The sequence below is a fragment of the Carettochelys insculpta genome, chromosome 8, assembly GCF_033958435.1.
Source record: "Carettochelys insculpta isolate YL-2023 chromosome 8, ASM3395843v1, whole genome shotgun sequence".
NCBI lineage: Eukaryota > Metazoa > Chordata > Testudines > Carettochelyidae > Carettochelys > Carettochelys insculpta.
In genome coordinates this window covers 19,696,778-19,763,369 of record NC_134144.1, presented here as the reverse complement: position 1 = coordinate 19,763,369, position 66,592 = coordinate 19,696,778, and the positions used below count along the sequence as shown (strand labels likewise).

The 66,592-nt window shown below is 46.2% G+C and overlaps 1 protein-coding gene, 1 long non-coding RNA gene and 1 pseudogene across 2 annotated transcripts; 1 reads left to right on the top strand and 2 right to left on the bottom strand.

Moving 5' to 3' along the window:
- Positions 1-37,780: 37,780 nt before the first annotated feature.
- CAVIN2 (caveolae associated protein 2) lies at positions 37,781-51,748 on the bottom strand. Its single transcript, XM_075002025.1, has 2 exons — positions 50,945-51,748; positions 37,781-40,419 (listed from the first exon to the last, which is right to left on the bottom strand). The coding sequence occupies exons 1-2, from the start codon at positions 51,731-51,733 to the stop codon at positions 39,631-39,633; spliced, it is 1,578 nt and encodes a 525-aa protein (XP_074858126.1). The 5' UTR covers positions 51,734-51,748; the 3' UTR covers positions 37,781-39,630.
- A 4,589-nt stretch (positions 51,749-56,337) lies between these two features.
- Positions 56,338-66,056, top strand: LOC142017129 (uncharacterized). Its single transcript, XR_012646451.1, has 3 exons — positions 56,338-56,469; positions 57,064-57,110; positions 65,523-66,056. It is a non-coding gene; the product is annotated as an uncharacterized LOC142017129 (long non-coding RNA).
- LOC142017158 (metalloproteinase inhibitor 3 pseudogene) lies at positions 59,702-60,323 on the bottom strand (annotated as a pseudogene).
- Positions 66,057-66,592: the final 536 nt, after the last annotated feature.

Below are 66,592 nucleotides of genomic sequence, written 5' to 3'. Positions count from 1 at the left end.
TTACCGCTGACTAAGAAACCACTGAGGAGCAGCTACTGGAGTGGTACAGTTGTGGATGATGCTATTTAGCTGTCATTAGCATGTGAGCCGGGAGGCCCTTGCCCCAAGGTGCTTGCAATCTAATTAGGCAAGGAGCAGGCAAAGGTGTAGAAAAGGACGAGTCTGGAAAGAAGAGGGCCTGATTATATTCAGACACACGACAGGGTAGGCAAGCTGCTTCCAGCGTACTGTTCCCCTCATCCCTATCTCCCTGGGGCTTGGAGCAAGATGGAGTCAGTAGGGTTTGGGTGACAGAGGAGGAGGGATAGGTCATGCTGCAGTTGGGAGGGATCAGCCGGGATTTGGTTGTGGGGGCAGGGGGGATGCATGTCTGGACATGTGAGCTGCGTCTACACGTGCACGCTACTTCGAAGTAGCGGCACCAACTTCGAAATAGCGCCCGTCGCGTCTACACGCGTCGGGCGCTATTTCGAAGTTAACTTCGACGTTAGGCGGCGAGACGTCGAAGTTGCTAACCTCATGAGGAGATAGGAATAGCGCCCTACTTCGACGTTCAACGTCGAAGTAGGGACCGTGTAGACGATCCGCGTCCCGCAACGTCGAAATTGCCGGGTCCTCCATGGCGGCCATCAGCTGGGGGGTTGAGAGATGCTCTCTCTCCAGCCCCTGCGGGGCTCTATGGTCACCGTGGGCAGCAGCCCTTAGCCCAGGGCTTCTGGCTGCTTCTGCGGCAGCTGGGGATCTATGCTGCAGGCACAGGGTCTGCAACCAGTTGTCAGCTCTGTGGATCTTGTGTTGTTTAGTGCAACTGTGTCTGGGAGGGGCCCTTTAAGGGAGCGGCTTGCTGTTGAGTCCGCCCTGTGACCCTGTCTGCAGCTGTGCCTGGCATCCCTATTTCGATGTGTGCTACTTTGACGTGTAGACGTTCCCTCGCTGCGCCTATTTCGATGTTGGGCTGAGCAACGTCGAAGTTGAACATCGACGTTGCCGGCCCTGGAGGACGTGTAGACGTTATTCATCGAAATAGACTATTTCGATGTCGCAACATCGAAATAAACTATTTCGATGTTGGCTGCACGTGTAGACGTAGCCGTGATGCTCACCAGCAGAGATCCACTTTTAGAAACCACCCTTCACCCCCAGGGAACCCACCCTAGGGGGAAAGCAGAGAGAGGGAGAGTGCTGACCTTTGCAAGGCCATGACTTCCTGTGACTTGCCGTGACCCATAGAGCTGTGCACCCTGCCCCGCAGAGGAGAAAATCGGGGAGGGATCCCAGTGGTTTCTGGTTCTGTTTCCCTCAGCACCGTCCCCCGGCCCATGATGACTGTGTGGTCATCATTTATTTACCAGCGACGTCTCGTGTTTTTGCGGGAGGGAAAGAGATGATTTTTTTTTCTCACTTATCTTAATTGAATACAGATTTTATTTAGGTGGCAATCTGCACAAGCTCTCCCACTTCTGTTACCCGTCATCCCATGTTGTCAGCCTATGCAGCCCTGCAGCTCCTTGCTGTTCAGCCTGATGGTATGTTGGTTGGTTTGTGTCATACGTAGGGCTGTAGGAAATGCCAGACTAGATCAGACTCGAGACCTTTACTCAGAGGAGATGGGCTTAGAAAGTGCAGGAAATGCCCATGTGGACCATTCTAGAATATTCTGCCCTTGAGGGAAACTTTTTGTAGCCACTGGCAGTTAGGGGGTGACTATATTTCTGTCCAGGGACCCTGGGGAAGATTTAATGAGCATTTTTGTACGTGTTCTGGTTTTCCTTCTAACTTTTCATGTATATTCATTAGCAATGTCACTGCCACTGGAAGCAGACTGCCTACCCCTTACTGCTTCAGAGGCCACACACTCTTCAGTTACTACCCCTTAGAATAAACCCATCTTGGTTTGCTTTCTCTAAGGAGAGGGAGAAAAGGACAGGCAAACATGTAATTACTGCTCCAGGTTAGGAGAGGGGATCGTTTCCTAGCCTGAGCAATGGGGATGGTATTTGGCTTCACCTGCCACTGTAGCTGCTGTTTGTGGCATGGGAGAAAGCCACAGGAAATAAAAAGTGACAGGAGAAATTAAGGAATGGAAATGAAATGGGATTATGTTCATCCAGCCAACGTAGCTAAATCCCTGGGAATAACAAGGCTTCCTGCAAACACCTGCTCGCTTGCATTACGTTTGTTTGGAGCTAGAAGACTGCCCTGGCTTGAGCAGATTTGCATTATCAAGACAATTTTGACAGCAACAGGTGGTTAAAATGTTTCTGTTTTGGTTCAAATTAGGCTGTGCTGATCTTGACAGCAGCAACCGCCACAGGAGGATTTAATGGAATGTTCCAGGGCTGGGGTTACCAGAGGAATTTGATTGTCCATCTCCAGCAGATGGTGCTAATGGACTATGGAAAAAAGCACCAAGACCTGGCTAGGTTGGGATTTTAAAGTATCTAGACTACATATGTCAAATGTGGTTTTGCACATATACAGTGTGGGTTAGAGTGGGATCTGAGTTTTTTTTTTAGAGCAGTTTTATGGAGTTATCTTTATTTTTTACAGCTATAAATGAACTGTCTGCTTCAATATGCCCTGTGCTCTTGGAGCCTTCAGGGGATCTTCTTGTCAGTTATGCAAGTTTCCAGTTTTATGGCTCTGGCAGAGTACTAATGAGATCAAGAATGATTCTGTAAAGACACAGTATTACAAGTGACAAGAAGGCACAATTTCTTGGATAGTAAAATTGGCTTTTCTATTGGTTCCCAGCAGCAATAGTAAACTTTTCTCTCTGAAGAAAAAGCCACCCACTTAACTAAATGGTAGTTTCACAGCACCATGTAAACTCTTTGTGTAGCACGGCTAAAGTTCAGTTATCCATGAGCAGCAGAGTCAACTGGAGTTGTGCTGTTCAGTGGTGCCAGGGTGTCGCCCAGTTTTTTTGTCATTTGTGACAACCCAAGAAACTGGACAAAGGAGGGTGGGAGTGGGGTGGGACAAGGGCTCATTAGAAGGAGCTAGAGCAAGTCCCAGCCTGAGAGCATAGATAAGTTTCTCCAAATATCTTGCTAGAAAGTCTTGTGCGACACAGCCACAGGTGTCCCTGGCCTTCAGTTAGGAGCTGTAGTCAAATCCCAGGCAAAACTGAAAATGGGGCAGTTCTTTGTTATGCTCTTTAAAGAAGATGGATGTCAAACATCTATGGAGACCAACCTGCCCTCTCATCTCTCAAGTTGTCCCCACCTTGTACTGCACATAGAAGCTTTTAGTTGGTGGGGCTTTCGCTAGCCTGTCCACTAGCTCTAAATTCACCTCATCCAAAAGTCGCCTGACAGTTTTGACATGTCTGTGCACGACTCCAATGGGGGCAAGGACCTTGGCGTTCCAGTTCGGGGAGGAGTTTCTCTTGCTCATTCTCGCTCTATTAAGATAATTGAATACTTGTGTAATACATCCTTTCAGTCCCCTGCTGCAGCACATGTACAATGGGCCTTCGATTCCCAGCTAGAGCCAGAGGGGAAAGGTGTGGGAAGTTGGAGTTTTAGGGCTCCTTCAGGTACAAGCCACCCAAACGGGCAGGGGAGGGAGGCCTTGACTTCACATAAGAAGTGGAGACCTTGCTGCAGCTGTGGTTCCAGGAGCTCTGGGAGGTGATGTCCCTCTCATCTACTCTGCTCCAAAGATGCTCAGCAAGACCCCCTGCTTAAGTCTTAATGATACCATCTGATGTTTGGTACATGGTACCTAGATGGCTGGAGACATCCCATGCACCCTGGGATGCTGACACCTTCCCCTGGAAGGGAGACTCCCTCCAAACTTCACCTTTGCTCAAGGCATTTCTGACCCATGGGTAAAGTTAAATACACACATTTTTGAGCCATGTAAGGCGGTATAGGAAGAATTACAGTTGTCAATTATATTCAGTTCACTTGTGATCAGTATCCAGGCTCTCCTCTTCTTCATCTGCCTACCGGGCAGCCAGCACCTAGACTTGTTATGAGTAACTCAGCACATCCTACTAGTTCAGTAAGAGTTGCCTAGCTAACTAGGAGATAAAGCTGGGAGACGGACGAGCTTCGTTCTGCTTTCGTTTATTGTTCTAATGACCGAGAGTGCAAAGGACTTGGAGTGTAGCACAGGGACAGGTTTCAGGCCATGAAAATTGTTTGCTGCTCGTGGGAACTGTGGAGTATAAATAGCTTTCCTATTAGATGACAGTTTTTCCAACAGAAGCTAACGCCTGACTGCTCTTTGCCTCCCAAACTGGCGTTCTCCCCCTTAGTATGAAATTCACTGTGGGCAGCCTGCTGTCTGCTTATGGTGCCTGCTGCGGAATGTGAGCCTGTCCTATCTCACGTGAGCGTAAAGCTCGGAGTCTTCATGGGGGAATGAAGACACAACTATGCATTAAATGCACCAGCCTATGTCAAGCATACCAACAGGTGGAGAATACTGATGCTTGAGTTTACCTTACAGCAGGCGGGAAAGGAACTTAAAATTCCTGACAGGCCCTGTCCTATTGCAACCTAGGTCCCTGCCAGCACTTTAAATAGCTCCCTGCTGGCTTCTGCGGAAGCTCTGCTGGGTCTTGCTGGATTTGCACACCAGGGCGCCCCTGCTTATTTTCGCCTCTCTTGTAAGGTACTATATCACCCGAAGCTCAGCTGGGGAGTAATGTTGGTTGCTTCATCATCTGAAGCTTTTGACTCAGCCATGTATGAAGGTTGTCAGTGTAATGGTAAATGCAATATTTGAACTAGCAACAATAATGAATCTTATGTTTGTATTGTTTCCATAAGCGGTGCTCAGGGCCTGCTTCCTGGGTTCCCTCTCCGATGCTTTCATGGTGACTTAGACAGTGCCGGAAGCTGTGTCTTGCTAATAATCAGAATCCCAGGGAGAATCTCCATGCTGTAGGGTTTTCTACTGACTCTTAATAACCCAGCTGCTGTTTCTACTGTGGATGCATTGTTCCATCAGCACAATAGACAGAAGCTAGAATGGCACTGAGAGAGAGACAAAAATGGTTAGGTGTTCAAATGTGTAAAATTTTGCTCCCCCATTCCTTTATATTTTGGCAAATTGTTCAAACCCTTTCTATGCAGTTTATAGTTTAAAAGAAGTGTGGCGAGGAAGGCAGGAATCCTTGGAAGCTCAACATTTTAAATGACACAGATTTGTAAAGCTAACCCCTCGAGGTACGCATACCTTGAATTTTGTGTAAGTTGGGGGAGGAGGTTAGGGGGAATGGGCTTGCCCTGGGAGGGGGCAGGAGGGTTAAGCCTGGGGTGGGTTAGGGTGGCAGGGGTGATGGGAGGGTGCAGTTGAGCTGGGGAGTGCAGGGGGTTAGGGCAGGGATCGAGCCCGGCCAGGGGGTTGGAGCCGGGGCTGCGGAGGTGGTGGGTAGGGGGGTTGGAAATGGAGCTGCACATGTGTGTGTGCTGTGGGTTGGGAGCCCCAGGCACAGGTTGAAGCCAGAGCCCCATGTACGGGCGGGTGGTGAGCTGGGGCCATGGGGAATTGTGGGGGTTGAACAGGGTGAAGCAGGGTGGGGGGCTTAGCTAGGGGAGTGGGGGGTAGAGCCTCATATGCCTGCAGCAGCTGACAGCCAGAACCCTGCGCACTGGCAGCTGCGACAGCCCAGCATGAATGGCGGCTGGGAGCTGGAGCTCCACGCGTGGGTTGAAGCCGAAGTCTCATGCATGGGAGGGGTGAGCTGGGGCTGCAGGAAGGGGTTGGAGCCGCGCGCGTGCTGAGCAAGCTGTGTGTCGGGGGGGGAAGCTGGAGCTTCACGGGAGTTGCAGGGGTTGGGTCTGGGTGGAAGGTTGGAGGGGAGCCCCCAGCATGTGGCTGGAGTGCCCTGCTGCGGGAGGTGAGCCAGGGTGCATGTGGGGGGGGGTCAACTGGGGCCACGGGGGTGGGGCAGCTGGGGGGGTTGAGTTAATGGGGGTGAACCAGCGCGGCTGTCAAGCGGCGCCCCTCCAGGAAGACGGGAGAAGGGGATCTCAGGTTCCCTAGCACCTGCAGCGGCAGGAAGCTAGGCAGGCAGAGAGCCCAGCAGGTTTACGTTGTGTGAAACTCGCACTGAGGCAAGTTTCCCACAAGACGAAGCCGCGTAAAGTGGGGTTTGCGGTAGGAATCGGGGTTCAGCCTAACAGCGGGGTTGTGTGCTCTGGATTCGCGTTCTCTGAGACCTGTGATGGGACTCGATGCACCTATTGCTGTTATTCATGGCGGGACTAAGAATAGGTTTGTTTGTTTTGCTGAGTACCCCAAATAAGTAATGATTAAAAATGTGATGCTGTCCCCACTGAAATCACTTGTGCTCTGCTAACTAGTGAATCAGGATCACGTGCATAGCTTTGTTTCCGCTTTGCAGGCCAGTGCTCTTTTCAGTAAGAAGAATTGTTTTTTAAAAAAATGCACGGCTCAGTTATTGTACCTGAATCAGGAATATTGTGGCCTTGAAAGGGGTCTCTTGAAATTGCTTTGCGAAATGCCCCCAGCAACACTAAATCCCTGACTTCCCCAGGTGTCCCAGTGCCATGTCTTGGCTACTACTCGCCATGCATTGCTGATTCACCACTTCAAAGGGCGGTAGCTCAGGAACATAGGCAGAATGACAAGAGAGTATCACAAAAAAGGAAGTGAAAATACTGACCCAGCCTTCCAAACTGTTATGAATCACTGTGACCTAGGGACCCCCTGGTGAAAATTTGCAGAGGGAATAATGGGTGCATAGGAGTTTAAAGGAGTCCCCTGGTTCTGATGTCTACATCATAATGTAAAGCTTCTAACCCAGGGATGGGGAACCTCTTTTGAGTCAAGGGCCACTTAATGACAATGAAGTCTGTTTCACTCTTAGATCTTGGAGGATAGGCCATTGACGACCATTTGCCAGAGTCCCCTGTCCTGGGTGATCTTTTCTAGCTCTGATGAGGTGTATCCCCTCTTTTAGTGTCTGCCTTCAGGTCTCTATGCCAGGTGCTTCTTGGGCACCCTCTTCCTTTTTCCTTGTGGGTTCCAACTTTAGGCTTGCCATGTGATGTTGCTGATCGCTTTTCTAAGGGTATGGCCAATCTGCCATCGTCCCTTCCTGATTTCTTCTTTGGCAGGAAGCTGGTGAGCCAGTTGCCACTGGTCTCGGTGGTTGATGGTGTATGGCCTGTGGATCCAAAGGATTTTACAGAGGCAGTTATTAAGAAAGGACTGGATATTTTTTTGACAGTCCTCTTTGTTCTCCAAGTTTCTGCTCCATACAGTAGGACTGATTTGACATTGGAGTTGAAAAACCTGATCTGAGTCTGTGCTCATGAAAGCTCATACTCAAAACTTTTCTGTTAGTCTATAAGGTGCCACAGGACCCTTCGTTGCTGTTACAGATCCAGACTAACACGGCTACCCCTCCGATACCTGATCTTAGTCTGAGTTCTGATCTGCTTAGGATTCCAGATGTTTGTCAGGAGAAGAAAATCAGTCAGGGCCACATGCAAGTGAGAAACGCCAAAAAAAACCCCAACAACCAAGAAAACAAAAACACACACAAACCCCCTTCATAGAGGTGGTCCCCAACTGGCAAGCAGGAAAAAACGGGGACATGCTCACCTCACACTTGCAGCTTGGGGCACTGCGGTTTCCCTTGTGCTCTTAACTCTTGCAGGGATCAGGGGCTAGGTAGATCTTGTGCCCCCCACCTTCTGGGTTGGAGCCAAAAATGAGGGATTACGTGTGTGGGAGGGGGCTGCTGAGGAGCAGGATGGGGGTGGTGGTGCAGGGTCTGGGTAGGTAGTAGGATGCAGGAGCACGGTGTGGGTGTCAGGTGTGTGAGGGGAATAATAGTTCAGTGGTTAGATTGTTGCCCTGGTAACCCGGGGTTGTGAGTTCAATCTTTGTTGGGACATCAAATTTATTCCAGGATAGCAGCTTTCAAGTGTCTAAGGGTAGGTTAGATAAATGTTGGTAAGTGATGATATAGATGGTGCTAAGTCCTGCCAGTGAGTGCAGGGGCTGGACTTGCTGCCCTCCCCTCAGGGAAGTGATAGCTCAGTGATTTGAGCCTTGGCTTGCAGGGTTGGGTTCCTAGTATCTGAAGATGACACAAGCCTCAATCATTTCATTGACCTTCTCAGGCCTTGGCATGCTTTCATGAGGCACAATTTTCAAATCAGATAGGCTTTGCTTGCTGCTGTTGGTGACAAGTGATTTTGAAAACTCTGGAGGTTCCTGCAGGTCTTACCCAGGAATTTTTCTTGCATTCTTTATATGGCCACTGAATGATGTAAACCCCAGACTTGGATCTGTAAGTTAGATGCGGCTTTACACTGTAGCTTTGCCAATACTAGCTCTAATGAAATGCATACGCTGGATGTGGAATATTATAAGCCACACATCTCTTGGAATCGTGCCTATATTAATAGTTTTTAATTATTTTCATAAAACAAACATACACATCTTCACAAACATAGATCTGTGAATAATAGCCTCGAAACTGTTGAGAAGAATTGGATGTATTTTTACGCTCATTCTCGCCCTTTAACAGCATGATTGGCAGATGCATCCATGAGTGATGTCACAGAGTCCATGGCTAACAAGCAGAAAAGAAAATCAATGTTCCCAATTCAACCATGTAATGTCCTATTTGTATAATACATTTAATGACTTTTAAGTTTGAAACTGTACTTAGCTTTCCTCCATTCCCTTTGAACTGTCTTGCAGTTGTGCCAGATGGTTCTCTCTGCTGCTGGGGCTCTCTCTAATCTGCGCATTGATTTCATAGGCATTGCTTATCTGCTGGCTGTATTTTATTTGATATGTCCAGCTCTTAAAATGAAAACTGATTGTGGAGAAGCGTCGATAAGCTAATACTACTCCTCTGCTCCTTTATAGAGGAGTTTATATTCTTTTTGGTAACTCACCACGTGTGCAAAAAAAAAGTCTTAAAAATATGCACAGATCTTATAACTCCCAACTTATTAAATATCAACGGTCTCAGTGTGGATGTACCAGGTTGTAGTTTCACGAATAACTAGCAGTCCTGTGGCACCTTAGAAATGAACACATTTATTAGGTCATAAGCTTTTGTGGGTAAAACCCTCTTGCAGCGAGGATTGTTTTTTTCATTTGATGAAATGGATTTTACCCCTGCAAGCTCATGACCTAATAAATGTGTTAGTCTGTAAGGTGCCAGCAGACTAGTTATTAAACAGCAGCCGGCGTAAGCGGGTCGAATGCCCTTGGTTTCAGCAGTTAGTTATCCACCTAGACCATAAGAGGCTCTGGCCTTCAATGTTTAAATAAAGGATTTACATTTTATTACTAGCACATTTACACTGTGTTGCTCAGGTCCTTAATGCAAGTCATTTGTACAGCTGGTCTGCCCCCTGCGCTCCTCAGCTAGCGTGGGGAATGTAGCAAACTGTGCCCTTCCCTCTCCCTCCCTGACAAAGGGGGACAGCCAGCAATGTCCCCGGCAGAATCGGGGTGTGTGCAGAGGGAGCTTCAGCTACCCCTGCCTTCCCTGAAAGGAGGCCGGAGGGTGGGCGACTTGGGGTTGGAGCAATACTGGAGGGACCAGGGAGGCGGGTGGTCACACTCCCAGCCAGCCCCTTTCACCTGCAGGTGATTTTCTCTTTTCTGTATGGTTTTATGAGTAGGATTCTCATTCTAGGCGCAGCCCCTTTTCCTGGCACTACCAAACCCTTCCTTCAGGTGGCGATAAGAGGAAGCTGCCTGCCTAGCCCTGTGACCCTCAGAAGCTGCGATCCTAGCCCTTCCTGTTAGGAGCAGTTCTTGAACAACTAGACAGACAGAAAAACTCTCTCAAATAATGCAGATTTTACAGCACCAAAAGGCATTCTGGGCCCTTCATAGAAAACAAATGCACAGTCTTTGCCCCACGGATCTTACTCACCTGAGGCTCAAGTTTGCCTCCCTTATTCATGGTAGGTAGGAGCCCACTCCTGAGTAGTACCACTGGTTTCATGGTACCCCTTGTCTTCAGTGATGACAACAGATTGGGGTCCAAAATGAAAGCCATGGCACTGAGGGGCAGGGACTAGCAGGAACTCTGGGTAATGAAGGATGTAATCACATGGGTCTCAGAAAAGTACGCATCCTCCTAGGACTTCAGTTCTTTTTGTTTGCTTAATATGGATGAAAATTGAGGAAGCTGTAAGGAAATAAAGACCTGTGACTAATTCCCTATGGGCCCTGAAGAAGTGAGGTTTCAAGAGGGGCTTCACTGAGGAAATAGATGGGGTTTGGCAAACCAGCACAGGGCGCATGCTGCATGTGTACAAGCCGATGTGAAGAGAGGTAAGAACTGTGTGGTTGGGTCTAGAGCCAGCATCACTGGTAGAGTGAAGGAGGTGAGAGAAAAGCAGTGAAAGCAAAGGTAGAAAAGTAGGGAGAGGTGGAATTGGGTCAGGTCTTAAAGGTGACTCTTTGGGGCTTTCCCTTTGTTTCTCCCAAGTTTTAAATCGGGGCCTTTTCACACAGTCTGGTGCTGGTCTGAAGACCACCAGCCAAGATCAGAAGCAGAGTCACATTACAACAGAGGGAGACGAACTCCAGCTTCAGTCTTGTAGTGTGGAATTCTGCCCATGCGTTGAAGTGTGGCTCTGCATGGGCAACCCACATCAGCGAAGAGAGCCAAACTAGGCGTTTTTGTCCATACGTAGGCCTACCAGGCTGCTGGACTCCATTCAGTCCCAAACGCCTGGTTTTCTTTGAAAAGACCAGGCAAAACCTGTAGAATCTTTGAGCACGTTCTGTAGCACTAGAGCAGATGAGATCAGAGTTTCCAAATGCCTGTTTTAAGGGTGAATGCCAATTTGGATAGGATCGGTCTGAGACGTGAATGCCTAGAGATGGGGACCATGTGCAGAGCAGCGAAGCAGGCTGGCAGTCTGAAAATGTCTGGGGGTTCAGTAACTTGGGTCCATGCTCCTCGCTCCTTCTGATAGGCAGGGCGGCACGGTCACTGCCCAGGGTTTTCACCAGGCCTGCTGATAGGGTGAGAGAAAAAGAGAACACTTGCCCAGGGGCCTGGACAATTTAGAAGGGCCCAGACAGGCTCCCCTCCCACCACCACTGTGTGCTATTTCTGGGAGCAGCCAGCATATCCCTTGGGGGTGGGCAGACAAGGATTAAGAAAGGGGCTTTTGGGGCTACAACCTTGAACCCAGAAAAAGATCTCTGGGCTGCCAAAATGGCATATTTTTTTGTGGGGCCCTTAGCCCATGACCCTGGGATGCAGCCAGTAAAGCCCCAAAAGGCTCATCTCTACGTGCTGTTGTATCTCCCCGTTGGGCTGGAGCTGTGTTGCCAGGAGAACCAGGGAACACAGGCTCTTTCTGAAGCATCACAGATGCTTCCTGGATGGCTCCAGGAGGATGGAACGTGGAATTGTGAGTGGTGCTGCTTAGGCTGATGGGAGCTTGTTGACATGTTACTGCTTTCCCTAAAGCAGCATGAATATAAGATTCAGGGAACTGTATTTACTGGGCTGTAAAGCCTGGAACAGGCCTATACCATTGGGCCTTCTAGTTGAGGCCTAACTGCTCACATAACTTGGGGTCTAATTGAAGCCTTCTGTTAGCACCATCCATGGGTTTTTAACCCTTCTGACACATGTCCTGTTTTTGAAACCATAATTCAACTGGGAAGAGTACTCAGTGGGGAAGGGATATCTCAGTGGTTTGTGCATTGACCTGCTAAACCCAGGGGTGTGTGTTCAGTCCTTGAGGGGGCCTCTTTGGGATCTGTGGCAAATAGACTAAATACAAAAAAACGTGTCGGGATGATGATGAGAGAGATCTTGCTGTGGGTGTGGGAGACTGGACGTGATGACTTCTTAAGGTCCTTTCTAGCTCTATGAGATAGGTATATATCCTTGCAGCAGGCAATTTCATTTCATTGGGGTATTCAGCTGTGTAAGAGCCCCCAGACCCCCAATGAACTTCCCTTTGTGGACAGGGGCAGCATGTAAATGAATTCCCCACCCACTAAGCAGCACTAATTCTAAGTTCACTCCTCCTTGCTTACCCAAGGAGATAGAAAGACCTTGGAGTTTAGTGCACTCAGCAGTCCTTCTGGCATCAGTAAGAGTGAGGTATGCAGAACAGGACAGAGCTTGTGCATGTCTTTCTGTTGTGTGTTTGTGAATATTCAAAATATTTTAGACTAATTCAGTATGTGTTTCCAAAAATGTGCATGCTTGCTCATCCGTATGACTCAGGTACACAGAAGTGGCTGAGGGAAGGCTCATTCTTATTTGTGTTGTGGTAGTGCCTAGAAGCCCTGGTCACAGGCCAGAACTTCATGCTGCCAGAGTTTTACTGTGGGTGTACTCTGGTAGAAGAAGACAGCCCCTCACCAAGAACCCAAACAGTTTTGTATTTTCTCAGGTTTCTTGGGAAAAATATAATAGTGTCTACATGAGCGACTGGCTGTAGGTCAGAGCTGGCAAACGTGGTATGATGTCTTTCAGATTTTCTTCATTTGGTATTTTTGCAGTTAAAGCCTGAATTAGAGGAAAAAGGAAGACTAAAGCAAACTCGAAGGGTCATTGCATGACAAGTCCACTTGCATGGGATTCTGAATGTTTTGCTTCGTGCTTTAACATTTAGAAACTACTATGTGAAAGACAATAATCCTCTGGGGAAACTTCTGCCGTAAGTCAGAATATCGGGTAAGAGGTTCTGTGTAAACATGGAGCTAAAGAAGGAAGTCAGCAAGCGTATGTGAAAACATTCAACTGTCTTCATATCCGTTCTCCATCGTGACCTTCGCTTCCCGTGTTAGTTCTCATTGCCAACCGTGTCACTGTTGCGTCTGAACTAATCAGAAAATTCTCCTTTGGAAATTTTCAGGTCTCCTCTTGAAATATGCCAAACACTGGCTTCCCCCTCCCACTCCATCTTTATTTCTGCTAAATAGTACCTTACTCCCTGTGCAGATCCACTCATTTCAAGGAGCTACTAAGTATGAGTAAGGGTAGCAGAAGACAGTCTGCAGTAAAACCTTATGCTTATTTTGGAAAATATCTTGACATCAGATACTACTGCATTTTACTCTTTTCATTACTGATCCTCAAATGCCCTTCTGGTTTAAAATGGTAACTGAAGAGGGAAATATGTACACATAGTGGTTCTATTTAGTTGTCTTCCATCAAATTGTAGTTATCCCTATTTTAAAAAGGCAATAATATTTAGTTTTCAGGTAACTAAATATTTCATTGTACAAATTAATTAAAAAGGGCATTTTTACCACGGAGTAAATCTGGAGTAACAAAATGGTGAATCATACCTGGAGGTTGTACAGAGTTTTCATGAGGGAAAGAAATGCCAAAACTAATAAAAGCAGGTTTAAAACCAATAAAAGCAATTTTTTTCACACAGCGCACAGTCAACCTGTGGAACTCCTTGCCAGAGGAGACTGTGAAGTTTAGGACTATAAGAGAGTTCAGAGAAGAGCTAGATAAATTCAGGGAGGTTAGGTCCATAGAAGGCTATTAGCCAAGGGTAGGAATGGTGTCGCTGGGTCACTGTCTTCAGTCCACCCCCTCTGGGGCACCTGGCACTAGCCACTGTCAGCAGATGGGATGCTGGGCTAGATGGACCTTTGGTCTGACCCAGTAATGGCTGTTTTTATGCTCTAAATAAATATGAAATATTGTAATAAATCCTATGAGATAGTTTAGCCATGTAATAATTATTCTTAGCTCTTATATGGCACTTTTCATTGGTAAGTCTCAAAGAGCTTTAGAAAGGAGATAAGTATCATTATCCCCATTTTATAGATGGTGAAACTGAGGCCTAGAGTTCTTTCTCCAGGGTTACCCTGCATGTCAGTTTTACAGTGAGGAAGAGAAGACAGGTTTCCTGATTCTAAATCCAGTGCTTCATTCACTAGAGCCGTGGTTCCCAAAGTTTTCGGCATCCTCTTTCGATTTCTGAGAAACCCTCATGCCCCCTACCTCTTCTTTACCATCATCTAACCCCCCTTTATTTTAAATTACAAATTGAATTTTTTTGTTAAACACAAAAACTTGATATAAAATGTTGTTTAAAATGAAAAATAAGCACAAAGAGTCTTTCTTGGCCCCTTGTGGGTGCCTGGTGCAGCCCCAGCTGGCCAACTGCCTGAGCCCCATCTCAGCTGCCAGAGCTGCCCACGCCAGCCGCCCACCTGCCCGACCCCTGTGATGCCAGAAACACCTGCCCTAGCTGACTGAGACCCCTGCTGCTGGGGCAGATGCCCACCAGCTGCAGGGGCCGGCCTCCTACCTGTCGACCAGCCGCCAGAGCCCTGTGGTGCCGGGGCCAGCCAGCCACCCACCTGCCCACCAGCCACCCAAGCCCCATGATTGCAGGGCCAGCCACCCGAACCCCGTAAGTTACCTGCCTGAGCACCTCCCCTCTCCCAAAGCCAGGCACCACCAGCCCCCCTGCTCTTACCCCTCCTCCCCCCCTGAGCCAGGCACCCCCAGGCCTCCATCTAATTCCATCCCACTCCTACTTCACCTCCCCCACAACCCACACTCACTCCCCTTTGCAGAAGGCAGCTAGCTCCATGTGGGTCTTCACCAGCTGTCTGCTTTTTATAGCGGCTGCGCCAGGTCACCCACCTACAGAGGCAGGGGCTGAGAGCCGGAAGCAACGTCCAGCTCTTTCTTGGCGTGGGGGAATGATGGGGGGGCTGTGTCACCTTGTGCCCCCCCCTGGAATTTCTTCATGCCTCCCCAGGGGGGCACACCCCCCTAGTTTGGGAAATCATGTACTAAGGTTATGTCTACACAATAGTGTTATTTCAGAATAAGCTATTCTGAAAGAGCTTTTCCAGAATAGCTTACTTCGAAATAGCACATTCCCCACACAAAATGTGTATTTGGCTAGTGCTCAGCTATGTCAAAACAGAGTGCCCATGTACAACAGAGCCTATTTTTGGATTACAATCTGAGGAATGACTATAGCTTATTATTTTGAAATAGCTGCTATTCGCGGCCCGTACAGCCCTTACTCCGAAATATCTATTTCACAACAGCTGCTGTCCCTCATAGAAAGAGGTTTACAGAATATGAAATAAACTGTCCACGCTTTCAAAACTATTTTGAAATAATGGTTTGTGTTGTGTAGACACTTGCAGGGTTATTTTGAATTAGCGGCCATTATTCTGAAAGAACTTTGCTGTGTAGACAACCCCTGCATTGACTGTTGAAATCTCTATTAAACCACTGTATTAGGTAGTCCTATGGATTGCTGAAAAAGGTTTCAGCCTATACAAAAACTATAAGAGCTACCAAAAACTGAATAATAGTGGCCAACTTGTGGAATACTGCCCCCAAATCAATGCCTAGCTAACCTTTTGGAGTACACTATTAGGTCTTCTGTGATAAAGGATGCATGTGATGACACGAATCTTTGCCCACCAAAGCTTATGCTCCAAAATATGTTAGTTTATAAGGTGCCACAGGACTTCTTGTTGTTTATGATAAAGGAGTTAGGGTTCTCTCTAATGGTGTCCATTGTGAAAAGTTAATCAAAATAAAGTAGTGAAGCAAGGAGAGAAGGATGTTTAAATTGAATGGTCTCCACAGATATTTGGGCTGTCAGCTTCCTGGACCCAAAACAAAAAGGTCTTGGTCAGATATGTTGTGAGTAGGCATGTTTTGAGTAGGCTCAATCTGTGGTGGAAAGGGCCCTGAAGACTTTTTACTCAACCTAGCTGACATGTACTCCCAATTTAAATAATGAAACAGATGGTGATGTTCCTCCATGAAAGACTAATTGTAAACATTTGAAGAAGAATGAAAGTGCTATTTATAGCACATTCCTTGCCCTAGTACGCGTGCCTGACTGTAGCGCCAAACAGGCTGGCTCTTTGTTGATACAGACTTCTGTATTCTCTCCCCTCCTTTGTGTGCACAAGAAGAGCTCTTTTAAATCTGGTTTACGTGGTGAATGCATTCTGGTATGGTTGTTTGGCACAGAAAAGAGGATATGTGCTCTCATTTTGAGCCTGACCCAAAGCTCACTAAAATCAATGAGTCTTTCCATTGACTTCAAAGGATTTTAGATCATGGTTTTAGTCTCAAAGGCAGATGCCCTTGTGGTCATTCTTAACTTCTGCAGGAAGGAGCTGTGTTGCTGGCCAGTTTTGCTTTCATTTATTTATTCCAAATTTACTCCTGCATCTGTGAGAGCAGAATCTTGTTTTTGTGCTCGCGAATTTGAGCTTTGGGGATGAGAATTTCATTACTTTGGAAAAAGGCAGCTTGAAAGTCTTGCGGTTAAAGCTGGGGGTATTAGTAAATAACTCTTCAATGAAGGCTCTGGGGTTCCATGCCAGTCCCAAGCCTGGGCAGAGGAGGGTTGGTCAGATGAGTGACCATGCACTGACCATAAAAACAATACAGCCGTGTCTACACGTGCACGCTACTTCGAAGTAGCGGCACTAACTTCGAAATAGCGCCCGTCACGGCTACACGTGTTGGGCGCTATTTCGATGTTAACATTGACGTCAGGCGACGAGACGTTGAAGCCGCTATCCTCATCAGGAGATAGGAATAGCGCCCTACTTCGACGTTCAACGTCGAAGTAGGGACCGTGTAGTCGTTGCGCATCCCGCAACATCGAAATTGCGGGGTCCTCCATGGCAGCCATCAGCTGAGGGGTTGAGAGACGCTCTCTCCAGCCCCTCAGCTCAATGGTGGCCACGTGGAGCGGCCCCTTAAAGGTCCCCTCCCCCTCCCTTCCTGTGCAGGAAGCTGAGGGAACGTGCAGGCAGCAGCTCAGACATGCGGCCAGCCTGCACGTCCCTCAGCAGCCACAGGACCCTCAATGGCCACCCGGCAGCGCCCCCAGGGGACCCCCCCCAAGGGGAGCCAGGGCAGCCAGCCCAGCCAGGCGGGCAGCCAGGCTGGCAAGTGGCAGCGGGGCCCCTCCTGGATGGAGGCTGAGCTGCAGGACCTGCTGGGGCTCTGGAGCGAGGAGGTGGTGCTCCAGGTAATGGGAGCAAGAGGCGGAACGCGGATGCGTTCGCTCAGCTGGCCGACGGCCTGGCTGCCCGGGGTCACCCTGCCCTCACTCCTGATCACGTCAGGAGTAAGGTGAAGGAGCTGTGGCAGGGTTATGCCCGGGCCCGGGATGCGGCCAGCCGATCTGGGGCCGCCCCCGTCACTTGCCCCTTTTACAGGGATCTCAGGGACATCCTGGGCCCCCGGTACACCTCGTCCCATCCGGCCACCCTTGATACTTTGGCCAACAAGCCCCAGCAGGCCCTTCAGCTGGAGTCCGCCCCGGAGGTAAGCCCCGCACCCCGGTGGCCCCCCCCGGAGCCCACCCCCGGGCCAATCGCGGCAGGAGGAAGAGGAGGAGGAGGAGGGGGGCTCCTCCTCCGCAGAATCCGGGCTGCAGATCCTCCTCCTGCCATCCCGGAGCAGCAGCCGGGGCTCTGCCCCCCGGGGATCTCCGGACCGTGGGAGTGGACCGACAGGTATGTACCCCCCTCTGGTGTACACCCCTGGGCTTGAGGGGCGGGGGTAATAGATATGTGTCCAGGGCCCCCGACATGCTCACGTGGCCATGGCCCCAAGGACAGCAGGGCCATGTCCCTCACAACAGTGCATCAGCCCCTGCCCCCCACACCCCGCACGACAGTGTCATGCCCCATCCCCGGGGCAGGGGGGAGCAGAACGGAACCTCGAGGGGCCCCCAGGAGGAGGGGGTGGGACACCCCGCAGCAGCAGCATGTGATGGAGTGGGGGGAGTGCAAAAGGGAGACTCAGGCTAGATATGAGCAACAAGAGCCGAATAGCTCCCAGGGGTAAAGGATGATCGTGGGGCTACAGCTGGCAGGTGACACCTCTGCCCTGAACAAAGAGGAGGGAGGAGCCGAGCTGGCTTTGAATCGGGGTGGGGGTTGGGGGCTGCAGGTAGAGGCTAGGGGAAGGGAGACCTGGAAGGCAGCCAGCCTGAGGAGGGGGAAAGCTACACCCCAGAGGGGCACCCCTTGGGGTCTTCTCCCCAGGACGGGTTGGAAGGACTGTGTCTTCTGACAGCTGGTGCTGTCACTCCTGGGAGAAACTGGGCATCTGTGGCCTAAGAAACCTTTCCTGTCAGACCCTGCGGAGTGAAGTGACAGTCGCTCCCACCAGGTGATGGGATGTAGTGCAGGGGGACCCCTGAACCCCATCCATCACAGCAGCATCTCCTGGGGATGGGGATGGGGAACCTGTAGCACAGGGCTGGGGGGACAAAGGCCACGGCTCGGGGCCCACACTAACGCCTGTCTCCATTCTTCTTCCCCCCTCCTCTCCTGTGTCCTGCAGCTGCACCATCGGAAGGGCCGGAAGAGAGCGCCGGCGAGGCATCAGTGGTCCCGGAGACCCCTCCGGGGCCATCGCTCCAGGCAAGCCCCTTGGCTGAGGACTGACCGGCCCCACGGCGGGCTAGACGGCGGACCCCGTGCCACCACCAGCCGATGGCGATGGACCCCCAGCTGCTGGCCATCCACTGTCGGCAGCTGGAGGTGGCGGAGCAGCGCCTGCGGGTGGAGCAACACCGCCTCGAACTGCAGGAGCGGGCGCTGGCCTGGCACCAAGAGGCATGGGGGGCCTACATGGACACTTTCAACTGCCTGGTGGACTACATGGCCCCCCATGCCGTGCCGGCTGCCGCAGCACCTGCCCTGCCTGCTCCACCCACCGCTCTGCACGTCGCCGTCCCGTCCTCCGTCGCCCCGCCATCCACCAGCGAGGGCCGGAGTGCCGAGGGACCCCTGGAGCCAGCTGAGACTCGCCGGGCATATCTTCTGGTCTGCCCTGCCCCCAGCCAGCCCCGGATAGGGCTGCGGCCGCGGCGGGGCTCCCGGCCGCCCACGCCCACTGCTGGACTTTAGGGGCGAGGGGCTCGGGACGTGGCCCCCCCCTTGTATATAGTTGTGACTTATTAATTTGTGCCCCGTTTGCCCCGTCCCCCCCATTTAAATAGTTCTCCCCTTTATCATCCGTGGTTTTCTTTTTATTAGTGAACAAACTTTTTTATTACTATTGTTTTATTTGTACACATTACTTTTGTTACACACATGTTGTATATAGTTTGTTCTTGTTTTATTTATAGTTAAAAAAAAAAAGTTCTAAAAGAAAAAGCAGTTTAAGTTCAGCCACAAGTGCGTGCTGTCATTTGTCCAGGAAAAGTGTGGAGGGGGGTACGGTTGGGTGCTCCATGGTGTGGGCGTTGGGGCAGGGAGTGTTGTGGAGGAAGGGGTGGGCAGTGGGGGGCCTGGCAGAGTTCACCCCGTGGCCTCATCATTGAAGTGGGCCCGCAGGGCCTCCCGGACCCGGGTCCCTTCGGGGTCCACCTGCCGACTGGGGGCAGCAGGTGGCTGCACGTTGGCCCTGCTGGCCTCCACAGCCCAGCCCTGGAAAAAGGCCTCCCCCTTGCTCCCCACCAAATTGTGCAGGGTGCAGCAGGCACCCAAAACCAGGGGGATGTTCTTGGGGCCCACATCCAGGCGGGTCAGGAGACATCTCCAGTGTCCTTTCAGGCGGCCAAATGAGCGCTCCACCACCTGGCGCGCGTGGTTCAGGCGCCGGTTGAAGCGCTCCTGGCTAGCGGAGAGATGGCCCATGTACGGGTGCATGAGCCAGGGCCGGAGGGGGTATGCCGCATCTGCAATGACGCAGAGGGGCATGGTGGTGTCCCCCAGAGGGATCTCCCGCTGGGGGATGTAGGTCCCCGCCTCCAGCCGGCGGCACAGGCCCGAGTTCCGGAAAACCCGGGCGTCGTGGGTGCTGCCAGGCCAGCCCACATAAATGTCCTGGAAACGGCCCCAGCTGTCCACCAAGGCCTGGAGGACGACCGAATGGTAGCCCTTGCGATTGATGTAGTGTCCTCCACTGTGATGTGGGGCGCAGATGGGGATGTGAGTCCCATCCAGAGCCCTGAAGCAATTGGGGAAGCCCAGGGTGGCAAAGGCCGCGATGGTGGCATCTGGGTCCCCCAGCCTCACGAGCCTGTGCAGGAGCAGGGCGTTGATGGCACACACAACGTGCAGGGAAAGCACATGGGAGAGCACCAATGAGGGGTGAGCAGGGTGTGCATGGCCCGGCCCGGCCCGGCCCTGCCCTGCCCTCCCCTCTCCTCCCCTCTCCTCCTCTGCCCGGGCCCCCCTCCCCTGCCCTGCCCTCCCCCCGTGGGTCCTCTTACCTCCATGAGGAGAGCCCCGACAGTGGCCTTGCCGACACCAAACTGCTGTCCCACAGATCGGTAGCTGTCTGGAGTGGCCAGCTTCCAGACAGCAATGCCGACCCGTTTCTCCACAGGGAGGGCACGCCGCATGGCAGCGTCCTGGTGCCTGAGTGTGGGGGTGAGCCACTGGCACAGCTCCATAAATGTCTGCCGGCTCATCCTGAAGTTCCTGAGCCAGCGGTCGTTGTCCCACTCCTCAAGCACCAGCCGCTCCCACCAGTCGGTGCTGGTGGGGTAGCTCCACAGCCGCCGGCGTGTGAGGCGGGGGGGAGGGGGGGGTGGGGTGCTGCAGGGTTGGGGGTTGAGCCCTGCTGCCCTGGGGGCAGCTCTTCCTCCGGTGTAGCAAGGAGGTGCTCAGCTGCCTCCCGCATGGCATGGATCAGGGCAAGCCCTGCTCCTGCTGGGAGGGCTGGGTGGACCTCTGGCAGCTGCTGCTGCTGCTGCTGGGGGTCCATGCCTGCGTCGCCCGGGGTCTGTGTGCCTATGGCTCCTCAGACCGTGTGCTGTGCAGGCTGAGTGTATGTGGGAGGGGCCCTTTAACGGAGCGGCTAGCTGTTGCCCCGGAAGCGCTAGTCCGCCCTGTGACCCTGTCTGCAGCTGTGCCTGGCATCCCTATTTTGATGTGTGCTACTTTGGCGTGTAGACGTTCCCTCGCAGCGCCTATTTCGATGTGGTGCTGCGCAACGTCGAAGTTGAACATCGACGTTGCCAGCCCTGGAGGACGTGTAGACGTTATTCATCGAAATAGCCTATTTCGATGTTGCTACATCGAAATAAGCTATTTCAATGTAGGCTTCATGTGTAGACATAGCCTACAAGTGAAATCTGATGCCAGTATGACTAAATGATAAAAGATGTCGGTACGGACATCGCCAGATAAACAAGACCTGCAACACAAATCGAGCGATCAGGGTTGGATCTGTAAGTTGTCTACGAAAAAAATTAAAACTAACATATACTATCAGTTGGAACATGGAACATCTGAACAATGTGGGTGACTGGAAAATTAGAGCTGCTTCAGAAGAAGATGGAGAGATACCGATGCGTGGACTGGTGGAGATGCATTGGGCAGCATCAGGAGAGCTGTGTGGTGGCAAAGTCATTGGTCAGGGAATGAAACAAAGCATGAGGCAGGCCTCTGATTCCTCCTTAGCAAAGAGCTAGAGAAGCATTATTAGGATACAAACCGGGGAGTGCAAGAATGATGGTAGCGGGACTCAAAGCAAAACCATTCAACATCTCGGTCATTCAGGTGTATGCACCCCCATCAAACAGTATGAAGGAAGAGATTGAACCATTCTGTAAAGACTTGACATTTACGCTGGAGGAGATGCTGAAAAGAGATGTGTTGATCAGTTGGAGGAGATTGGAATACGAAGGCTGGGAGGGTCATGGGAAGGTTTGGTTATGGAGAAAGAAATAAATTAGGTGAGAAATTACTCGAGTTTGCTACAGAGGATGAGTTGCTGATCTGCAACAGGAGATTCTAGTAAGAGGACTATAGGAGGTGGACATGGCGACTGAATGACAGGAAGTCCAAGAATATGAGAGAGATGATTTTTGATAAGATGGGTAACATCAGTAGAGCTGTGACGAGCTTTCCAAGGAGTGGATATAGACTCAGATCACAATCTAGTGATCACAAACATCAAGATAAAACTCAAGAGAAAGTGTAAGACACAGTTTGAGAAGAGAAGAGACATGGTGAGGCTAGGTAAGGAAGAAGTAGGGAATGTGTACAGAACAGTGCTTGAAGAGAAGATTAGGAATGTGGCCACAGAGAAAGACTTAAATAAGAGAGTTGAAGGGACAGAAGAGGCAATTGAGCAGACTGTTCCAAAAGAAGTGATCAATAAGAAGTGGATTACACAGGAGACATTGAAGTTGGTCCAAGAGAAGAGAGTGTTGAAGATCAGAGGGGATGTTTCTGCGAGGGCAGAACAGCAGTACAGGGTGAAATGCAACAAGGTAATGAAAGCAGTCAGAATGGGTAAGGCAAAATGGTTAGAGGAGCAGTATGAAGATAAAAGGAGAGGTATTAAGGCAAGTGTTAGACCAAGGAGGTGTATAGGATGACTAGGAATATTAATAGGAAGTGGCACGTAGATGGCAATCAAAGATGAGAATGAAGAAGTGCTCATGAGAAAGGAGAAAATTGTGTGGTGATGGATGAGATACTGCACTGATCTATACAAAGTACAGTTGAACCTGAGTGTCTCGAAGAGACTGATGAAAGAACTGAAAGAGAGATCTTCACTGAGCATTGAGAGTGAGACTGATATTTTGAAGGAGAAAGAGCAGCAAGACAACTAAAGAACAACAAGAGCCCTGGAAATAAGATCTTGAGAGAGATGATCACATACAGTGGAGAAAGTATGATTCAGGAAATACACCAACTACCTAATATAGCATGGAAAGAAGGGAAGGCACCTAAGGAATGGACGTGATCTGTGCTAGTGACAATACACAAGAAAGGAAATACATTGGAGTACAAGAACTACAGAACGATTGCCCTAACGAGTCGTCTAGTCAGGGTGCTGATGATGATACTACTGACGGGAGAGACTAAGATCGCAGACAGAAGAACATCTAGCAGATGAGCAAGCAGGGTTCAGGCAAGATAGTAGTACCATATAGCAGATATTGGAACTAACAGACAGCGGAGGAAGCTTAACAAGAGAACAATAACATCTACACTCCTTTTGATTTTCAGAAGACATTTGACAGTATAGATCAGAAGGTGACTTGGGCGCTGTTGGAGTCATACGGAGTGGATAGCAGACTGATATGGTTGTTAAAGTATATCAATGGCAATGTTGAGGCAGCGTTAGAATATGCAGGGAGTTGGGAAGTTGGTTTAGAGCAAGTAGAGGTACGAGACAAGGAGATCTGATATCACCGTGTATCTTCCTCACATATCTAGAGAGAGTGATGGACAAGATCAAGCAAGAGATAGAAGGGATATCTGTGCATGAGAAAAAAATTAACAACTTGCAGTTCACGGATAATATAGTTACCACTGAAGAAGATGAGAAGCTAGTAAAAAAGGTGCTAAACAAGGAAGGGAAGTGGTATGCGCTGACTATGAACATCGACAAAACAGAAGCAATGTTATTTGGAGATAAGGAAATAAGAAGGAAGATCAGTGTAGATGGGATCGAATAAGGACATAGAGAAGTTTACATACCTGGGGAGCAACATAACATAAGATTTAGACTGTAAGAAGGACATAGTGACTAGAATAGCGAAAGCAAGAGTGAGTTTGAAGGCAATGGATAAGATCTGGAAAAGCAAAACAATTAGCTTAGGAACAAGCTGACCATCTTGAAAACGTGTGTATTTAGCAGCATGTTGTATGGATGTGAGACATGGGCGATAATGAAAGATTCAAAGAGAAGGAAATTGGCATTTGACAGTAGTTGTTAGAGAAAGATCCTGAGAATAGGATGGATGCAGAAGGTCACCAATGAGGAACTGTATAGGAAGATACAGCCGAAAGAGAACCTACTGCAGAAGGTTATCCAACAGAAGTTACAGCTACTCGGGCATATTTGCAGAATGAACGATGAATGAAAAATCAAGACTCTGGTGTTCAGCATAATGGACAGTTTGAACAGGAGAGGCAAACCCCACAGTGAATGGACAGATGATGTAGTAGACTGGTGCAGAGCTAGTCTACAGAAACTAAACCACTCCGCACTGGATGGGGAAATATGGAAGGAAATAGTGAGAGAGGCATCAGATACCAACGGGCGCTGAGCCCATGGTGGTGGTGGTCGATGATGATGATATTAGTAAATGATGGAGCATGTGACCTAACTGGCATAACTTAGCATGGGATGAGTCTCTCAGCTGGAAGAAAAATGAAGATGAGAGGTGCCGGAACTCAAGTCTAGTGATGCCTCATAGAGGGTTAGGGTGTTCAGTTTTAATGCCCTGGTCTCCGCACTCATGTGGGACTGGCAGTGAAAAAATATTTCTGGATTTCTAATAGAGAAAAGGTGACAGAACTCCATTCCACTGACCTTCGCCAGGAAAAAAGCCCTGCTCCTGTCTGATCCACCATCATGTAGCTTTTTGCACTTCCTTTCTGCAGGACGAAGAGATCTCTCCTCCATAAGTGCTGAGAGAATTCTCTTCCAACGGATGGACTTCCTGCCTTCCATCTTTCTCCTTAGTCATGGTTTCAGCACCAATGCTGTTCTGGGTGCTCTCTCAGTAGGCTCTACCTCCACTTGCTTCCCCATATAAGGAAAGAGCAGGGACTTGACAGCACTGGGCAAGCTAGTGAGGTTCCCTTTCCAAGCCTACCTTTTCCTTCCAGGGGCTACAGAACGTCTCTCCTCTTCATGCACTGCCACCTAGAGGGCCCACCTTTACACAGAAAACAGGGCCAACAAAGTATATGTAGTACGGCCTTATTATTGGCAGTATCCTACCAACTGTATTTAGAATGAGAGAAGTGCACTCCCAGCCCTTCCTTTCAAGAGAGAGCTCTATGGGACCAGCGGGCTGAAGGAAATGCACGGTAAATTCCAGGCGTTAAACTAGACAATATTAAACATGGGCGCATAGAGGTGGAAGGACTTGGAGTTGGCGTGTCATAGGGAATATCTTTGATCTCACGTTATTGTGATTCAGGAGGGAGTTCACAAGTCAAATGATGCTGTGCCGGTGTCAAAGCGAGAGCAGAATGAGAACTGTGCTGCAGAAAGTGTCCTATAAGTGTCTCTGTAGGGAAAGAGGCAACCGAAAGCAGCCACTGAGAGCAGCCAGAACAAACAGAATGTTTCCAAGCAGATATCTGAGAGTGCAGCAGCTCCCAAGGGAAGCCAGACACTGGAGGGAAACGGCTTCAGCTGGCATGGATTTCCCCTGCTCTCAGAGAGCAGATTTCTCAGGGAAGGCAGTGTTAAAGGAGCCGAGAAAGGAAGAGGGAATGAAGGGCTTGTCTATGCTATGGGGAAGACTGACCTGTTGAAGGTAGCGACACGCAAAATCAAAGTATCTGGGGTCAACAGTCGACTTCTGCACTCCTTGCTATTGTGAGGAGTGAGAGAAGTCGATGGGAAAAACTCTCCCGTTGACCTCCCTCAGTGAAGGTGGCCAGGTAAGTTGATTAGATACGCAGTTCTAGCTATGGCAGTTGCATAGTTAGAACTGACTTATCTACAATCGACTTACCTGCCTAATATAGCTCAAGCTTAAGCCTTTTGAGATTCTTGCTTTTATATTTTTATTTACAGCTAAATCCTTTCGGCCCCATTTCAGAGACCCAACGTGACCATGGCACTGCTCAGCCACCCCATGGAGATTTCCAGCTATTTGAGGCATGTCTCCCTCCCCCACCCTTTCTGAGGAATCTCACAAGGGACTTCCCCTTTGGAGCTCTTAGGTACTCAGTGGGTGGAATAATGTCCAAATCCCGCTTTTAGCTGCCTCTTGGGGGTAAACGTTCCCAAGCTCAAGCTGCCTGGCTATGTAACTGAGGGCAGAGTCCTTTTCCTCCCTCTGTGCTGCACTGCCCGTAACCCTCTGTTGAGGCTGTCTTTATTCTGGGTTACACTCAAATGTTTTGATGTCCTTGGTAGGCGTGAAGCGCGTGTGGCTGGTATTCCACAAGAGTAGTTTGCAGACCTGTTTCCTGAGACCTACCTCTAAAATATAACTTATCGTGCAGGGAGAGGCATCAACAAATGCATATGGTTCTTACCTCACAGTTGCTCCCACTTTCCTTTTCAGCTGCTTCATTTCCTTGTAACCCTGTGTGACCTCACCACTGTGGCGCCTCCTGCTGGTCACTCAGGAAGTAGTTCAGTCCAGTCTCGGGAGCACCTTCTCCAGGGGAGGCACCCCGTCACTCAATGTTACTAGTTTCTCTGTTCTCCACCACTTGTTTGGACTTGTGTCCCACAGTACTCTTCCTTCAGAGTGCTGCCCTAGTGCCCCACACCCTGGAGTTCTTCCCCTCCCCAGGACCCCCCAGCAACCTGTACTCACCACCAGTCATCACCTAGACCCTACCTCAGCACAAACTGCAGCATGAAATTGCCACTCACCTTTGCTAAGGGGCTGTGGACCTGCTGCCTTTTTCTGCCCTGGCTGCCCCTCACAGCCCTGTATCCTCAAGCGTTGTTTCAGGTCCTACAGCCTGCGATTGGTGTTAGGCCAGAGCTCCCCAGTGCTGCTCTGTCTCGGGCAGCCTCTGTAGCTTACCTGGCAGCCAGGTCCCTCCTGTTGCACAGCTGGAGCAAGAGTCTTTTCTGCTTCTCTCCCTATTTATACAGCCCCAGCTGGGCCCTCATTTGGCAGCTAGTTGTCTCAGCTGCTGGCTCCACAGTCTCAGTGCTCTCCCAGAGCTGGGTTTCACCCTTGTTTCTCTAGTGCAGGGCAACCACCCCATCACATTCCTTCATTCTCAACTTATGAGTTTCTTCCTTTTATTTTTCTAATACAGATCCTATTCTCTCCTTTCTTCTTTTGTGTTGTCTTTTTTTGTCATCTCGTAAGCTGTTTTATAATATCTCTCCCCCACCCCCCCACACCCTTTTAAGGCATAAGTACTGTTTTCTTTCCATACACCCTTTCTTGTTTTGTTCTCCATTCCCTATTCAGTGACCTCTCACTTGCTTCCTTCCCAATGACGCCCTAGGAGAAGTGTTTCCAGCAGATCTAGAGAAGTTATTATTCCCCTCTACTCAGCACTGATGAGGCCTTATCTGGAGTAATGCATCCAGTTCTGGGCCTCCCAGTATACAAAGGATATGGATGCATTGGAGCAGGGTTAGCAGAGGGCAATGGAAATGATTAAGGGGCTGGAGCACATGACCTATGAGGAGAGGCTGAGAGACTTGGGCTTATTTAGTTCACAGAAGAGAAGAGTCAGGGGCGCTTTGACAGCAGCCTTCAACCTCCTGAAAGCAGGGCTCTAAAGAGGATGAAGAGTGACTGTTCTCAGTAGTGACAGATGGCAGAACCAGGAGCAATGGTCTGAAGTTACAGGGGGGAGGTGTAGGTTGGATATTGGGAAAAACTATTTCACCAGGAGAGTGGTGAAGCACTGCAATGCTTTACCTAGAGAGGTGGTGCAATCTCCATCCCTAGAGGTTTTTAAGTCCCAGCTTGACAAAGTCCTGTCTGGGATGATTTAGTTAGGATTGATCCTGGTTCAGCCAGGGGGCTGGACTAGCTCATAGACTCATAGAATAGTCTAACTGGAAGGGACCTCAAGAGGTCATCAAGTCCAGTTCCCTGCCCTCAAGGCAGGACCAAGCACCATCTATATCATCCTTGTTAGAGAGTTATCTAACCTGTTCTTAAATATCTTCAGAGATGGAGATTCTACAATCTCCCTAAGCAATTTATTCCAGTAATTAACCACTCTGACAGTTAGGATTTTTTCCCTAATGTCTAATTTAAACCTTCCTTGCTGCAATTTAAGCCCATCAGAGGCTATGGAAAATAATTTTTTTCTCCAACTTCCTTGTAATGCTTTCTCAGCCCTCTCTTTTCCAAACTAAACAAACCCAATTATTTTAATCTGCTCTCACAGGTCACATTTTCCAAACCTTTAATCAGATCTTTTTATTGAAGCTGCTCTATAAATATTAGAATTGTAGTGTATCTGTGGTTATGCTCCATGTTTGTATAAGGTTGCCCATCCTTCTTTGTATCTGAATAACATCCACAAGAAGTTATCTTTCAGCCTACAGGCAGGCACAAACCTAGAGTTATCACTGAGGGATTTGCTCACTTGTTTTTTTCCTTTAAATAGAGCCATGTAGGCATTCACTGCTGATATTATGCCACATGCCATGGCCATTCCCAGCTCATAACCGCCCCTGTTCCAGAAGCTCATGTCCCCTCACTTGAGGCACAAAAGAATCACAATTGGCAGTTCAGATATTCTGTCCATTTGATGATGACAATGATACACAACTGCCAATATATTACAGTATTATTGTTCCTCAGCACCCTTGTTTGCTCAGCACACAGGCCTTGACTGTACAAGATGGAAAGTTAGGCTGGTCTTTGAACTACAGGTGCTACAACTCAAAGTTCCAGTAAGCAAAAGGCAATAATATTAAGAGACATGGATGGGCATTTAGTTATAGATCTGTCATAGACACAGAATACAAATGTTGCCTTTCAGAGCACCAGCTTGCTTACAACAGAGGACGGCTGTGTGAGAAGCATATTGATTGAAGGTTCAATCTTTCTTCTCATATGAAGGGATGTTACAGTATTTTACTTTGATTATTAAAAAGGTGATTTTACACTGTGTACTTCTTTTATACTGCTTAAACTACCATTTACTACTTGCAGGGGTGTTTTTGTATATATCCCAAACAGCCTTCAGCAGCGTGAAACAGTGGAGAAAAAGGAAGGCATTTTGTAAATGAAATTGTAGTATAGTGCCCTCTTCCTTCTCACATGTCAGAGGAAAGCTGTAATTATTTCACTAAGGCGTGGAGACAACAAAATGTTGCTTTATTAAAATATAAATGCAGAAGACAAAGTGTCTGCCTTAACTGATGTGCCATTATGAGATATTTTTATTAGCGTCTTACTTAGTTCACATGTCCTGTTATTCTCTAGAGCCTTTAGCCTGATATTGCACCCATTACCATGTATCTGATGTGTCTGTGTAGCTCCCATTGAAATCCTTGAAAGTTGTGTATGACCAAGGAATTCAGGCTCTTAAGGTCCCTTCCAGCCCTGGGATTCTGTGATTCTGCTTCACTGAGTTAGTCTGCATCTTCAAAAAGTCCTGTGGCACCTTATAAACTAACAGATATTTTGGAGCATAAGCTTTTATGGGCAAAGACTCACTTTGTCAGATGCATGAGCGCGGGGAGAGGGGATGGTTTCCAGAGGAGGATTTACAGAGGGAGTCTCAGTCAAGGGAAGGGCCAGAGTTGACAAGGTCTATTCAGTCATGGAGGATGTGGCCCATTAACTGCTGATAATGTGGAGTTATGAACATGAAGAGAGGAGAAATCAAGTTGGTTCTGTCAGGGAGGATGTGGCCGATTATCCGTAGCTAATGTGGAGCTAAGAACATCGAGAGGAGAAACTGCTTTTGTATTGGACCAACCACTCCCAGTCACTGTTCAATCCTTGGTTGACGGAGTCAAATTTGCAAATGAATTGCAGCTCTGAAATTTCTCTTCGCAGTTTGTTTGAAATTTTTTTCTTGCAGAACTGCTACTTTTAAATCTGTTAATGAGTGTCCAGGGAGATTGAAGCGTTCTCCTACAGGTTTTTGTATGTTACCGTTCCTGACGTCTGATTTATGTCCATTTATTCTTTTACGTAGAGACTGTCCAGTTTGGCCAATGTAAGTTGCAGTGGGGCATTACTGGCACATGATGGCATATATTATATTAGTAGATGTGCTGGTGAAAGAGCCTCTGATGGTGTGGTTGGTGTTGGGTCCTCTGGTGATATCACTGGTGTAGATGTGAGCAGAGTTGGCACCGAGGTTTGTTGAAGGGATTGGTTCTAGGTTTAGAGTTACTGTGGTGTGGTCTATAGTTGGTGAGAATTTGTTTAAGGTTGGAGGCTGTCTGTAGGTGAGGATAGGCCTGCCTCCCAAGGTCTGTGAGCGTGAAGGGTTGTTGTCCTGGATGGGTTGTAGATCACTGATGATGTGCTGGAGAGGCTTTAGCCGGGGGGGGGGGGGGGGGGGGGCTGTATGTGATGGCCAGTGGTGGCCTCTTGTTTTCCTTGTCGGGCCTGTCTTATTGCAGGTGACTTCTGGGTACACATCTGGCTCTGTCAGTCTGTTTCTTCACTTTCTTAAGTGGGTATTGTAGTTTCAGGAAAGCTTGTTAAAGGTCTTGTAGATGTTTGTCTCTGTCTGAGGGATTGGAGCAAATGAGGTTGTATCTTAGTGCCTGGCTGTATACAATGGATCATGCAGTGTGCGCTGGATGGAAGCTGGAGGTGTGTAGATAACCATAGTGGTCCGTGGGTTTCCAGTATAGGATGGTATTTATGTGACCATCGCTTACATGCACAGTAGTATCCAGGAAGTGGATCTCTTGTGTGGACTGTTACAGGGTGAGGTGGATGGTGGGGTGGAAACTGTTAAAATTATGGGGGACCTCTTCAAGAGCCTCTTTCTCATAGATCCAAATGATAAAGATATCATCAATGTAGCTCAAGTAGAGGAGGGACACTAGGGGATGAGAGCTGAGGAAGCATTTCTCCAGGTCAGCCGTAAAAATGTTGGCATGCTGTGGGGCCTTGCGGGTGCCCATAGCAGTGCCACTGATTTGAAGGTATAAATTGTCCTTAAATCTGAAATAGTTGTGGGTGAGGACAGAGTCACAAAGCTCTGCCAACATTTGTGCCTTGGTGTCATCAGGGATAATGTTCCTAACAGCTTGAAATCCATCTTCATGTGGGATATTGGTGTAAAGGGCCTCTACATCAATGGTGGCCAGGATGGTGTTTTCAGGAAGGTCACGAATGACTTGTGGTAGTTTCGTAAGGAAGTCTGTTGTATATGATTCTGTTCTCTCTCCCACAGGCAGAAACACGTATTCATATCTCAGGCACACTTCTCCCTCCTACATGTACACATCCATTCTCTGTGCTTGTCTTACTATCCTATTTTCTCTCCCCCATACTTCTCCGTGTCTCTCCTTCTCTCCCTTCCCCTGATAGATGCCATTGTAAATCTGAGAAGTCAGAAGAACACACAGCAACATGTAGCAGATTTATAAGATCCCACAAGTCTCTTCTGTGTTGTTTTCTGAGGGGCTTTTGTCACTCTACAGAAAAATCTAAATATTTCCCACAAGCTCTCACTAATTTAAAATGGATTACCTATATGCAGGGTATATTAAAAAGATTACATTGCTCATGCTTTTTGTTCATTATTTTAGATATTAACAACACTCTATCCTTCCCCCGGCTCTCAGTAACAGGGTTATCTGTTGTTTTAAGGGCATGTACAGTGGCATGCATGAATACTCCACGCATTCTGAATCTCAGAGAAACCAGCCTTTGGAAAAGCATGCTGCAGGGCACGAGAACAAAAAATTCCCTCTTTAAAAGTTACAGAGGAATAACACGCACCAAGGTCTTAGATGACCTCTTATCGCTGCAGGCTTTCAGTCAGCAGGGTAACATGCTCTCCGACATGTCCCCATCACCCCTTCTGAGTACTGATGTTGCCTTCCGATAAAACCAGTTCAGACTGTTCAAATCTGGATGTCTCAGACTTAGGCTTCTAAAGCCAGTAGATACCCTGGGAGAAGGGGGCCTGATCTTCAGATGTTCACACAACCCAAGCCGCTACTGAAATGCGGATACTTAGCTCCCTGGGATCCGGCCCTTCTCCCTCTAGGTGCCTTCAAGTAGAGTTAGGAACCTAGATTTAGGCACACACACATGAAATGTGTGGTCCTAACTGCATCTCACGTCTTGCTAAGTGGTCTAGTAATAGCGGGGGTATTAGTTGCACTTGACATCACCTTAATCCTGCCCTTGTGGAGATGGCAACCAGCACTGTGAATTAAGAAGAGTTCTATGTGCTTGCCGCAAATCTTCACCATTCCTAGTCAGACAATTTCGACTATGCCTCACAGTGCTATGTTGGGCAGTAAAGATTTGGGGAGCCTCGGTATTAGCTCCTGGAGCCCCCGTTATCACCAATCCCCCCAGGGATGTCAAGAGGAACAGGCAATATAGGAATACTTCACCCTTTCCTAACACTCCCTTGCATATTCTCAGAGGGGCCACAGCTCCAGGGCTGCACTGTGATTCAAGCACATGCTCCCATGTGCCCTCCTGGCCTCTGCTGCACAGGAGAGCGCTAACCATATGTTTACACATGAACACCAGTGTCAGCGAGGGATAAGCCTATGGTGGTGTTTCAAGCACAATTGATAAGAGTGAAATGGCTTGGACACCTTTCAAGTCCTCAAGGATGTCTCACAGTAGCCTTCTTTTCTCTGCTTCGTATCTTTGGATGATTATGGTCCTGTTATTTCCCATGGGGAATTGGCTTTGGGAAAAGTTTAGGTAAAGGACAACAAAGATGATTAGAGATATGGAACAGCTGTCATATGAGATGAGAGTAATAAGATTCAGCCTTTTCAGCTTAGAAAAGAGAAGACCAAGGTGAGCAGGGGAATATGACAGAAGTCTACAACATCATGACTGGTGTGGAGAAAGTAAACAAGGAAAAATTGTTTACTTGTTCTCATTATGCAAGAACTGGGGGCGGGGGGGATCACCAGCAGAAGGATTTTTGTCTATTTACAAAACGAGCAACATTTTTTTGTTTAAAACAGACAGGAGATATTTCTTTATGCTACCCACACTTAACCTCTGGAACTCCTTGCCAGAGGATGGTCAGGACTTTAACACGGTTAAAAACAGAGGTAAATGAATTCATGGAGGATATGTTCATGAATGGCTATTAGCCAGAATGGCCTCCCTAGCCTCTGTTTGTCAGAAGCTGTGAACTGGTGATGGGGATGAATCTCTTGCTCTGTTCATTTTTTCTGGGACACCTGGCATTGTCCACTATCAAAAGACAGGCTACTGGGCTAGATGGACCTTTGATCCGAGCCAGTATGGTCATTCTTATGTTCTCAACATGTCCCTGAAAGGGGGCAGTGAAAAGATTGTGCGGACATGTGGTGTGGCAACATTCTCTTGACACCATATATCCTGTTTTGCAAAGATTTGTGCTTAGCCTAAGGAAGGAGTTGTGGCGCAGTTGTCAATTCACTCACTGCAATTCTGGTTTTCTAATATGACTGTGTTTAGAGGTGGTTGGGTGTCGTTCATTTCCAACAGGTCTGTGTTGGTGGATGCTTCCATATTTTGGGCAGGCACAAGGGAGAACTAGGTAAGCTTAACTCCATGAAGTTTTTTGATAGTGAATATATAATAAATATTTGTGCTGGGATTTTGGCACAGCAAGAAATTTCTGATTTACAGTCCTTTCCATCCCTTCATTCAAAGGTCTGGCCGGTGTCCCATTTTGTTTTTCTCTGTTACCAATCTGCTCTCCTTCTAGGACTCCAATCTTATGCCTGCTGAATGAAGTACATGGAAGGGTTGCACTGCAGGGTGTCTTGAATGCTTCACTGAAAGCAGCAGCAGATTATGCTGGAAGAGAAATGTAGCTGACAGTTAGACCGCCCCACCCAAAACAGAGGCTTATCACCTCTTTGATACATCCACTTGAGGCACTCCAAGGAGCGGTACTCTTTACAGTCTGTTGTTTTCTGAGGTGTCCTATGGCTTTATGGGACCCTATGCAGTACTATACGCTTGGTAGCAGCCTCAGAGGGAGAGGGGATGACAATTTTTTAGAGATGAGATTTTATAATCTTCAGCAACACACTAATGAAATAGTTTAATAGCAGATTTTAAACTCAGGTGCCGTAGAACCATACAATACTAGAACTGGAAGGGCCTTCAAGAGGTCATTGGGTCCAGCCCTCTGCTCTCATGGCAGGACCAAACACCACCTAAACCAGAGTGGACGATAATTTTGGATGAGGGGGGCCACTCCAAGATTTTGGTAAGGGCCAGACTTTTCTGTATGGTCTGGGATGGTGGTTGGGTGCAAAAGGGAGCTTAGAAGAGAGGTGTGGGGTGCAGATTCAGGTGTGGGGTCTGAGAAGGAGTGTGTGTGAAGCAGGGCATTGTGACCTGAGGCAGGGTATTGGGGTGCAGGGCCCAGGAGTGGGCATGTGTGCAGGAGAGGATTCTGGCCTGAGGGAGGGGAGTGGCAGGGGGGTAAAGGGTCTGGGAGGGAGTTGGGGTGCAGTGCCAGAGCCAGGCTCTGGCCAGGAGGCACTTACCTCAGTAATACCAGGCCAGCAGCCCTCTCAGGCAGACTTCTGTGCCTGCCAGCAGCCCCAGCCCACTGGCTGTTCCATGTGGCTCTCTGCACTGCAAGGTAGGGCTTCTGAGCTGCCCCCAGCCCTAGCAAAATCTCTCAGCTCGTTAGCCAGAAACTGGCCAACGGAAGCTCATAAATTGTGCTCCAGCCAATAGGACCTGGGGGATTTTATTGTGGGAGGGGAGCAGCACCCTAAGCTCTCCCACCTCTGCAGCTGTAGAGGCCAGCCTGGGCTGGATTAAAAGGCTTGGTGGGTTGGATTTGGCCTGCTGGCTGTATCTTGCCCACCCCTGACCTAGACTATCAATGATAGGTGTTTATGTAACCTACTCTTAAATGTCTCCAATGATGGGGATTCCACAGCATCTCTAGGTGCTTTATTCCCATGTTTAAACACCCTGACAGTTAAGAAGTTTTTCCTAATGTTCAACCTACACCTCTCAGGCTTCAAGCTGAACCCACTGCCTCTTGTTCTATGATTGCCTTATAACAACTTTCAGATACTTGAAAAGGTTATGTCTTGCTAGTCACACAACCAAAAAGAGAGATGGAGACCTCTTCTTTCTGTATGTTCAGATGAAACCAAATTAAAGCAGAGCTATAAATCAATTAATAGATTTTAGGAACTACAGAATGATCAAAATTAAAAAACAAAACAAAACAAAAAAAACCTCCTAAAAAGAAATTATGACTCCTGGTTTGTTGCTATGGAAAAAGTGGTTAGTGCCAAAGGTCGTGCAGTAAATACTAATCCCTGATTTGAAAGCAAGATAAATAGCAAACTCTAGCAGATTCATTCTCGTTAGAGCAACACACTTCAGTATGTGGGATGCCCGCACAGGAGACACTGAAGGTAAAACTCACTGTTTAAATCAAAACGTACACACGTTAAAAAAGCTAGTGGAATGAATTCAGGGTGTACCTCAAAGAGCAGCCTGAATATGTGAGCAGGAGGGCCAAAGGAAGTGGATGTGGTTGGAAAAAAGGGCCAAGGAAACAGAAAAAGACACAAAGGGGCTTAAGGATTCTACATACATACAGCTAGATTCAACTTGGGGTTGATACTGGCACAGGATTCCAGCAATAGAAACTCCACAGCCGCAGAAAGAAGTCCAGCTCTTCTGCCACTACTTAGGAATGAGGGGTGTGAATCAAAAGGGGCTTGCAGACCCCTGTCTGTGTCGATTCAGCATTTGCACCAGCTGTTTTTGCTGGTGACTCTCCTAAGGCACACCAGCTATGAACATAAGCCAACCACTAACAAAGGCAGGTGCTAGTATGACTGCCTGCCCTCTCGAGATCTATCGTCCCACTAGGAAGCAAGGGATTCAAGTGACATAGAGAAGTGCAGTTTATACACCCCTGAATCTAGCTCATCTAATCTAACTCACCTTTAGGGGGCACCTAATTAGAAGGGTTGGGTGTGCAAACTAGTTGCCCTCCAGCGCTTTCAATGATGTAGGGTAAGAAAATTGGCTGTGAAAATGACAGCTTGACATTTCGTGCTCAGGTTCCATCAGTGGCTTCTGTAGCAAGTTTGCTCACATTAAAAACAAAATATTTTTTCCAGCTGCAACCTCAATGTATCTGCAAATTGAGCTGTGTTCTTCCCTTTGTATGTAACTGCCAACAATAAGGACCCTGGAATCAGAACTTAGCTGGAAATTTTGCTAATGATGTACCAGTTAAAGCAGAATAGAGCTGGCTTTTCTACAGCTGCATTGGCTCTGCACTGCTGACAGTGGTAAAACTTTCTATTCTGGCCATGATTTAAGTGACTAGGATTAGGGAGATACAGAGCCACATCATTTCCTCAGTCTATATGTACAGCTCTGTCACTGGCATCAATGGGAATCGTATGCATAATGTGACTCACAGGCCCCACTCGAAACCCTGCAAGACAATGGGAGTCTTGCCAGTGACTCTGGCTACTGGATGCATCCCATTGTCAGAAGGAATGATCATTAACAAGGTGTAATTTTTGCAGTAGGTTTTCTGAGCACACTCATGCTATAACTTGTATGCCCATCAATTAATCTCTGCATTATAGAGGTTGTTACCTGGCCAGATGGAAAACTGTACTTTTAATTTCTTCAATGCACACAGTGAAAATATACTTTATTGAGCAACAAACCTTTTGTAGCGTGCTGTATCACTCCAGCTCTTCTTATTTGACAGTGGAGGTATATGGAAGGCCCATTTTGCCATGTTTTTTCTATAAAGGTGTCCTCTTTTAGTGTCCAGGCCAGAGACAGACTATGAAGGGCAAACGGATGCTCCTTGCCTTTTTGCCCAGAGGTGGATAGCAATATTTGAATTTTTTCCACCCATGAGCAGAATAAATTATATTATGTGCACCAAAGCATGTGCAAATGTGCACCACCAATAGAAACACATGCTGCTGGTTGTGTGCAGACTGCTTCTCAGCTGGGCAGCACCCAAATCTCAGCTGGGCAGCTGCCCAAGCGCTCAGCTTACAGGGAACCCTCTTGGATAGGAATGTCAGCAGTTTTTATGGCACTGGAAATAGAAGCATCAGCAGCTACAGGCTGCATTAACATAAGTATACCTACCATATGGTCCTCATTGCACCCAATCTTTGTGGAAAACCCACACTGATTTCAGTGGGAGTTCATATTGAATGAGTACAGCTGCTTGTGTGCATCATCTGGGAAATAATGTGTAAATATAATACATAGACCCCTAAATCTTTTATGTGGTATCAAGGGTATCCAGAGAAGTAGATGCATCTATCTCTATAAATAAAACTTGTCATCCAAAGGAATGCTCCTGCTTGAAATCCATACACTGTCAGTTTGGCAATCACATACTTTAATGTGTGTGTGTGTAACTATCATGCTGCCACTGCAGCCAGACAGCCATGAAAATATATTATGGGGCCTCATTTATTTTCAGCAGTCACAAAACAAAGACCGAAAGGGACTTTAAGATCAGCTGGTACAAAGTAATGACTCATCCCTCAGATTTTGGGGATGCAGTAAAGCAGACAAAATAAACTCACAAATTTTAGACAAAGATAATTTTGTGTTAATTCTGGCTGTGTAATGAATCCCTTTGTTGTTTCTTTGAGTAATTATTTGTACTAATTCTCTATGGGGCAGATTTTTCAAAGGTGCTGAACAGCTGTAGTTCTTATTGCTCTTAGAACACTGACCATGCGATTAACTCCCATCTGTAAAATATGACAAAATGGGTCTGGCTGTCATTTCCTAGTAATACTGTTTGAATTAAAGTCTGGCCAGAGAAACAAAACAAATACTGTTAGGTTTCCTGGCTAGCATTTCATGGGTGCAAGACGTTGACGATTTCTCCATACAGGTGAAATGTATGCTTTGGCCTATTAGTAAAATTCGGTCTATTCAGGCTATGGGACACTCTAGAAGACAAATTTATCTGTGTGACTAAACAAAATGTAGAGTTCAATGCATTATGCTTGTAGGAGTATTTTAAATATTTGAAGTCTAGAGCAATGCAATAAAAATGCCAAGGGAACAATCAAATTTACCAAGTTGTCTGAAGATATTCAGATGCTTTAGTGAGCTGGAAGCATGATATCTGTAAAATTACATCTTCGATATGGTGTAAGGATTTCTAAGACCAGGGATTAAGAAATAAAATGTAATTAGGACATGAACACAAACTCAAATAATAAATGCTTAGTCTTTAATTTTGTTTTTCCCCCCCAACGTGTAAAATTGTTTTGCCCAGACACTGACATGGCTGTATTAGTTTAGATTTTATTAATTTCATCACTTCTGTAGTTAGTTACAAGTATTGAATAACTGAGTAACACGGTCACTAATACAAAAATAATGCAGCTGCATGAGTTATGTCATCCTTCCTCTTACAGATGATAGTTCTTGTATGAGACTGTATAATAAAAAGCTTAATTTTTTTTAACACTGCCTGCTTAAAATCAGTTATGATTATAGGCTCATTTCTAGTGTGACTTACTGGTCCAAGGGACTTCCCCACATGGAGTGATCTCTGGTAAGCATTTTTTTTTTTTTTCCCCTGCTTAGACCGCTTCAAATGATTTGCCATTTGAAACACAATTTCAAGGAAGCAGCTTGCTAGTGCAATATTATGTAACAAGAATTATCTGTATTCAAAAGGAAACGTATAAAAATAACAAGGATTTAAGGCAACTATGAGGCTTATCTCCCTGTCCCATTTGTAAGTAGCAGGGATGAATATTCAAAGAGAATGAATTTTTTTTAAACCCTCATGTTTAATGCTTTTTAAAAATCTGCAACCTATAATTTCAAAATACATGGGATTTTTTTGTGTGTGAAACATATAAGCAGCAAATCTGACTCCACGGCTTCTATACAAATTGGCTTTCCCCCCCCCCCCCCCAAATTAAAAGTGCAAACACTCTTATCCCTCAGTGTCCTGACCAGTAAGATGAAACTTTACCTTTTTCATAAATTGTCCTTACATCCCTGTAACTACATAACTATTCTGTGGGTATAGCATTACACAGATGAAACTCTTTATATAGGTAAGTCATGCTATTTTCAAAATATTAAGATAATCTCGTGCAGGTGCAAAGACTAAAAATATGCTGCTCTAAGAAATAAGCAGTAATTTGTGTTATGAGTTTATATTCTTCATGCTGATAGAAAAAGGGAAAAAAAAAAACCCGCACTAAACTTCACATTCTCCGCATGCTCTCTCACTGGGTCACCTGTTTCTCGTATCATCCCTTGTTTCTGTACCAGCAACTGTTTGCCAAGCGTTACCTAAGCTCCTGCTTTCAGCTCACTGTAGCTAGTTACACATTCACCCTCGTCGGTTATTTATTTTTATAAACTGCAAAACTGTCTCCTTTTGCCATATAAAACAGCTATTTCTATTAAGTGATTATCAAAATATTCTGGGTGACATCTGGGCCCTACTTTCTCAATGGCAACACTCCTACTGACTTCAGGGGGACAGAATTTCAGCCTTTGCGTAGTCTGGCTCTTCTATTCAATGTGAAACTGGAGTCACACCCAAAGTAAAACACACACGTACATACAACCCTTACGGAATGTTAGCTTGCCTTGCCATGTCCTGGATATACTACGAGTGTTCAGTGACTAAGTATTTATATAAAAAAAAACAAAACCACTACTTCAGACCTACAAAATAAGAGGAAAAAAAAAATTTAAACTACTTATCCCAGTACTTCCCTGATCTAACTTAAAACCCAGCTGACCAGCCTGCCTCTACTGGTCAGCTTTTTTCCCCCCGATGTCTCCAACTGAAGCAGAATGCAGCAACTTAAAATAAGTATTACCAGGCGTTTCACCTAAGCACAGAGCACTTTGTAGGTTGCCTGCACAGTAAACCTCATTCACTGGGCAATACTATGTAATACTTTAGCACTGCACAGAATACAAACTTAACTGCTGTCTCCTGATATGTTGTATGTGTAACAGAAATAGGCACTGCTTCTTTGCCGAACTGAGCCCGTTTGCATTTGGGAACTCAAAGGAATGCTTGGATTTATTATGCAGTTTGGTCTATCTGGAGAATAGCTGCTTGGGTTGACTCTTCATCAGATTGTTCTGTTTCCCCACTGGCTGGTTTGTTTCTTTCCTCATACAGTCTCTGGCTAGAAACTTCTAGGGCTGACCCATATTCTTCATCGTCTTCAACAATTGAGAGCTCAATGTTGCTGTTTATCATTGCGAACCCTTCTCTGCTTTCTTTCTCTAGCAAATCAGCTATTGCTTTGCCTTCCTCAGCTAGAGAAGTTGGAGGTGTCACATCTGAGAGCCCCTCAGTAAACGAAGTCTCCTCATCCTTCACAGCCTGCTCACTGCTTGTAGTTTCTGGTGGTTTGTCCTCATTTTCAGCTGGGGTCTCTCCTTCACGGGACTTTTTCACATTGAAGGTGAGGGGAGACACTTTGAAAGAGGAGCCTTTCGAGGAGGATTTCTGGTGATGTGGAGTGAGTGATTTCTTAATTTTCTCCCGTCGTTCAGGAGAGACAATTTTTGTGCTGATCTTGTTCATCTTTTTCTCAATATTTTGGCGAGAAAATGCTTTCTTGAGGCTGTCCACTTTCTTGAGGCTTGATCGTTTTATCTTCTCAGCTCTTGATTCTCCCATTTTTTCCTCAGCGCTGTCATCCAGACCATCTTCGTCATGAGGCATTTCATCATCGGATGACAGCTCCACCGTATGCAATGTTTCTTCCAGAGTTTTGTTCTCATCCACAGACTCTTCCTTCCCTTCTGTAATACTGGGAACAGGTTCTTTCACAAATACGTTGGCAGGAATCTCATTTTCCTCCTGAAAGAGTTGACAGTATTTGAGTTTTGCAGTTCACAGGACACACATTTGATAAACAAAGCTCAACCCTGAACAATGTTACATTGTTTGTTCTTTTTTAAACAATGAAATGAAGGAAGCTGAGCATATTTTATAGTTTGGTATATTTAACCAGCAAGAAGCCACTCAAAACCCTCTCGCCCATTCTGTTCTACAGTTTAAAGCTAACAAGCTGCTAAATGTGAGATTTCAGTTTGAGGCCTCGGAGAAACTTACAAGAAAATGGAAATCCTTACTAATAAAGGGTTTAACTGCAAAGCTGTACATTTGAACACAGAAGAAAAAGGCTAGCATTGTAGGTATGGCACGAGACCAGGCACTCTGGCTCAATTCTTGATTCAGTCACAGATTCACCATATGACCTCAGGCAGCTTGCATAGCCTCTTTGTGCCTCAGCCTCCTTCGCTATAAAATGGGGACATGCGACTGACGGACACAGGGACAATGAGTCTTACTTCATTAAAATATTACTCATTTTGAGCTCCACGGGCAGAAAGTGCAATATGCAAGCAAAGTTTCAAGAGAGAGACACATATAGCAGCTAGAAGTCGGTTAAGTACATATATGAAGAATGGACCAAAATCCTCAGCTGGTGTAAATTGCTTAAGTCTCATTGATTTCAGTAAGTTTTACTGCAGCTAATAATATGGCCCAACATTTTTAGTTCTGTTTAATTTGGAGTGCAGTGGACTGAACACTGCTATCACTGTTTGGTGGAGCCAAATTTTTCCCAGCTTGATTAACACAAGGACGAGGCCTTTCACACCTTGTGCTCCCTCTCCTCAGGTCCCCACTTCCTCTGGATTGAGCTGCACTGCAGGGTTGAGCACCGAAAGGACAGATGGAAGCAGGAGGAGGGCGAGAGGCTGGGCAGCCACAAGAAAAGTCCCCTCTAGTTTGTTTCCATCTATGTGCAGAATAAATTTTGAAATGTGCACCAAGGCATGGGCAGATGCGCACCACCAGTAGAAACACATGCTGCCAGCTGTGGACAGCTGTGCTAATCAGCTGGGTGGCATTTGAATCTCTCCTGGGTGGCCATTCAAGAGCTCAGGTTACAGGGAACACTGGCCACAAGTGCTCCATATGAGAAATAGCTCCATCCCTAGCCCCCTTCTGGGCAGGCTGGAACCCAGCCTCTCCTTTCCCTTGATGGAATATTTTGGGAGAAACGCTGAAGAACTCAGCAGAGGCTTCCCTTATCCTTCTCCTATGGGTTTTAATGGTAGGGAGGTGATCCACCCCATACTGATGGGAATACGTTCTGTTTCTATTATAGAAGGAATGGTACTGATCTAAAAAATAAAATTGCAAAATCATGCAAAAACTGGGAGACTAATATTATATGTCACAGGGAATAAGAGTAGTTCTGGGCATCAAACCAATGAGCTGGACAACATCTGCATTTTTCTTTATAACCAAAAAAGGCCAGAGAGGGATGTACTGCTGAAGTAGTCAGATGTTTCTAAACTAAGAGCAGGTTGAGCAGAGCTGCAACTGGAAGTTAAGGACCACCTCCTGCAAATAGTTACTACGGAATACAGAGTTTGCAACCATGAAGAGTTCCAAGGGGGATTTCTCCAGTAGCAAGCACAGTGTAGTAGTTTTTTGCAGGACTGAGCCTTAAGAAAGAAAAGCAAGCAAGCCTAGGACATTTATTTTATTTCTTTTTTTCCTATCATTGTAATAGACAAGTCCTGCATTCATCCTACTTTTTAACTTGGAAAAACTTAGATACTCCAATCATCTCATTCAGAGCTATGGACAATGGGGAAACATATGAACTTTTTTTTTTTTTAAGATATAGAAATGACTACATGCCAGGTATGATAGTCAGAGGTCTGTCCTTAGTGGGGAAACAGACTACAGTTAAGAGAAAAAACTACCCCCCTGCCACCCACAATTCAGAACTTCTGTTTGTTAGCATAGGGTGTGATCACCAGAGAAAATGGTCTCTTGGGTTACAATTTCTGCTCAGGCTGTGCAGGAATGGACTTCCTGAAAGCACTGCAAACATCAAACTACATTTTACCTGTGGCTTTTTTTTTTTTAAATTAGAGAAGTCATATTTTTCTGTAGCTTTGCCTTCCACAGCCTTCCAGGAAACAAATTCTACACCCATGTATGAACAGAAGTTTAAACAAGTGTGTGTTTGTAATATCAGTTACAAAATTAAGAAGGATGGAAAATTTCCGCAAGATAGTTGTCCGTTTTTCCTAGTCTGTTGTTTCTATTGACCTTGAATTAACAAGAGACTTGGACAAAGAACACTCCCAAAACGCTCTGTACTTTTCCTACACTGGAATCCTAATAAAAACTATCACTCGTTACATGTTGACATTTAAGATGATGTTCTGGTGCAGAGGCCTGTAACTTATGCAGGCACAGTCTGTAGTCTTGTGATTTTTAACTTGTTTTATGGTAATCAGAACACATACTATTTATCACAGCAGTTTTAATGATCCAAAGAGCTCTGACTGCCATTCAAATGTTCATAATATTCTCCAATTTGACTGCTGAAACATGAGCTATGTAAGTGGACAACTGCTGATTTGATCCCCATACAAGTATCTGGAAAATCAAGCAAAAAGACAGACATCCAGTATAGAAGTTTACTGGCTTAATTGTCCAGATTCTTTCCAAATCTCGACAAATCAGAAGGGCTACATCTACACATGCCCCTCTTTTTCGGAAGGGACATGTAAATGAAGTGGGTTGAAATTGCAAATGAGGCGCTGATGAATATTCCATGACTCATTTGCATAATGGTAACAACCCTGCATGTCAAAAGTGCTGCTTTCGAATCGCAAACTAGCTGTGTAGATGGCATTCCTTCAAAAGGAAACCCCAACTTCGAAAGCACCCTTCTTCCCAATTTTTGGGGGAAGAAGGGTGCTTTTGAAGTTGGGTTTCCCTGCAAAGGAACCCCATCTACAAGGCTAGCTTGTAGCCAAGCTGTGTACATTTCCATACAGTCAAATATTCAAACATAGGAATGTGACTAGAACAAACCGATTACAAGATTTTGGAGAATCACTTGTAAATTGCATTGATTAGGCTTTATTAAAATTTACTTTAAAAAACAGAACTATATAAAATAAAAGGCCCCAATCCTCTCCTCCTCATTCAGAATTCCCTTTGTCTTTAATGGAAGTTCAGTCCGAGTGAAGGATGAGTGGAATCTTAAATATTCAACATTGCAAAGTTCCATGTGAAATGATCAGAGGTGGAAAAAGTACTCCAAAAGTTACTTGTCCAGAAGTGCAAGCACCTGCACTTATATTCACTTGAGTACAATGTTCACATGCATATGCTTTTCATAGAAGAGTAGGACTGGAAGGGACCTCGAGAGGCCATTGAGTCCAGCCCCCTGCCCTCATGGCAGGACCAAGCACTTTCTAGACCATCCCTGACCATTGCTCAAGTGTCAGAGAGGTACCCAAGTTAGTCTGTATCTTTGAGAACATCAAGTAGTCCTGTGGAACCTTATTGACTAACAGATATTTTGGAGCATAAGCTTTCACGGGCAAAGACCCACTTCTTCAGATGCATGAATGGGGGTGGGTGGGTTCAGAGGGCTATTTAAAGAGCGGGGTCCCAGTAAAAGGGAGGGTAAGAGCTGACAAGATCTATTCAGTCAGAGTGAAACTACTTTTACTCAAGTAGTTTTCTAGAGGGATACCGTGATTTGTCCTTATATACACATTCCCCTCAAAGCAGCTGCACTTTTGGGTACTTTTTCCCACCTCTGGAAATGATAATACATTGAGACTGATCCAGCAATGAATGAACCAACACTGTTCAATTCAGTGACATTTCCAAATGGTTTGTTACAAAGTATGGCTATTTCTAAAAATATTACTATTAACACTAAACACTATTGGGGGGGAGGCTGGAACACCCAGTTTTCAGTATAGATAAAAAAATTAATAAATGCAAATGCTCCAGTATAATCAGCTGGTATAACTGCTTGTATTCCCACCCCACTCTCAGATTTCCAGTGCAAATCAACTATGGTACTTCCTTTTATCCCCCACATGTAAAATGGAGACATTTTTCTCCCTCAGTGGGTGTTGAGGCTTGGCTCATTCTTGTTTCTAAAGCATAATGGAATCCCTAGATAACAGGTACAAGATAACCCCTCTGGAATGAAGACAGGAACACTTAACTGGCTACACAGGGAGTAGAGAACTTGATAAGAGGAAGTCACATGCAAGAGAACTTTTCTTAAGCTCCTCTGCCCTTGTTTGCTGCTATAAGTACTATTTTAAAAAAAAAAAAAAAAGATTACTATGAGCATGTTAATAAAAGGGATATCAGTAACTCTGACTGCCATCTACCCAGAAGTCCTTCTGAACTCTGTTTATATTTGGTTGTATTACATAGGTTGCAGGATTTGAGTTTAGCCAGGATGAGAACAATGCACTTATTTTCCAGATAAAGTTTAAGCATCTGACTTTTGAACTGGATCAAAAACAGAAATGATAACCAATTCTGAGAAGGGATCAAAATCCATCTTCTTTCCATCCACCACATTCAGAAGACTAAAGCAACATTGCATTTTTCCTGATCAGTCATTACTACTCACAGCTAACAAGTGGCCTTCCTGTTTTTTGTTCTAATGTCATGTTTTGGGACACAATACTGCAAGTGCTCCAACTGAAGTCAACAGGAATTTGACCTGGATAGTGTCTGCAAGATCAAATCCTTGTTCAGCATAGAGGCGCTACCCTGTCATTTTTGGGGCATGTATACTTCTCCTTGTTAGTAACAGGTACAGAAAGGCCTCACATTCATAACAATGTACTATAAAAACTGAACCATGTAAATGACTAAGAAACAGTGAGGGTTTTTTTTTTTTTTAAATCTCCCTACCACTGGTATGGCTAGAATCACCATGGAAGGCAAACATCTCCCCAGGTATTGTGTTAACTGGCTACATAAAGAGTAGACTCTGTAAAAGGACATGTCATATGCAGCTGAGAACTTCTCAGCTCCCCCCCAGCCCACACACTTCCCTAGTGGGGCTGACAGCCACGGTGGAGCCTGGTGCAACTTGCAAGGGGGGCCCAGTTCCATGCCCCGGAAAGGGCAAGACCAAGGATGGAAGGGATGGGGCCTAGAGCAGTCATCCCCCCGTTCTTCCTGCTTCCTCAGAGCTGTGCAGAAGCACTGCCATGGCAGTTCAGCAGGGCCAGGAGCTCCAGCTGCCGCTTTGAAGCACCAGGCCCCAGGGCAATTGCCCCATTTGCCTGCCCCATCTCCGGTCAGCGAGCCTGCCCTTCCCCTGGTGTTTTTCAGAGGGTGGTTCAACGTTTAACCTTCTAATTATTTGGCCAAGTACAGTGCAGATTTCTGTCACAAGTAAGTTTACTATTGCCTTAACGCCCTCCACTTTGGTATGTCTAGACGATGTGGAAGATCAACCTGGTCTGGCTTCATCTTCTGGAGTTTGATTTCATGCCTCTATCTGGAGTCAGTCTACCCCCTACTCCTCAATATCATGAGGACTAAGAGAGGTTGATGCAAGAAACACTCAAGACTTTCCCCTGGGAAGATAGCCAGGTAAGTCAATTGCAGATAAATCAGTTCTACCTAGGCTCGTGTATCTGCAACCAACTTACCTTCCTAGTGTAGACCAAGCCTTTTTCTCAACCTCTATCTACTCTTAAGTTTGTAGACAGGTACGAATGCAATACCAAACAGGAGTTTGGGAAGGCAGGTTTTCTAGTATGTTAATAGTTGTCAGCGTATCACCTACAGATTGGTTATTGTCTGTTTAGTTTTGCTTCTTTACTTTTGGACATGAAGGTGCTTTTTTCAGAAGGCTGTTTGTTATGCTGATTGATACAACAAAATGCAAACATATAGTTAATTTCACGTGGCTTTCCCTTGCGCAGTTGATTTCTGGATAAAAACTAATCACTAACTGCAGTTACTAGAAGGGCTTGAATACAGATTTCTTGACCCCTACCTATAATTTAGCAGACTTCCTGTCCCATCCAACATTGGAGGATATTTTATTGAAATGCTACTCTGTTTTCCTCTTTATTTTGAATTTTACACATCACCCGTCCTCCCGCTTTGTGTATCTTAATGCATGTCTGATATGAAATCTGGTCTCAGTCCATGCAGTCTGAAATCATGCTGATCATGCGGTTACAACAAAACATGCAGGAACAATGCCAAAGCTTAACAAGGATTTCAAAACAGTCACTCCAGTGTTTCAAACTGCTGCACTACGTATGGAATTTGCAATAATTTTCAAAGCTTTGCATGTTTAGATGGAATAACATTTCAGTTGATGCCAAGTTTTTAGAAGTATGCAAACTGTGACCAATGCGGGAAGTTTAGGGAGGAAAAAACCTAAATATTTTAATACAAAAAATATACAAATTGACTGTTTTCTAAACGTGTTTTCATAGTGAGTGCATCCAGTGAGGGAAATCTGATACTAAGTCACAGCCTGTCCTCAGGAAATACAAGCTCCGAGTTCAATCATGTCATCTTTACACACCCAACGCTCCTGTTAAAACAATAGGGAACAAACTCAAATGTAGAAGCGAGTCCCAAATCTAGGCTTTTATTTTCACAGGAAGTTGCTTTTCTAGAACAGGAGACAGTCCGTAATGAGAAACGCAGGGCACTGAAAGTTAAACTTAAGTGGCGGAAAACAAAAAACCACCATATGTCCAAGTTTTTTTTTTTAAAAAAAAAAATACAATATTAATATTGTATTGTGGCAGCAGTTGTTTCTTTTGCCCAGAGAAACCTGCTCACTGTCATATACAAATCCACCCATCCTTTTGTATTTTTTCCTATGCATAATTCTTTGGCAGGGGGCAGAAGGCCTGAATTCAGCCTAGAAGACTAACAGGTCTTTTCCAGATCAACCACCCCTTAAAGAGAGCACGCAACCTTTGTGGAGAGCTGCAGGCAGGTAACAGTTGTTAGCAGGCTGGTGCAGAAGCAAAGAAAGCAGCAACAGAAAAGCATCATGGCCAACATCTGGGATCCTTGCCAGGGTGTGGTCAGTCTGCTCCCTTGAGCTGAACGCAAGCTGGCAAAGATAACAGCACAGCCACAGGGGTGGAAAATCCCAGCCCCTCCCATCTTTGCTCCTGGGAGAGAATTCCAACCACTCCAAACAGCTATTTCACATCAACCACTCAAATGCTACAGACTAAGAAATTTCAGGCCACCAAATATACAAGTCTGTCTTTAACAGCTTGTTTGTGTTACTGTGAGGAAGTGTTACAATCTCTTTGTAATGATTGTGTAGCCACCTTGATCTTAGGCTATAAAAGAGACAATGCACGTGAAGTTATAAATGTTCATTGGGCTGACATCTCTTGTGGAAGAGTCAAATGTCTCAGAGCTGCTCTTCGGCTCTGGGGAAGGTAGCAGAGGTGACGGGTAGCAGAGGGGAAGCCACAAGCCCCAACCCAGCCCCTGCCCCCCTCCCTTGCCTATGTCCCTCACCCTGCTGCCCTGCCTATCTTCTGCAGAAGTGCCATGCCACTTCCAGGGATGTTACGCACCTCCACTGAGTGGCACAGCTGGGGAGCAGCACAAGCTGGAGCACACTGCTTTATAAGAAAGGCGGGGCTGCCCCCACATGCCACAGAAGTGGCAGAGTGCCGACTTTGAGTGGGGGCGGCTCCATGTGCACTTTAAATCTAGTGGGCAATTAAAGGCGAGTGGGCAGGGTGTGTGTCACAAATCCTCAGTGTCTTACTTCAGTCCATGGGTTTTGGTATCTTCAGTTCTCAACCTGGGCACTGCAAGCCTTCTGCAGGTTTCCTGTAGGGATTCAGCCTGAGGGGTCAGATGTGGTGTGACCCCTTTGCTTAGCTATCTAGCCTCCAATTGCCCACTTCAGTTTAAGTGGTCTCTTCCAGCAGGTACGAGCTGCTCCTGCTTACCCACCTGTCTCACCTTGTAATTAGCTTATTCACCCTCCTTACTTCCCCAGAGCCGAAGAGGCGCTCGGTGAAACTCCAAACTTGTGTGTTCCACCAGGACAGCGAACAGTATTACCTCCCGCCCTCCTGTCTCTGTTCTTAGTCATATGTTTACAAAATTAAATATGTTTTTTTTCCTTTGCTGAATAAAAGGAGAATCAGGTCTAAGGCTGGTGTTTCCTCTAATTTTTTTTTAATCCATGTGCAGAATAAGTTGTGGTATGTACACTACCATTAGAAAACCAACCTTGAGGACTGTGGGTGCACAGCTCAAGGGGAACACCAGCTTTATTTACAGCAGCTTTCCCATATGTTAGTACCTCTGATTGGTACTGGTGTCAGCTAGGGATTGGCCCACATAAGTGAGAGGAGAATTGGGTTCACTACCTACTAGGGTGAGAGATTTAGAACAAAGATATCTCTGTGTGACAGATGGAACTACCTAAAAGCACTACCAGTGTCCACAGCAAGGACAGTATCTCACACTTATCCCCAACCCTTTTGTCAATTGTATCCTTCCATAATCCTAGAATGTACAGTCTCTGGAGAAAGAGATATCTCTTTAAAATAAATTTGCATAGCATGACAACATCTGGATTTTGACAGATCTCTGGATCCTACTTCAATATAAATGAAAAAAAACCCTATCTGGATCAAGCATTAGAGCCAGCCCCATACAAATTTAAAGATTTAAAATCTAATTTCTGCAGCTCAAGCTCATCTTTTGGTATCTGATACCTAGGAGGTAGTTACTATTTTTAAATTTCAATAAAATACCTTAAATTCTTTTAAAAGGGTCACGTTTTGCATCTCTTTTACTACAGCTGGTACATGAATAGCTTTTTAGTTGCTTTTAAAAGGTAGAAAAGACAATGGACTGAAAGACTGTGTGTCATGATTTTTTCCTCACCTTTCCTTAAAAGGCTACCTTATAGCTTCAAGAGAATAAGCAGCAGCAAGGTAGGTCTTTCCTGAAGGAAGGGATTAATCAAGCCTGCCAAATCTTTAAATCCTGATTTTGTGTCCGTGCATGTGTATGAGAGACTATATATTCCAATTTTTATCAGGCTAGAAAGATAAATTATGCATTTAACTAGCCAAAGTCAAAGGGAATTTTCCTGAAACAAAATTTCAATGACACTTTTTAGTAGAAAAGGTACATTCCACAATTGGTTAAAATCCATGCTGTGTTCAGTCTACATCGTTGCTTAAAAAGGAGAAAATATGCAAGCAATTCAGTCATACCATGGAAAGGCTGATAAAACAGAGCTGAGTTTTACAACTCCGCTTTTAATAGATCTCTGAAAATGCTGGGGTAGACCTAAAAATCAAAGTTGGCATTTTATAGAGGGCAATAAAGAACTATTAATATCCCTAACATTCTATTGCGTCAGTCAGAATGGGCAGGTTACTTTTTTCTCCAGTTATGGCCTAAAAACATTAGCAACTCTCTCAAAGTTTCCACAAGCTCCCCCGTACTGCAATGAAAGCATTGCAGTAGCAATGGATTCCTTTCCCTTCAACATCCTGTGGAGAAAGGAGTATGAACTGGTTGGTGAAATTCAGTATTTGGTGTGCATAATTTATTAGGTGTTGCATGCATAGGTTACAAACCGTACATGCCAAAAACCATGTGGGATTACTGGCCCTGTGTTGGGGCTAGTAATTCTGAACTCGAAAAGGGTTTGCATGATAACGTAGTGGTCTTGTAGAATGGGGATGAGTCTGACTTGTATGAGGAGGAGTGGCATCACAACAGAAGTGATTTTATGGATAAATGAAACCGCATTCTTGCTAACTAAGCGCCAGCAATAATCACAGAGAAAGTATATTCCCACGCACAAGTGAGTGGGCTGTATAAGGGGTGTGCGCATTGTTCACCGTGCCACAGGTCTGTTCAATGTGAAGTGAAGTTAAAAGTATTTGTATCTACATCTACAGGACATGTGTTCTCCACAGATAAGGAATTTGAACAGTCTGTGCAGCTGGCCCTGGAAAGGTTGAAATGAACAGTGTGGTTCAATGAGATATCCAAGTGGCTTCTCTGAACCATCAATAGCAGCGCTGACTTGGCAAAGGCATGCAAAGCCAAGGGGGAACAGGCAGGGCACACACGCTTAATCTGGGGTACGCATACCATCGGCCAGGAAGTATCTGGCAATTGGAGGGCTAAGGGGAAGAGGGAGGAACTAGGGAGTTCATCCTCTTTCTTTTGGAACAGCCACACGGTTGACAACTTTTGTGCAGCACCAGGTGAGCCCAGGGCACTCATCTGCTCCCCATACTCTCCCTGAGCAGCAGAAATTGGCCCTGCCTGGGAGCCTCCCTGTTGGAGCAGCAGACATGGAGATGGACTATGGGGCAGAGAGTGGAGCAGGGTGCTACGCAACCCCTGCAATGAGTCTGCCCCAAGACCAGGGGCCAGAGGCAGAGGAAGGGTTTGGCCGCATGCCCACCCCCCGAGTGGGCAGAGCTAGCGAAGGGAGCAGAAGGGCCCAGCCTGCTGCAGCCGGCGGACTCACCTGGAAGATGAGCACCTTGAAGTGGTTGCGGCGCAGCAGCTGCGCGTGGTTGCTCTCCAGCCGCTTCACCTGCGCGCACTGGCGCTCCATGCGCTCCCGCACCTCGCGGGTGTGCGCGCTGACCTTGCGCGACTTCTCCAGCAGCTTGCTGACGGCGTTGCTGGTGGAGGTGTGGTGCTTGCACAGCTTGCTCAGGTCACTCTGGATGCCCTTCACCGAGCCCTCCAGCTCCACCTGCCGCTGCTCCATCTTGTGCTGCTTCTCCTGCACCGAGTCCAGCATGTGCACCAGCTTGTCCAGCAGCGTGAGCACAGTGATAGCGTTCACCTGCGCGCTGTCCCGCAGCGCCTCGCCCGGCGCGCCCGGCCCCGGGCTCGGGCTGCCCGAGGGCTCCGGGCTGGGGCTCTGCTCCTCGGCGCCGGGCGCAGCATGGGCGCCGCTCCGCTCAGCCTGCACCCCGTCCTCTCCCATGGCGGGGCACCCAATGAGGGCCTCCACCGGCTCGCTGCTGGCCGGACCCGCAGGCAGCCGCTCTGCCCAAGGCGGCTCCTCCCCGCCGCTCTTAAAGGCTCCCACTCCCCGGGGACTAGGCCGACTCCTGCCCCGCTCAACTTTGTACAGCGCACGGGCGCCTCCGGGCCCCGCCCCAGCGAGGAAACCAATCGCGGAGCCCGGAGGGTGGGCTCTGCCCGCCGCGGCAGCGCGCCCGGGCCAGCCAGCGTCCCTCTGCTGTGGCGGGCTGAGTCCCCTCTGTGCGAGGGGAGCGTCAGAGCTCAGCCATGACTTCATCCCGGGGGGGGGGACAGCTCGCCCCAGCCCCTTCCCCCTCCAGGCTTGGCGGCAGCCTGTCAACTTCTACCCCCACCGCCCCCCGCCTCTGAACCCACCTCCTTGCCTGGAGTCCAAGCCATTGGAATGGGAAGGGTTGTTTGCCATTGTTCTGGCTGGCTGGGGGGACCAGGGAAGGGGAGGAAAGGTTATGGCAGCTTTAGGTTTTTTGCTGTTGTGTTTTTAAGAGAACTGTCTCCGGCTTTAATGAAAGACACCAAGGGCAGGGAGAGAGGGGAATAAAATGGAAGTACCACCCCCAGGGCATGAAGCTACGGGTGGTGACAGGAGCCGGCACCATAGGGTCTGAGCCTTTAACAACGCCATTGTTACAAGTCTGAGTAAAACTTGGTATGGATGGAGCTCTTCTGGGTGAAAAAGCCATGTCAGTGCCACCCTTACAAAATCCCACCTGTGCTCGTGGAGAATATACTTTGGTAGGTGCTTTTCACATGTTATTCCAAAGACAAAGTTTCACGTCCATCAGTTGTAACTCAGAGAGCGCAATAGGCTCGCTTCTGTAATCTTGCAGAAATACTTTACAAAAGTGGGCTGAGACCTGTAAAGATGCCTCATCTGCATTTTTATGTCCACGCCGGCAGATAAAAGTGGTTGGATTTAACTGTTTAGATATTTGTGCTGAAAAAGCATGTAGTAAAGTGCCTTCTCTTTTGAGGCCACAGTAAATGAGAGGCTGTCCAGAAGTCTGTTTTTTTTTCCTTCTATGAGTGAATGCAGTTACATCCCTGGCCTCTCCTGAAGCCCCACAGAAACCAAAAGAGCTCTACATCAGCTTCAAGGTTGCTATGTTCGGACCTAGTACCACGACTGGTGCCTTACATGCATACTTAGCTTTATGCAGGTGAACACAGTGGGACGGCTCTCGTGTGAAAATATTTACAGTAGTAGGTCTTTTGGCTTTATATGGATGTAATGTTTATGCAAGGAGCTGGAGGGACAGTCCCAGAAGTCTTCTGGGCAACCATGGCAGAGCCCCAGCCTGGACAGCCAGAGTATGTTTCTTCGCACTGTCCCTCAAATGTAACTCCAGCCTGACTTGGACAGAATGCCCCTGGGGGTTCTCAGCTGTCCTGTGCATTTTAACATTGTGCCCTCTCATTTAAGTTAGTGGAAATCACTTGGCTGAAGTGCTGTAGAGAGTTTTGGAAATGTGTCCCAATTTGATGTCTTCCAACTTAAGTGATTAAGGTGAACTGTGAAAATCAACAAATTTGTGTTCTTCACAATAATTTTTAATATTGAACGACTGTCATGATGTACAGATGTAAACAAATGCAAACATTTTTTGTTTTCATTGGGGTGTACTGTACCAGATTTGGATAGTTTTGGTTTTAGCCTAAACCATATTGGATTTTGCAGTAACCCAGTAAAATACCTTTACAAGAGCCACTACACAGATAACAGAAACATTTACATTGCTTAAAAGGACTCACACCAACATAATATGCTATGGACAGATTTTCTTATTGTTTTGTCCCTTGTTTTAAATGTTTATACAGAGTCAAAAGACAAGACGATATTATATAAAAACTATTTTAAGTAAACTAAGGGCTAAATTTTGTTTATTTGAAGTTATGTATGAGGATTTCTCGAATAAAGGCTGGTAAAGACATGCATAAATCAATCTGTCTGAGGTCGGCAGTCAGCCCATGTACTCCTCGCTATCGCTATCACGAGGCGTAAGGGAGGTGAACGGGCAAAACGCTCCCGTTGACTTTCCTTTGTGAAGAGAGTCATGTAAGTCAATTTCCAATATATTGATTCTAGCTACACAATTGCTGTATCTAGAATTGCATCTCTGAAATTTGACTTCCAGGTGTAGTGTAGACCTGGCCTGAGGGTGGGATTTTTAGAAGTGTCTTAAGGCACCCAATTTCTGTTGAGAGTAAATGGGAATTAGGTACCTAATTTACTTGAAAACCTTCTATAAATTCTCATCTTTATTTATAAGACATCATCTACTTCAATGAGGAACACTTCTGCATGTTGTGGCACCTTATAGACTAACAGGTATTTTGGAGCATAAGCTTTCATGGACAAAGACCCACTTCATCAGATGCATGAGTGGGGGGTTGTGGTTTCAGAGGGGTATTTAAAGAGTGGGGTCCCAGTACAAAGGAGGGCCAGAGCTGACAAAGTCTGTTCAGCAAGGTAGAAATGGCCCAGTATCAACAGTCTTGTCAAAAGAGGAGAAAACAAGTCAGATCAGATAGGGGGATGTGAGCCTTTGCCAGAGTCTAATGGGGAGCTATCAACACCCAGAGCAGAGAAACTGCCTTTGTAAGCTGAGGGGGCCATTAGAGATCTGGGGCAAATAGATTTAAAAAAAAAAAATCCTTTAGGAATGGTGATAGGTCTTGTTGTGGGGGCAGTGGGTTGGACTTGATGACCTCTGAAGGTCCCTTCCAGTTCTATGAGACAGTTGTATCTCCTTTTTTATTATTCTGGCACGGCTGGGTCCAAAGTGCTTTAAAGTACTCATTATTGGCCCCCTTCAGAGTATTTAGGTACACCTTTGCATGGAAGCGGTTAGACCAAGGTGTGTTTTGCTTCTTGCTCCCTTGTGCATCTGGGCAGTGCATAACAGATCCTGGTGGCTATTGCAAACAAACAATACAGTCATACCCCGAGATACGCCCATTCGGGTTACGAGAATTCGACTTTACAAGGAGTTTCATTTAATACCCCTACTTTGGCTTATGAGGCATTTCTTCGCATTTATGAGGACTGATTTGGATTTCGCATGCCTCAGCTGGACGTGGCCGCCCTGCAGCGGGAGAAAGGCCGCGGCTTCAGGCAACGGCTGCCTGCAGCTGCATCCCGCACAGCACATCTCTCTGCACCGCCCGGCGGCGGTTTCCCGGAGCCCCCGTCCCAGGCGCTCTTCAATTTCCATTCCCCTCGCAACCCTGTCTCTGCACCTGGGACAGCCCCCCGAAAGCAGGTAAACAGCCATATTATGGAGTAATTAATGAAGGGAAAATGCCTTGTTAGGTTGTGTTATAATAACTAATGTTAACTATTGAAGTAATTGTGTTCATTTTAATGGGATTTGGTGTTTTAGCACAAACAGGTGTAAATTTTGGGGCTCTGGAACACATAAAATTTTTTCACATTGAAATTAATGGTAATTACGTTTTTGACTTACAAGAATTCGCCCTAAGAGGGGTTTTTCAGGAACGAATTACCCTCGTAAGGCGGGGGAAGACTGTAAGTAGCTTTGCCACAGAATCCAAATGCAGCATGAACACTTTTCTGCTTCAGTTACGAAGGAGTTGTCGTGTCAAATAGAAATAGAAAGGAGGGCTTGTGGTTTTCATTTAAAAAGTGAATGCCTCTGCTTTAAACATCTTTCTTAGAATTTTTATGAGCTCATTTGAGCAGGGACATCAGGGTGTGTGAACGGAATGTTTTTTCAGCAGTTGGAAAATGAAGGTCAAATACTGGATGGGTTTCAAGTGCTGAAACAATACCACCATCAGATTTCAAAGCTGCTTGTGTGTGTGTGTGTGTGTTGGGAAAGCGGGGGAGGGGAGGTCACACACACTTTGCCTTAAAAGATTCCAACCACGGGGCCAAATCCTTCAGTCCTTGGCGAACAGCCCATTGAGCTCATGCCATTTCTCCTAATGACCCGGGGTAAGGAAAAGGGGAGCCTGAGTCTGCAAACAATCACGGGAGTAGCCCTTACTCAGGTAAAAACACACAGCTTGTTGTATGTACCCCTGCAGGGCTGGGTGGGGCAGATGAATTGCCAAGAGTTCCTTATTATAAGGGGTGGCCCTTTATTTTTTCAATTCTGTACAAGACTGAGAGTTGGTGATTGCTGAGGAGAAACACGCTGGTCAGTGCATCTGTGCTTGTGTGAGAGGGAAGTGATCTGTGCCCAGTAAGTGTGGAACTGAGACTTGGTGGAAAGTGACTCCCTGAGTTACATTTCTGCACCTGGGTTCAACAGTTATGCATTGCTACTTACTGAGGGCAGACTGTATTTTTGAAGCCCTAGTTCATACCTTATTGAAACCAAGGGGATCATGTAATTGAGGGCTACTTTTATATGTAAGCATAAGCAGGGCAAGATGCTGAGGCAGAACTACAGGATGTGGCCTAGTGCGTTTTGGAACAGTATGAAAAAGCCCTGTGTTTCAATCACATGTAATTGAAATCTGCTTCTTTAATGAACAGGACCTCTGTGCAGGCCTGCCTCATTGTATATTTGAACTGATCTGGAAGTTTGTCCTGATTTGTCTGTGACTTGTTTGTAAACTCTAGATTTATAGTCATTACTGTAGGACAGACACAGAATAAAAGAAGGGTTTGTGATTTGGAGGAACAGAGCATATTTCTACTGCACAGTATAAACTGTTAGGATGTATGGGTTGTGAGTCATCTCTTACCATTGGAAACTTGCTTCAGCCCATGCAGAATAGGTCAAATTCCTCCTGGGGTGTGTCTCCCTAGTAACTGTAGTATTAGGAACATGTTTAACTGCAAGAAAACAGCTAGATGTTTATTTTACGTCAGTTCTCCTCAAAGAGACGATTTTTGAAGCCTGTACTTCACTTATAAAATAGCTTTCTTGCCTTGAAGTAGTGCCTTTGAAGTCTAGGTTTTTGCAGCTGTGACTCCCCAGCTAGGCCCAAATCTGCCATCACAGAAAACAACAATCAACCTCTGTGAGTCCTGCATGGGACATGATGGTAAACTTTGGAGCCCCTGAGTGGTAAAGGACAGCGTAGGGGTGTTTGACAGGAAGTGTAGCCTTGAAGAATCACAGATCCTATTGATCAAACCACAGTCATTTTGATTATTTTATTAAAAGGCTATATTTACATATAAAAAATGAGTTTTACTGGGGCTGTAGCAGACATAACATCTGCAGCTATAACAAATACTCGTGTATTTCATTTGAGCTAGCAATTGTTTTTCCCCATGGCTGTAGGCTATATTTAGACTGTGCATGATACTGAATGCTTAGCAGGCCTTGCTGAGCAATTTTTAAGTTAAGGTGAAAAATATGTATTCCATAAAAAGACAATGATTTGAGAAATCAGATGAAACTTGGCAATGGCTGGGATGAAAAAAGATAAGATGAAAGACTTTTAAAAATAGATGCTAGTTATTTTAAAAGCTAATGGATTCTGGCTTCAATAGATTATTTATGGCATTTTAGCAAAACCTAATGATCATTGACCATGTTGTTCAACTGACAGATGAATGAGAAAAGCGGCCTCAGCTGTTTTTTTTTTTTTTTTTTAACTAATCAGTAGATGGCAGAAGATACCACAAAATCCAGTTGGAGATAGAAGGAAGCCAGGTAAGTTCCTTCTTGAAGAGCCTTCATAAAATGTGGCTCCCAGGGTACCAACACATTCCTGTTGATGCCTGGGGAAAGTTATTTATGAATGTGGATCTGAGTTAAACTCTTTCATTTTATTGTGTCCAGCTTAATCTGCGGAGGTTAAATTAAGCATTAAATGATAGTCTAATATTGGAGTGAATTTCTGCTCTGTAGAAGGTGCACCTGGAGATATCACCCAAATTGCAAAGATTAATTGGGCAGTATAATTGTGTTAATGGATTCTCAGCACCAAGTAAGTCTTTCTTTCTAGAATAACATCAGGAGAAACTGTGGTATCTCTGCTTGACTGTGGAGATTGGGTATTATGAAGCTTTCCCATATGATTGTACTAGCAAGACCCAGTCTTTAAACAGTATACTGTTTTCTAATAATACTGCTTCCTGGGCCTGAACAGACACCCACTGAAGTCAGTGAAAATAATCCCATAGGATTTTAGATTAATAGCCATAAAATGACATTTTGCAAGCCAGATAGAAGACTTTTTGTGTAACTCTGCATTCAGCATGATTTACTGGTAAAGATGAGACATGGGAAGATTTTTTTGCTGAAATACAGATGATCTATTCATAACATACATGGAAAACATTAACTGTGCTCTAGAAATAATAATGAATTTAGAGCCAAAGTAGCTGTTATCCTTTTTCTCTTCTGGAGAGAACAATGTTGGTGGTAATATTAGAAACCCATCTGAATTAGTGACTTAAATAAGACTAACGCAGCTGAGATTCCAGTTTCAAGTGCCTATATATTATATAGGGTTATTGATAGTATCCACCCTTGCTGTTATTTTTGTTTCTCAGATGAAAACTTTCAATATGCAGAGTTATGTGAACGTGAGTAATCTTTGTAGTAAGTAAATGTTCTCAAGAAAAAAAATCTCACCAGGTCTGCCAAAATTCTGGAAAATATTCCGCGACTGTAAAATATGCAGGCTCAGATGGGAGTGGACATATTTTGAAAGGAGTGACAGGAAAGATACAGTTGTGCCTTTGGCCTCTTTCTGAGTTCATTAGGAGAATGCTGCCTCGTGCAATTACTGACACAATGGGTACTAATTTAAAAAAAAAATAGTGATCTTTCTTGGCCCTCCTTTCTCCCGGGTTCCCTGTGTCCCAGCCCCAGCCACGGCTTGGAATACTGCTCTGGGTGACAGAGCTGAAGCGGCTACCCAAGGGCCTTGGAGCATGAACATTCTAGTTTGCTGGAGAGACCTAGCTGGGGTTCATAATTAATTCTCCACTGTTCCCTTCCAGGCCACAGCTGCTCTAGGTCTCTTTTTTTGATCCCATGTTTCTTCTGACTGACATATTCTCAACATTCATTTTGCATTTTTACCTTACAGCTACTCTGTGCTAATGGTTCCCTGTTTCTGTCATCCCCAGGCTCTGAAACACGGAGATGCAATACATGTCTCATAGAGCTGGGAGGGACATTGAGAGGTCATTGAGTCCAGCTCCCGCCCTCACAGGAGGACTGATCACCATTCCTGACACAGTTTCTCCCCCCCACCCCCCACAATAAATCTAACCTGCCCCAGACCGTTGAAAAGCTCCCTCAAGGATTGAACAATCCTGTGTTTACAAGGCCAGCACTCCAACCACTGAGCTCGAGGGCTTACTTATTAAAGGCATCAGAGTTACGCAGAACTGCACCTATATTTCCCTCAGTGGGCCATCAAGGGCACCAATGCTCAGGCTTCCAGCTCCCCATACGCTGCCTTTTTGGATGGAGACCAGTGTCTGTCTCCCTTCTGAGCAGGGTATTTCCAGCCTGCACTGTTCCTGGCCTTCCCTGTGTTAGTCCCTCCTCAGACAGGTTGCCCCAGACATCTGCTTGCTTTCTCTTCAGAGATGGTTAACGGGCGTAATTGCAACAACAATAAGGTATCACAGAGCACTGCAATTCCTATGGAAGCCTGTTTTATTCTTAAGGCATAGAGAAAACGAGAATTTAACCTACACAAATCACAGCCCCTGGTTCTCATGGGACACTTTAAGCACCCTGACGTCTATTGGGAGATCAATACAGCAGCTCACAGACAATCCAGGAAATTTTTGGGAAATGTTGGGAATAACTTTCTGGAGCAAGTGCCGAAGGAACCATCCAGGGGCCATGGGCAGCTTGATCTGCTGCTCACAAACAGGGAAGAACTAGCAAGAGAAATAGAACTGGAGGATATAGTGCCCAACTGGGATAATTTTTATATTTTTGTTTTCCTAAAAAAATATAGATTATATTGCTACAGATATTGATACAAAAAGAGCAAATGCTCCACAGTATTTTTTTTTCTGATGTGCAAATGAAAGTTCCAGACTTGTATAATCTGACTGAAAGGGGTGATCGCAGAATCAGAAAAGGTGGTTAAAACAAATTCAGCATGATAGAATAGAGTTTTTCTTTTTGTTAAATGTTCAAATTGCTAAAATTTGCAAGCAAAACAGGCGCTAATTTCATTGTCGTCATCATCACGACCTGGTAGGAATTATTGTCCAAGAGAAGCTCAGCCAAAAGGGAAGGAGGAAAGGCAGAGGGAAGAGACTGTGTGCTCAAGGATCTGTGGCATTGATGATAGTTATATCAGGAGGCACCCATCCTCTGTACGAGCTGCAGTATCCTTTCTGTCAGATGCAGGCATAGTGCTTTGACTGGGACCCTTAATGACTGAAGTTGGAGAGCATGTCTGTCCAAAGACACTCATTCTTGGAAGTCACAAAACAGGGCGGGTAATAGCAGGGCTTAATCTCGCAGCCACAGCTGAGCTGGTAATGGTGATTTAGTCCTTTACGCTGGGATAGGGTCAGTCGGTCCTGTTTTTCATACAAGTTACACAGGCCGGTATAAACCTTTCTGTCATAAACCCAGCCTGTAATCAAATACTGGTACTTGTTGACTTCTAGTTTGACCCCACAAAGATTCCGAAGCTCCTGTGTAGCTATATTGAACTTGTGGCATCTTGTCAAAGCTCCTGTACATCTTCATCTGCTTTACGGGGTAGTGCATCATTCCAAAAGGTCCATCTTTCATGAGCTTCTTCCCCACCACTTTGGCTCAAATGATGCAGGAGGCATCCTGGGGGTGGATGGGGAGGCAGATACAAGCCTCTGCCACCAAGTCGCTGAGGCTTCAGCTGCAGAGGAGCACAAGGAGGAAGCTGAGCCACACGGACATGATGCTGAGGCAGCTGCTGGCCCACCATTGCTCTCCTTCCCTGGGGAAAAGGGGCGGCTGGCTGGCTGGCTGGCTGACTGGTTGGTTGCAGGGGATCTCTTTGGGGGCGTTTTCAAGTGGGTGGCAACTTGAGCTACAGCGACCATGAGATGGTAAATTTCAGGATCCCAACAAAAGGAAGAAAAGTGAGCAGTAAAATACAGACCCTTGATTTCAGAAGAGCAGACTTTGACTTCCTGAGAGAACTGGTGAGCAGGATCCCTTGGGAAACAGATATGAAGGGGGAAAAGAGTTTAAAATACTGCCAGTTCTCCTGAACAAGTCTTATTGAAGGCACAGGAACAAACCATCCCCATGTGCAGTAAGAAAAGCAAATATGGTAGGCAACCAGCTTGGCTTAACAGGGAAATCCTTGGCGAGCTCAAACTCAAAAAGCATGTGTATAAGGAGTGGAAACTTGGACAGATGACTAAAGAGGAGTATAAATATATTGCTGGGGAGTAATCGAGGAAGCAAAAGCACAATTGGAACTTCAGCTAGCAAGGAACGTGAAGGGTAACAAGAAGGGTTTCTACACATGTTAACAGGAAGGTGATCAGAGAAGGTGTGGGGTTGTTACTGGATAAGGGAGGTGACCTGGTGACAGATGGTGCAGGAAAAGCTGAAGTACTCAATTTTTTTTGCCTCAGTCTTACGGACAATATCAGTTCCCAAACTATGGCAGTAGGCAATGCACTATGGGAAGGAGGTAGGCAACCCTGAGTGGAAAAAGAACAGGTTATGAGCTACTTATAAAATCTGGTGGTATATAAACTCATGGGTCTGGATTTAGTGCATCCAATGGTACTGAGGGAATTGGCAGATGTCATTGCAGAGCCTTTGGCTATTATCTTTGAAAACTTGTGGAGATCAGGAGAGATCCTGTATGATTGGAAAGAGGCAAATGTAGTTCCCATCTTTAAGAAAGGAAAGACCGACAATCCAGGGAACTATAGACCAATCAGCATTACCTCAGTCCCTGGAAAAATCATGGAGGGGGTATTCCAGGAATCCATTTTGGAGCAGTTGGAAAAGGGGGGGAAAGTGATCAAGCATAGTCAATATGGAGTCTTCAAGGGCAAGTCATGCCTGACCAATCTGATTAGCATCTATGATGAAGTAACTGGCTCTGTGGACATGGGGAAGTCAATGGATGTGGTATATCTTGATTTTCGCAAAGCTTTTGATGCAGTCTCTCTCAACATTCTTGCCCATATGTTAAGGAAGTATGGATTGGATACAAGGACTGTAAAATGGAAGAAAGCTGGCTTGACGGATGAGCCCAATGGGTAGTGGTCAATGGCTCAGTGTCTGGTCGGTGGTCTGTTTCAAGTGGAGTGCCCCAAGGATCAGTTCTATGGCTAGAACTGTTCAACATCTTCACTAATGACCTGGATGAGGGGATGGATTGCACCCTCAGCAAATTTGCAGAGGACACTAAGCTAGGGGGAGTGGTAGATAGGGTCCAGAATGACCTAGACAAATTGGAGGATTGGGCCAAAAGAAATCTGATGCGGTTTAACAAGGACAAGTGCAGAGTCCTGCACTTTGGACGGAAGAATCCCAAGCACTGTTATAGGCTGGGAATTGACAGGCTAAGTAGCAATGTAGCAGAAAAGGACCTGGGGTTTACAGGGAATGAGAGGCTGGGTATGAGTCAACTGTATGCCATTGTAGTCATTAAGGCTAATGGCATATTGGGGTGTATTAGGAGAAGCGTTTCTAGCAGATCTAGGGAAGTTCTTATTCTCTTATACTTGGCTCTGGTGATGCCTCCTCTGGAGTATTGCATCCAGTTCTAGGTCCCCCAGTACAGAAAGGATGTGGACACATTGGAACAGGTTCAGCAGAGGGCAACAAAATGATTAAGGGTCTGGAGCACATGACCTATGAGGAGATGAGGTGGGATTTGGAGTTATTTAGTTTGCAAGAGAAGGCTGAGGGGTGATTTGATATCAGCCTTCAGCTTCCTGAAAGGGGGCTCTAAAGAGGACCGAGAAAGGCTGTTCTCAGTGGTGACAGATGGGAGAACAAGGAGCAATAGTCTGAAGTTACAGAGGGGGATGTGTGGCTGGATATTAGGAAAAATCAGGCTATTTATCCAAAAATCCTTTCTGTGTCTTTTAGTTGCAACAGCGGGTGAGCCCCTGACTTGGGGAGACTACCCATCCTCCCCTGCCCCTTCTGCACCCAGCCCTTGCCTCCTCTATGGCAGCTGGCTCCCGCCCCAGGGCGATGGCCTCGGAGTGCCTGGTGACTTGGTTCCTGGGCCCCAATGGATAGTTGTCCTGGTCCAGCCCCCTGCCCATGAAGCTGTCACACCACTCCTGCAGCTGAACCATCAACTGCAGCGCTGGGCAGGCAGCGTGGCTGGAGCAGCCCCAGTGCCAGGAGGACAGGCGGTGTGGTGCGGCCCTAGCCTCTGGCACAGGAACAAGGGTCTGGACTTGGAGTATTAGTGGAGCCACATCAAGCAGTTTGGGAAGGCAGAGCCTTCCTATGTCTACAATACCTGCCCCCAGGATGAGAGTCCCTGGAGAATCCAGTCTGAATATGCAAATTTCTTCAGGGCATGGCTTCAAAGAGTTGCAAATGGAGCAAGTGCATTAGCATTTCCTTTCCCTACCAGAGAGGTCCATACAATAACACATAGACAATTGCATTTTTATTCAAAGTATCCCAGAGGTGTTAACGCTAATTCAGTAAGGGTTACTTCAATTCAGTACAGTTCATTCAGGAGCTAGACTGACAAATTCCTGCAGTCACCTCAGGTACAGCATATCTTCGCTTGTTTAACCCCTAACACCATGGCCACCCACTAACACGTGCTGACACTCATAAACCCATGCCAATGCTCTTCCCTTTATGTAGATCTCTGCATCTGATCCATTTCATCTTCCTTTTCAGAAATCCACCTAGTTTTATGCCATACCATGTAACTTTTTGCTAAGCCAAGTATTCCGCTAAAGAGTAATAACAATGATACTTCTGTACTGCCTTTCATGGAAGGTGTTAAACTTACTGTGGAATTCATTAAGTCTTCACAGCCCTTCTGTGTGTCCATTATACCCAGTTCACAGAGAGCAAAACTGAAGCATCAAGGCATTCAGTGACTTATGCAGCAGTCAAAATCTATTGAGACAGGAGGGAGAATTCCTGCCTCACCTACCAGGAGAGACACTTGGCTCCTTGTACAACACCTTCTTTGGCAATGGCTAGGTTGGAAGCTGACTTCCAGCAACCCTGACTAGTTCTGTGCTAAAATCACTGGTGAAACTGACTGGGATTCTCACAGGTGGTGCGATATGGGAGCTGTTGTGATAATTGAGCCTACAGATAGATCCGAATGGTGGGATGAACTGGGAGAAGTGAGTGAAAGTTCATGAAGTGCCGTGATGCTGTGGAACCAATCAAATGATGAGGTGAAAAGGTGCAAAAGGGAGACGGAGTGAGTTAGTACAAATAAAAGGCCTGCTGATATAATTCAAGGACTGTGTTGAGATCATTCATGTTAAATGAGAAAACTGTGGACTGGAAATCAATGAACCAAAATGAATGTGCCAGAAATTAGGTGTAAGAGGGTGCCATGGGGCATGGCTTCTCTCCTGCCTCCATCCCACAGAAACTGCAGGGACTCCAGTGGTTGTGTCTTTACCATACGCTGTTTAGTTTAAGGTCCCTCCACCACTTCCACAACAATTCCAGTGTAACCGTCTATTTACTGCACCCATAGTTCCATTCTGGCCCTCTCTCCAGGACTTGAGGGAACTGAGATCTTCCTCCCTTGAGGCCTCCATGTAACTGAGCTCACATAACCTGGGTCCTCTCTCTGTGTCCCCCCTCCCTCCTTGGCACTTCCTTCCTGCTGCTTTATTAGCCTTGGTCTGATACGATAATGGACTCCTTAGACCAGTGGTCTTCAACCAGCGTGCCAGGATGCATACATTCTCAAGGGGTACTACTTGACATAGAGTGATCAGAGTACAGGCTTCCCTATTGGCACATAGTGCTCTGTCACAGGGTTCTGGGTTCTTGTGAGGTTCTGGGCTATTTTGGTATTCTGAAAAAGAAATGACTTGGGGGGGGGGGGTGGAAATTAGCAGCAGCAAAGTGAAGGGAGACCGTTGTTGACTGAAAGAACAGGAAGGATTGATTTCCGCCATCATGGCGGTATACCCACACCTCCCCGCCATTTCCTGGATGCAAGGATTTACCAAAACATCACTGGGATTCTGTCATCCTGATCCTAAGAGATGTCCTGACCAAACCAAGAGAGGGAGCAGGGCCCACATGACTAGAGCGCTGCCAATTAGTAGATATCTGCAGCTCATTTTGTGGATATAAATTTTGCGTTGGCCTCAGACTCTACAGATTGTAACTGCCACTTCTCCTAGTCCTGTGAGTCCCAAACCCCATCTGTGGCCAGAAAGAGAGGTCTGAAAACAATGTCCTAAACAGATGGAGGCTAGCATAAGTTTGCTAGGGCTGATAAAACTGGGTGCCATATAACTGGCTGTTGAATCCATAGGGCTGCCGGTGAATATCAGCACCAGAGAAGGAAGCTTCTATTTGCCTTTACTGTTTGTTTCTTCCCCCTCTTGAGCATGTTTGCCTTGTTTTGTCTTTTTAGGAAATGATACTGGACTTTAACAGCAGCTTGCAGCCATTGCTGCTAATTTGTCTAGTTTCTCCCCTGCCCTCCCCCGAAATGACCATTATTAGCATATAAGAGATTGTGAAACAAGTAATTTTTTCCTTCCAGAAATGCTCTACGGTGAAAGGGAACAACAGATGTCATTAAAATGCAAGCGTCACTTAATACTTCATATTGCAAATGCTTTTATTGTTTATCCTTCTTTTGCTGAATCTTAAATATGTGGTTGAAATGTTTAATGATGTGTTTGCTATGGCTCTAAGCAGGCTGAGGGCTCAGTGTACCAAGCCCTGAAGCTTGTTTAACACTGTTTAATGTGGGAGAGTGACAGGGTCATGTTAACACCTTTGGCGCTTTGAGGCCATTTGTTCCACCAAAATCAATATTAGAGTCTAACTCTTCTATGCATAGATTTGATTGCATGGTTGTAACACCAAGCAGAATGTGGTCTGTTGCTTTAAAAAAGAATGTCCTTGATCCTTTCTATTCTATTTCTTAACCTCTAGGTGTAATGTGGCCGAGTACACAGATCTGAGAAAAATCCTTGGCTTTTGAAAACTTCTGGCCCACTCTATACCTGTGAAATCTCATGAAAGTCCCACTGTAGCCAGGGTAAGAGAAAAACATTTCTCCTCTGCTGTCCTCCAGTATGATAAAACCCCTAGGAGGGGAGAGAGGAAAAGAAACGTCTGTGAGGAATGAGTTACAAGGCCCACCCACAGTCTTGGAGAGTCCGTGTAGATCTGTGTACGTCCCAGGAGCATCCATGCAAGGACTTTCTGCTTTTGTGCTGGCTTGGGAGCCTCTGCCAACCCTACCGTTCTCTGGTAATTGGATCCTTGAGCACCATGGTGGAGGTTCTGGGGGGGAGAGGGGAAGATGTAACAGCCCCAGATTTTAATCAATGATAAATATGCACCCTTGATCTCTTCCTCCAGCGTCAAGCCATCTAGGAGCAGAAATCCAGCTGATGATTTTCTTTGGCAGCACATTGTACCCGTAACTAAGCATTAATGGCTGCTCTGACTAATATTTGAGGAAGAAATTTGGTATGTAGTTATTTTTCAGTTTTGTTTAGTAATTTTGTTGTATTTTTCCACTAAGAGACAGACCAGACTTCTAACGAGTGATAAATTTTGCTTTGGAAAACATGTAATATATATGTATTTGAAAATCATTAAACATGTTCAGTTTATCAGGGTCATTGCAATTTTAGTCAAGGGCTGTGAAGTCAATGTGTGTGAATGACAAAGGACAGAAGTGGGCAGTGACTCTGGTCACATGAAGCCCAGGACAATTAATATTGTATGCCCATGCATTACTAATAATTAGGCAGGGAGTAACAGGTAAACCAATATTATTTTATGGAAAGAATAACTGTAGCAACTGTGGGATTCATCCTATTTTCACTGAAGTTAATGATCAAACTCTTGTGAGATGGCTACACTGCAATGAAAGACCATGCTTAAGCCCATGCTCAAAGATAATCTCATCCCTATTGTGTCTACATTGTAATTGTGTCTACACTGTCTGAACTCAAAGTCAAGGTGGGACTCAAGGTCTGAGTCCAATTGTT

What these genes read in the sequence shown, in the direction of transcription:
- CAVIN2 (XM_075002025.1), bottom strand. Translation starts at nt 51,733, where the DNA reads ATGAAGTCATGGCTGAGCTCTGACGCTCCCCTCGCACAGAGGGGACTC. An exon ending in TCAAGGTGCTCATCTTCCAG is followed by an intron (nt 40,420 to 50,944) that starts GTGAGTCCGCCG and finishes CAACTCTTTCAG; the next exon opens with GAGGAAAATGAGATTCCTGC.